This window comes from Xiphias gladius, chromosome 19 (genome assembly GCF_016859285.1).
Source record: "Xiphias gladius isolate SHS-SW01 ecotype Sanya breed wild chromosome 19, ASM1685928v1, whole genome shotgun sequence".
In the NCBI taxonomy this organism is placed as follows: domain Eukaryota; kingdom Metazoa; phylum Chordata; class Actinopteri; order Istiophoriformes; family Xiphiidae; genus Xiphias; species Xiphias gladius.
Genome location: NC_053418.1, coordinates 29261196 through 29327328, shown reverse-complemented (window position 1 = coordinate 29327328; position 66133 = coordinate 29261196). Strand labels below are relative to the sequence as shown.

The 66133-nt window shown below is 38.7% G+C and overlaps 4 protein-coding genes across 8 annotated transcripts in view; 3 read left to right on the top strand and 1 right to left on the bottom strand.

Annotated features, from left to right (window-relative positions):
- si:ch211-158d24.2 (multiple epidermal growth factor-like domains protein 9) overlaps positions 1–1939 on the bottom strand; it is a 38462-nt gene extending 36523 nt beyond the window's left edge. Inside the window, exon 1 of the mRNA XM_040155058.1 lies at positions 1261–1939. Coding sequence (XP_040010992.1) covers positions 1261–1831 — 571 coding nt within the window. The 5' untranslated portion in view covers positions 1832–1939. The remainder of the gene's footprint in view (positions 1–1260) is intronic.
- An 11978-nt stretch (positions 1940–13917) lies between these two features.
- Positions 13918–20829, top strand: LOC120805579 (serine/threonine-protein phosphatase 6 catalytic subunit). 2 transcript variants are annotated; one of them, XM_040155925.1, is made up of 7 exons: positions 13919–14063; positions 17022–17117; positions 17247–17312; positions 17418–17559; positions 17671–17750; positions 19023–19232; positions 19888–20829. In XM_040155925.1, exons 1-7 carry the CDS (start codon positions 13989–13991, stop codon positions 20134–20136), a joined length of 918 nt encoding a protein of 305 aa, XP_040011859.1. In that variant the 5' UTR covers positions 13919–13988; the 3' UTR covers positions 20137–20829. The 2 variants fall into 2 exon arrangements, with proteins under 2 accessions (XP_040011860.1, XP_040011859.1); XM_040155926.1 differs by lacking the exon at positions 17247–17312 and having other exon boundaries at positions 13918–14063.
- A 6067-nt stretch (positions 20830–26896) lies between these two features.
- golga1 (golgin A1) lies at positions 26897–55392 on the top strand. 4 transcript variants are annotated; one of them, XM_040155548.1, is made up of 24 exons: positions 26897–27111; positions 27868–28155; positions 32181–32271; positions 33820–33894; positions 35653–35750; positions 35832–35864; positions 36774–36902; positions 37230–37399; positions 37766–37877; positions 38041–38124; positions 38463–38588; positions 39020–39115; positions 39575–39670; positions 41067–41162; positions 43350–43391; positions 43681–43755; positions 44215–44304; positions 44571–44673; positions 46956–47116; positions 48866–49024; positions 49161–49220; positions 51275–51499; positions 51662–51748; positions 52698–55392. In XM_040155548.1, exons 2-24 carry the CDS (start codon positions 28027–28029, stop codon positions 52776–52778), a joined length of 2418 nt encoding a protein of 805 aa, XP_040011482.1. In that variant the 5' UTR covers positions 26897–27111; positions 27868–28026; the 3' UTR covers positions 52779–55392. The 4 variants fall into 4 exon arrangements, with proteins under 4 accessions (XP_040011482.1, XP_040011480.1, XP_040011481.1 ...); XM_040155546.1 differs by having other exon boundaries at positions 43350–43490; XM_040155547.1 differs by lacking the exon at positions 33820–33894 and having other exon boundaries at positions 43350–43490.
- Positions 55393–55466: 74 nt separating this feature from the next.
- On the top strand, positions 55467–58204 carry rpl35 (ribosomal protein L35). Its single transcript, XM_040154293.1, has 4 exons — positions 55467–55597; positions 56125–56261; positions 56802–56883; positions 58006–58204. Exons 1-4 carry the CDS (start codon positions 55595–55597, stop codon positions 58153–58155), a joined length of 372 nt encoding a protein of 123 aa, XP_040010227.1. The 5' UTR covers positions 55467–55594; the 3' UTR covers positions 58156–58204.
- Positions 58205–66133: the final 7929 nt, after the last annotated feature.

Sequence of the window (66133 nt, the reverse complement as noted above, 5' to 3'; positions counted from 1 at the left end):
TAATAATTATTTTATTATCAATGAATCTATCTGCAATTTCTATTAAATTGGAAGACATAGTAATATTAGAATCAGCCATTTATGGAACACTAAAAACAGCCATTTTGGTATGCTTTTCTAATCCTCTACTGAGATTAATGCTTGACAGTAGGGTAGGACACAGTATGGAGAACAAAGGGTCAATGCAAAAAGCATGACTGTACTGGACCCCTGATGTGAAGGGCCAATATCAGTCAGAATATGAATCTAGCCAGAACCTAGATTTTAGGTTATGGCTTGGGGGCACCATGAAGCAACAAATAGAGTACAATGTGGTCTGGGAACAAAAATAAGGAGGTTCTGATAGACATTATGAGAAAGATTTTGCAAACAACATGGGAAGCAATTTTTAATTTGTTTTCTTCATATTCTTTAAAAGGATGGAGAATTCAACGTGTAGAGCTAAATAATTAATAAGCTCCATCTCCTAATAAGATGAAACATCCTCTTATCTGCTCTGCCAACACACAGCTTTGATTTCAGCAGACTTTTACAACTATTAAAGAACCATTTTGGACAGGATCCCTTAGCGTGTGCTGCTGTGCCAGCTGGAGAACAACACATCCACATGGATACTGGGATGTGTGAGGTGTGAGAGGAGGGGCTCCACTGTGATTGTTCATTCATGGCTTAGCCTGCCTGGCCATTTTGGTTGGATGGGCTTGTTCTGTAAATGCCATGCAAACAATAGAAAGGATGAAGCAGCTATTTGAGCAGCTCCTTGCAGTTTCCTCTGAGTAGCAAACATGTCTGGTCTAACACAAAAGCATCATGGATCTATATGGATCAAGCCCCCCCCCCCCCCAGCCCTCTGTAATATGTGGCACACTCCTCCTATAATACAAGGCTTCTGCAAAAAAACCGAATATAGACCACTGCAGCAGCCAAATTGAGCCAAATTGTTCACAGATAGTACTTTTTAAATGAAATTCCATTTTGGTGATTTCCCGATTATTTGAAGGGGTACACCATGCAATCTGAGGGGTCTGTCCATTGTTGCAGTCTGGTTGATTCGGTCGCTGCCTGCGTCAAAACCACAGTGCGACCATCCAGCAGCCTATATCCTATATTAGACATGGATGTCCTCTTATTCACTGTCTCGTTTTCTGAACATGAATGCGCAAAAAAAAAGAAAAAAAAGGAAGAGAAAAAGCATGCAGAGCATCATGTACAAAAGCTGAAAAATCCGAATGAATGGTGGCTATTTCATTTCGTACTCACCTTGACTATTCTCTATTGAGGTAACAAATGTGCCAATATTATCTGCAGCCCAGGCATCGTTTGCTGTGCGCTGGGAAACCATGGACACCATGGTCTGCAGCATTTTCTCCGGAGCAAAAAGGGATGTTTGTGCATCGGTGGATCTTTTGCGTGCACTGGTTAATCTAAAAATCGGCGCTGTTATTTGTTCTTTAATGGCTGAAATTATTCCAGTATCGGTTTTGGTAGTTGTAGTAGTGGTAGTGGTCGTGGTCGGGTCCGTTGTAGGAGGCTGGAAGGTGGTCGCAAGTTTAGAGACAGGGCTTGTAGTGGTGGTCGTGCCGGCAGAAACAATGGCTGAAGACGGTGTGGGTCTGGTTAGAGGGCCGAGAGCGAACCTGCTCTCGGGTAAAGTACTAGGCATGTCGGTGTGGAAGATCTCCCAGGTGTCGGAGGCTGAGCCGGGCTTCCTGGAGATTGGCGACGCATCGTAGGGACTGATGCGAGGTGCAGCTTCAGAAAATCCAATATATACATACAAAATAAATAGCAGAACCGGAGATATGTACATCATTAAGGACGTTAACCTCATATTCAGTTTCAGCTCTCCATGTAAGCCTCAGTAATGGTCTCTCTCAGACCCTTCCCTGAATAGATGCGTACTCCACCATTGATGTCCCCCGGCGGCGTACGCTGCTGTTTGTTGCCCTATGAACCACAGTCAACATTTCAAGTGCGCTGCAACCTAACATTAGCCACCCGAGCTGTATTCTTGAGCCAATGGGAGCCCTGGAAGAATGTCCTTGGGCGCTCGTCATTCGCTGGTTGGACAGTGGTTGCAACATCCCATAGAAACAATATATTATAAATTATCAAACGTTTTCACTCTTCTGAAGATTATCAAAACACAACCGGTTCCATTCACAAATGGAACAATTTATTGAAGCATTTTGTAACGATAGTATCGCACTATCTAATTCTTATAGGCACACTAACAGCCCAGGTATTGTCCTCCATATGGCATGGAAATGCCCGGTGGTGCCTTGTTGTAGAATGTTTTTATTGATTTCCCTTATTGTTACCGTCTTTTTGTTTGCTAAACAACATCATAGATTGGATTTTCTATGGTTTCGCATCTGTGTCTGTATGAAACTACCCTGGAATCACTCATTAATCTTGACTGACAGCTTAGTTAAATAACCCGAAATCCTCAGCTCTGGATAAAGTCCGTCTTAAAAGTTTTTTTTTTTTTTAACCTTATGTCATCTTTTTGGCCATAGGATACGGCAGAGCGTATGTAACTACAGTGCCTGGTCCAGTTATTATTATTAGTTAGCTATATGCAAATGAGTTCTTCGATATTTTTACCTTGGCTGTAGGGACTGAACTGTGCCTTAATTTTTTAATACCAATTTACTATAACGCTAAAAGTGCATGTCTATAGGCTATTCATATTGCGTAACTACCTCAGAGTCTATTCTAACCGTCATTTTCAAACTTTTATTTTAATTTTTATCATCGGAAGCATCACTATGCTACTACTTCTGCCTTGAACCTTGTGAAGTGAAAGGTTAGTCAGTGGCGGTAATGCACCTTATGCGCTGGTTTGCCAACCACCGCTCAACACCAAAGAAGAAGAAGTTAGAGCATTTGTCATGAGTGTTTAATCGTGAGTGTTTATTCCCCTCCAGTGGTCACAGTACGTAACGACACGTGTCTATTTTTCATGTTGTATTACCTCCGCCAAGGAGGTTAAGTTTTCACCCGTGTCTGTTTGTTGGTTTGTTTGTTTGTCAACAGGATTACGCAAAAAGTACAGAACCGATTTGCACCTAACTAGGTGTAAGGATGGGTCAGGGAAGAACCAATTCAATTTTAGTGCGGATCCAGGATTTTTAACAATAATTTTCCTTAACATTGTGAGATAGGGCACTTTTCGCCTTGGAGGAGGTATGTGTTGAAAATTATCACCTAAAAAATTGAGTCGCGAAGTGGAAAGGGCCGCTGCTACCGGAAGCGATTTTACCCATTCTGTATCGGGTTGACATCCTCCACACGCATTTTGATGTTATCGCCATTGGTTTTTATTGTGTCTTTTTCCTCCTTTCACTATAGCTAATGTTTCTTCATTTATAAAGTTTTGAAAATGATCATCTTTCACTGTGATCAAATGAAATATCTGTTTCATTATAATGCATTTTAATATTTTGTAATATGTACATGGAAAAAGGTGACGAAAAATTACATTTATTAGAAGAACTTTTCTTAACAACGTAATCTCTCCCAACGTAATCTCTCCCACCATTAAAGGCTCACTTGACAGAATTTTAAACTTGGTGATTGGATGTTTATTGCCAAAACGCACATTGGGACTTGTAGTGAACTTATCCCCGAAAATCGTATGTACACAATCTTGTACTGTAGTTTTTGTATCCAAAAACCAGACATTTTCTAACACAGATGTTAATAATTTGGACTGATGATTGTATTGGGAGACTTTCATACTGATCCAAGATGCAGAACACGTAACATTGTCTATGAAAGTGCTTTATTAATAACACGACTGTCAAAACCTTGTATATGGCTGGACCGCCCTTTATTTGTTTGCTTCTCTCCTTCTGTGCTCACATATTTAGTATAGTAATACAGACGAATTCCCAATAAAGCTGTTCTAATTTTCACGTTTTTCTGTTTCTGTCATCATAAGGGAAGAAGTATTAAAAAGTGACAAACATAAGACTACATGTGAACTAGCAGTCATTTCCAAGTAATTTCAGTACACGGCTACACTGCTTTATAACCGCAACGACATCTGACAAAATCACCATATATATACGTTAAAAAACAACAGCTGTGCTGTGATTTCAGCTGTATTTTCTTGTAAAATAATCAATCAGAGAGAAAAGTTAGAAGCTCATTCATATCTATGCAGCTGCTATGCGCTCAATTGAGTGAGAGGCATGGAGGTGTGCCTCTGGAGGAAAAGCCTGACCTTGCGCTCACGGGGAAATACTGTTGACTCTCTTCTACGGAAAGTAGCTACGGTTCGTCCAAAATGTCTCTAGATTTGTCGCTAGCTGCTTTATGAAGCAAAGTCGCTAAATGGGTGTGAAAGGTCTTTATATCTAGCGACAAAGATGCTAAGTTGCCAACACTGCCTGTAAACGCCCCTCCTGGTGACGCAATAAAAACTCTTGCACCAATTTACTTCGATAGAGCAATGGTCAATGGTGAAACACCAACACTCGGCTGATGCGTGCGTGTGTGTAAAATGATCACTCAGAGAGAAAGATAGAAGCTCATTCATGTCTATGCAGCTCCTGTGCATAGACACGTGGGTGAGTGTGTACATACATTACATTGGTATCATAGCACTAGAAGGTTCTATTTTTTAAATGTCTGATTTGTTCTTTTGGCTTTTTGATTTTGGCATTTAATTCAGTAGTTTTCAAATATGTTTTAAGTTAATTTTTGACACAAATAGCACTTTGCTTACTTACCATTTACTTTAATGAATAAAAAAGAGATTACAAAACATATGTCAGTTTTTGCTGTGTCGTTAAAGTACGAGAGAATATCCTTTTTCTTTAAATTCATAGGTAGGGTATTTTTAGTCCACAGAAAGTCAAAAATTCTTTAACATAAAGAATTCCAGAATAAGTGCTCAGTGTTTTTGGGCAGGAATTACAAAATCACATTATAAAACTGATAGTTCCGGTCCTTGATTATGATTGGCAGAGCCACGTTGGAAGTCATTGTAAAATACTCTAAAAACACACGTGATCACATCACATTAGTATTAGTGCGCCAAACAAATAGTTTCAAAATATAAGATTTTGTTGTTAATTTTGGTTTACAGAGTGGGCTAAGCATGAATGAGATGTGGAAAGAGATGGAAAGGTTAGAGGAGGAAGATAAAAAAGAGGGCAGACACGCTGAAATTAATGAGAGAAAATGAAGAGCTGGAAAAGTCAAGAAACAAAGCTGGGACCGTTAGACAGACTATGTGGTCTGTTCCCTGTTTTCAGGCCTCGTGTGCTGAGAAAGATCTCGCTATTGTTTTTAAAACAATCACCAAGTTAATGGTGATATCCAGATAAATGTTAATAATCACAAGACAGTCTGCCTGCAGGGCCCCTCTGTGGGGTTGCTTCCGGTTGCAGGCTCTGTTCTCAAGTCAGCTCCACTTACAGGACAGGAAATGTACACAAAAAATACAAAAGAAAACCATGTAGACACTTCCAGTGGAAGTGATTTTGTCATTGATTTTATATTTAATTAGTCAAAATTGTATTGTGAAAACTATTAATTGCTTACATGTTGCATATATATTGATTTTGCCTCTTCTGTTTATGTAACACATAATGTGGGTATCTACACTATGTCAGTGTAGCAACATATATCGATTCAATAATTCTAACAGTATGTTATTTACACATACTATTGATTTATTCTGTCGAAATATGAGATAAACTCCGTCCATATAGCTTAGCAACATCAGCTGATTGAACAATTGGAGCTGAAGGCTCTCTTCCTTTCTCAAAACAAACAAACTTCTCATTCAGACCTTCCCTTTGAAGAATAATATACTATGAGATTTTACTGCAATCAGCTGGATTTAATATGAAAAAAATGACAACACTGGTTATTTGATAATACAAGAAGCTGATGTGTCTACTTGTACAGTAAACCTGAAAATCTTTAGAAGAGATATAGGCCTAAAAATATTTTAACTATGCAAGCAATGTCAGAACATTGAAGGGCACTAATAGTTAGTTAGAACCATAATTATTTTCTTAATAATTAGGCTCTTATTTATGTTATAAGACATCTTATTATGTATAATATTTATCATGATATATACACTGTTCTGATGTATGCTATTACAGTAGATGGTTGCATCTAACTCCTTCATATACTATACTTTACCCACTATCATTTAACTTTTAGGCTATACTGCACTATTGGCTTAAGTTGATGTATAGGTATTACTTGACTTATTTTTTTTTTCATTTCATTTGATTCTATTTGTTTGCTGTTTCTGTCCTTATGCTGCTTGGAACACCTAAATTTGCCCCTGAGACATGGCAGTCGATAAAAGGCTTATCTTAAAATAGACTAACTTAGCTCTGTGTTCATCATGGTATAATCAAAGTGAGTTATTAAGTGCTTCATTAAAAATCAAAACAAAACAAAGCAAAAAGACACAAAATAATCACTCTAATCTTTAAGCATGCTTTTCACTGCTTGTGTATGTTGCTTGGCAACCATTCTGCTAAATGTCGCTGAAGAACTACATTGCTTTGGTGTGTAGTTTATTAGATGGTGTTGATGTTGATTATTTGGCAATAAAATCCACAAAAGATGACGTGAGTGGCGGAGGCACTGGGGCTGGAGGAGCGAGCTAAGTTGAGGTGACTGAACAGCTGAGGCTTGAGGAGTGTATGAGGGACTTAACAAAGATACTGGATGGGAAAGTTGAGTAATCTGACTAGCCATGGCTTGATTGCTTTCTAAGAGAGTTTGTACGAATTTTTCATGCTGTCCGAGCAAAACATCTTAGCTGGAAACTGCTTTTTGTAACTGGGTGGTGTCAGGAGCTGTGTCTGCTGGGTCCATTGTGACCGGATGGTTATGTTATAATGACTTAATTTTAGACCCAAACTTGCAGAACACAGACTCAGAGACAGAAGCATTTTCAAAGAGGATTTACTGTAAACAGTTAGGTCTATGAAATATGGCTTGTTTTCACCAGAGTCCTTTGTGTGAGTGGCTGGTTGACAGGCGGAGCAGGTGGAACAGAACTGGTGAGTGGTTAAGGACAGCTGGAGCAGGCAGAAGAATGGGGCTAGTGGCGAAGCTGGGCAGGCGGTGATACAATGATCCACAGCAGGGAGCAGGAAGCCAGAGCGTGCAACAAAGATGGACTGGATGATCGAAACGAAGGAGCTGGAGACCAGGACAGAGTTTGTAGTAGAGCCGGACTAGTGGAGAAGCGACGACCCGAACGGGAGAGTGGCAACGAAAATGGAGTTGGACTTGACATTAAACTGTGGGAGACTGGAATGATCAACTTGGAGCACTGGGAGACGAAGGATTAGTAACATGCAAACAAACATGAGGAACAATTGACTAGAACTTGAACTTGATGTTTGTACCAAGAGCCACTTATCAAGGAAAGCCACATATCAAGTTTCTCTCTAATTTTATCAAACGTAGGTATAAAATTTAAATCAGATCTTTTTGCTGATCTTTACCGAGTACCGAGATACTGATAGTGTCTTTGATAGGTATATTGCAAATCTTTGTGAGATCACATGACTTGATGGGAAACAATTCACATTTTTTGATAATTCAGATATATAAGGGAAGACTTGAATACAACCTAGAGCTTTCTTAATTTCAAATTGGTCTCTTACAAAGATGGTTCTGTCATCGGCAAGTTGAGAACGTTTAATTTATTTACGTAAAATTTCAATACCCTCAAAAGGATGAATTTCAATGAGGGGCCATTATCCATGTGACAAGCTGTAATAATAAAGGAGAAATCTGACATCCTTGTTTAACTCCACAAGATATGTTGAATCTTTGTTTTAGTGTTTTCAGCATATAATTGTGTTAAACTGTATTTAAAGCTTCATAAAAGTCAACAAACAATATAAAGGTGTTTTCTAAGATAAAGTGATTATAATCAGTTAAATCCAGTACTAGTCGGATGTTTCTACAAATACACCTACCTCCCATAGATCCTGACTGTGAGGAATCAATAATTTGACCTAATTTTAATCATTCTGCAAAAACAGAGGCAAATAGTTTTCCATCATTATTCAATAATGTCACTGGTCTTCAGTTTTCAGTTAACATATGGTCCTTTTTAGGTTTTGGGATCAATGGTATAAGATGCTGTGTCATAGAAGGTAAAAGTGAACCTAGTTCTGTCACCTCTTTAAATACATGTTAAAGAAAGTCAACAATCTCATCTTGAAAAAGTATAAATTCACTACTGAGTCCATCATTTCCTGGAGATTAATGCATTTTCATCTTGTTATGCATTCAACAATTTTACTTTTTAAGTTCATTACAATCTTTTCTAAAGTCCTTGTTCATTCATTTCCTTTCATGCTTAATTAAATCAAGAAAGGCAGATATATTATTGGTACAACAAGCATTACTTGTCCAGTACTACCAGGAGCTTCCAACAAAAATCTGAAACACATTTTGTTATGTCATTTGGGTTTGGATTTCAAAACTATCTCCATATATTTTGTGAAGATAGGCAAAGTTTGCATTCTTTTTTTATAAATGATAAAAGTACATTGTGTTTTTTCTCCTTCTTCCAGCCATCTGCATCTTGAACGAATAAATGTTCCTTTTGTTTTTCTTCATATATCTGTTCTAACTCCAGCTGGAGAGAAAGAAGTTTATCTTTGTCCTTATTCATAAAAGTTATCTTCAGCTGTAAATTGATTGATTTCTTTAATTAGATTATCTGACCTTGCCATGAACATGGTGGTCAACGTAGCTGAACCTGAGTGCAGAGGCCCCCTGTCCAAGGCTTTACTTTTGGCAGCCCTGAATCAGAGCCTTTATGGATGACCTCACTGTTACCACATCATTGGTGTCAATTGGTAGGTAGATCCTCCAGGGCCAGGAAAAGCTCATCTCCTGAGCAAGGATGAGTTTCAAACCTGCTAAACCAGGGCTATAGTGTTGAAGAGGGGGAAAGTGGTGAACAAGTTGTGTTTCTTTTTGGATGGCACTGTAATCCCATCCATCACAGAGAAACCAGTAAAGAGCTAAGGCAAGTTCTTCGACTGTCCAAGCAACCATCAAGGAGCTTGAGACTTGCTCAACACAGTAGACAAGTCTGGCCTACCAGCTAAATTTAAGGCTTGGATTTACCAACATGCATCTTACCTCAATCTCTTTGGCCTCTGCTGGTGTACAAGATAACCCTGTCAACAGTGGAGACCCTTGAAAGGAAGATCAGTGGCTACCAATGCAGAAGGCCGGGTCTGCCGTGCTCTTTAAGCAGTGCAGAACTGTATGGGAGGAGCCACAAACTCCAGCTCCCAATCAGCAGCCTCGAAAATGTATGTGTTTCTGCATAAGAGAGGCACTCCTCTATCAGGACTCCAGGGACTCTGGAGTGGCGTCAGCAGGCAATATGGTGAGGACAGGCAGGAAATGGAGAGCCCAGGGAAGCCTGGAGATAGCAGAGTCTTGGCTGAGACACAGGGCTTTGGTGGGCACGGTGGCAACTGGATGAGCAGGGTTGGGAGCCATCCCAAAACTTTCCTATGATAAGGCTCATGGCAAGGACAGATGGCATCTAGTCCTGTACGTAGTGTGGGCAGGTGTTGAGGAGGAACAGACCAGCCCCTGGAAAGGCTCACGCAAGCACATCCTCAGCAGCTGCCCAATAAGCCCTACCGCCGGTCACATGACCAGGTGCTGAAGACAGTTGCAGAGGCCAACTCCAAGCCATGGCCAACAAGAAGCATGTCTGCAGCCAGAGGAGCATCGCCTTTGTCAGGGCAGGTGAGCTGCCTTATCCACAGCCCAGATCAGCAGCCAGTCTGCTCACCTCTACGTCAGACTAGGAGCTTTGAGTCAACTTGGGGAGGCAGCTTAAGTTCCCAGATCATGTTTTGACAATTTTGTTGAGGCCAGACATGGTGCTTTCCCTAGCCTCTTCAAAGCAGGTGCTCCTCATAGAGCTGACAATTCCCTGAGAGGACCTTATTTAAGAGGCAAATGAAAGGTCCAAGTACTAACAGGAGCTGGTGGAGCAGTGCTGGAGGAGAGGCTGGAAGGTACACTTTGAGCCCACTGAAGTGCGGTATAGAAGCTTTGCTGGCTGTTCACTGTGCAAAGTCTAAACTCTACTAGGTCTACACTGTTTTTGCAGCCCTGGTGATGTACTAGGGCTGCAAAAAGGAAAGCCATCAAGTCCACCATGGATGCTGCAGAGAGGGCCTCCAGATGGCTGGCTGGGTCGCTTGAGCATGGGTGTATGATATTGAAAGACCCAAAACATCTGATGACCGCAGGAACATCACTGAGGATGCATCCCAGCACATCCTAGGATGTATCTTTGAATCATCTTTTGTCTGATGTTAATTCTTTGCCTCTTCTCACAGCAGCCCGTCTAATATTCATATTCATATCAATCTATCTAAAGTTTAATGATAAACAAATTACCTTGTGGTTGTTAATAGACGGTTCAATTATAACTAACTATTACTAACATATTTATCTTATGTGTTTGAAACCACCCAAAAATATATTCTGGATTGCCAAAACATCTCTTTGTTAGACCATGTGAACTCCTTAACATTAGGAAATCGTCCTCTCCATATGTCATTCAAAATTATTCAGAGTATCACAAAAATTGGCAGCCTCTTGGTTAATGAGATGAAGATTATTGAGAGGGGGGAATCTATCCGCCCATTTGTATTAAACATAAATGTCCAGGTGTCTCTCACACATGTATTAAAATCCCCACCTAGAATAATACTGATTTCATGGAGTGTAGCTGTAATTTTACACATTTCTTCTTCCAGTTGCTACTATAACATTAATGATAACTGTTGACTCTATAAGCATGAAGTCAGACACAGACTTAAGGTGAAAACATCAAAATAAAATCTTCACAACAGACATAAACTCTAATGTTTATTATTGCGGAAGAAAGGAGACAGAGACATGCTTTGCATCTTCCTCCTCTCTTTGATTTCGATTTTGAAGTTGTGGGTTGGGCATTAAGGCATCCAGGCTGTCATGAATTACGCCTGGGCCACACCGCCTACCTCACCTGTATGTGACGGCTAGTTTGCCGATATGCTGCCATTCGCACGTGTGTTCACACGGCCAGCATTGCTGCTGTGATGCTCCTACTACCAGCCCTATCTTTCTACATTGAGTTTGCTTTCGACAATGGCCATCAATAACAATAATCATCCATTGTGTATGAGCGGTCTGGAAATTGAAGAGTTATAATCAGAATGCAGTCACTTGATATTTGTTTAGCTAAGGTCGTTCAGAGCAAGAGATAGAGAGAGAGGGTGAGATACAGAGTGCGCACCAAAAAACTATTGCTCTTCATCTAATGTTCTGTTAACGTATTGACGTATTATAATTATAGCCTACATTGGGTTTCCACTTTTACTATATAGTACACATGTAGCCCCCACTTTCTCCTATAATAAAATGCAATTGCTAAAATGGTTTAAAAAAGTATTTAAAATTTAAAAATATTTTTATCATTTCTGTGACATATTTAGATATAGCCTAGACCTTGAAACTAAAGTAGTAGTTCTATGTAATGTTCTTTTCCCTGTTTTTTTTTTTTTTCTGCTGAGAACCGCGTATTTCATGCATATATCACCAAAGTCACCATCACCATCAAAAATTATATCTTCATTTGAACTTTTTATTTTTTTTGGAAGGAGGAACTTGGTAGGGTCTGACCAAACTTCCTCTACTAAGATATCTTGGAAAAGTTAGTTTCCATAAAAGAGTTGCTTTGGAGAAACAACTCTGATCTGAGACAGTTCCTGATGTCCATCTCCTCCCTCCACACCAGCCTGGTGCTGGTGAAAAAGACGGTACATCTCCCGCCTCGTAGTCCAAGCTCTGGGATGAGTATGATGAGGAGGATGACCACTGCGTCTATGAAGAGGAGAACCCAACAACCTCCCTGGCCTCTTCGCTTTGGCAACCCAGGGGATGGACGTCACTCTACCACCCCACCACACATGGCCACCCAACCACACATGGCCATCCCACCACAACCCCGCTCCCTCCCCACCGTCGAGCGGAGCACCGGGGGGGGGTGCTCCGCCCAAAGCAAGGCGGACAGTGAGGGAATGGTGCACAAAATCCCTTCCCCCCGTCTACCCCACACCACATTGTTGCCGACACGAGGGAGGCAGGTGGCGCTGAAACGCTGCTCTTAGTCTGTTCCCTCACACATGCCTCACAAAGTGTTCATGCTAACTTGGCTAGCAACTCGCAGGCTGTTGATGGTGCCAGCATGAAACAGAGATCTCACACCTCAGGATGCTACTCGGGATGATGTCAGTGGCTCAACCAGCCTGGGTTTGCTACTCATGAGAAACCTCCATCTATGATTTGTGCATCTCAAACTGCATCCAACCCACAACAAGCTCTGCAGTCTGCGTGTGCCTGCCCAGGCCACACACAGCCTTCTGGAACTTGCCCACCCGTCTCCGCAAGGGAGTGAGGCTTGGATGGACTCCACATAATGTTCAGGTTTTCATGTATGCATCCCTGACCAGCTGGGGCGGGATTCTCGACAGGGCCGGGGTGGAAGGTATATAATCTGAACTGATCCACTATATCAACCTGCTGGAGCTGAGAGCTATTCATAAGGTGTTGCATCACTTTGCCCCACTGCTGCATCACAGGCATGTGATAGGGAGGTCGGACAAAACTACAGTGGTAGCTTATCTAAGCAGGCATTCGGGCATGAGGTCCTCCAGCCTGTGCAGGATAGCTGCAGAGATACTGACATGGTAGGATCACCATTCCTGCTTGTTGAGGGCGCATCATGTGCTGGGACCCTCAATGTGGGCAAGGACAGGATGTCCATCGGGGGGGTGCTCATGGACAGGTGGAGCATCTCGCCAGATGTGACCACCTTAATGTGGCAAGAGAACGCACAGTGTCCATGTTGGTTCTCCCTGAGAGCCAGTGATGCTCCGCCTCTGAGAGTGGATGCCTTTGCCCACCCTATGTGGCCCGCCAGCCTGCTCTACTCTTTTCCATCTTTGAGGCTGATGGTGCGTCCACCTCCAGGGCATATGGGACACATTGGCGTGTGTTTGCTGACTGGTGTGGGGCCAGGGACCTTGACTCACGTTTGTTTCTGCTGCAGGGTTTCCTTGGGTTTCTGCAGGATGAGGCCTGTCCCTGGTTGTCTTGTTCCCCGGAGCGACCTGCAGATAGTGTTGGATGGTCTCACAGGCCAACCTTTTGAGCCATTGACACGGAGTGTCAATTAAAACTGCGCTTCTGCTGGTGCTCGCCTATGCGAAGAGGGAGGGGGATCTCTGTGCTCTGTTGTTTCCTCCCTCTTGCATATCTGTCAGGGAGGTCAGGGACATGGTGGAGCTTCCTCCTTTCATCTCAAAATCATTGCTTCCTCCTTCAGGGTTGAAAGTCATTCAGGTGAAGGCGTTTTTTCCTACACCTTAATAGTGAGGAGGAGAGGTGCCTTGACACATTGTGCCCTGTGCAAGCACTTGGCCACTAAGTGGACCGCACGGGCGGGGAAGTCCTGAGGAAGTCCAGTCAGCTGTTTGTTTGTTTGTTATGGTGTGTGAGCTCAGGGAGCTTCGCTGTCTGCTCAGCGTCTGGCTCATTGGAACTGTGAGGCAATCCTCAGAAGTAACTCCAGTTCTATGAGTACATGCGTAGCCCTCTAACTGCAGACCCAGCTGGACCCAGCGGAGAATCGAGAGGTTAAGCACGTGCGAAGCCCCCTAGAGCGCTGCACACCTACTCATAGAACTGGAGTAACATCCGGTAACTACTATTTCCGCGACTGCCACGCTTGGCCCAGGCGTTAAAATAGAGAAAAATCTACTATGAAGCTTTATTTGCATTTGCTAGACGATAGATGGCAGTAGAGGATAAAGAACACGTATGGAAGTCTCATACGTCAATGACGGAACTCCGTTAAAGTGTTTCAGGAAGTTGCGCATGACGACTAGCTACGTACAATGGCGCCTCTAGATTTGGATAAATATGCAGAGATCGCAAAACAGTGTAAATACCTCCCTGAAAATGACCTCAAGGTAAATGTGACTTAGTATAAATCTTTTTGACTAAAATATGTGATTAGCTCATAATGGTAACGCTAGCTCACTGCTGCTTATGTTGTAACAGCGTAATTAGCTAACATTAGCTTCAGGTAACGTTTGCTTCAGCTATCTAGACTGCTGATTTAATCTCTAGGCCAAGAAGTCAGAGCCGTTTAAAATATATTTTAATTTACCGTCGCTCAATACAAGTCCAACTATTTTATCAAATGTTGCCTAAGCAGGAATCAGGATGAGCTGAGCTGTTATTATCCGCCGACATTAACTTTCGTGATGTTAGACTGACAGCTGCTTATATCAGTGCTGATTGAAAATGTATCTGGTGCTTTTAAAGTTAGCTGTCCGAGGAAAGAAACGCTTGGTTGACTACATGGTTGTGATCAAAATTTGACACAACACATAACGCTATAACGTTATTTCTAGCTTTCATTGACAAAGCCGCATTTAGCTCCCTGATCACACAATGCACCTCAAAGAAGTAGCTCGGTAGGCTGTGGGAATAATATACCGCCCTTATACACCGGAATAATCTCTGTCAATAGTTGGAAAATACACATTTAAAATGTGATTACTGGTGTTAGTAAGCATGGTAACGTTGACTTATTTGGGCAGGTTTTGAATGGAGCTTGGCGCTGCGGTTTCTTCTTGGATGAGACAGCATATAGCGATATTAGACAGTATTATAACAATAAAGGAAACGTTAGAGTAAATGTAGCACCATATTTAGTGTAGGTAGCTTTTTAATGAATTCATTATAAAGGTAGGTATTCACAGTGCAGTCAGTTTGAAGGTTTCAGGCATTCAGTGAGAGTCAGCATGAACCACTGACCAGATAGAATTTGCAATCAAGTATAATGATGACTTTATTAAAGCCCATCTTAATCTGTGTAATTGCTTTTGGTCCCCTAAAATTGCTGGGCAATGTAGGAAAAAGCTAACAATTCCTACACTGCACACCCAATAAGAATGTGTACACCCTCTCATTGACTAGTTGATTTAGCATTATTGCTCTCTGTTATATACAGCTAGGCAAATAAGTATTTGGACAGTGACACAACTGCAATTTGCAATTTTGCCTCTGTACACCACCAGAATGGATTTGAAACAAAGCCATCAAGATGTGATTAAAGTGTAGACTTTGAGCTTTAATTCAAGGGGTTTAACAAAATATCGCATTAACCATTTAGCAATTACAGCCATTTTTATACATAGTCCCTCCATTTTTAAGAGACCCAAAAGTAATTGGACAAACCAACATAATACTAAATATAAGGATTATTTTTAATACTTGGATGAACATCCTTTGCAGTAAATGACTGCCTGAATTCTGGTATCCATGGACATCACCAAATTTTGAGTTTCCTCCCATGAGATGCCTTGCCAGGCCTTTACTGCAGTCGCTTTCAGTTGCTGCTTGTTTATTGGTTTATGAGTTTTGAAAAGCATGCTCAGTGGAGTTGAGTTCAGATGACTGATTTGACCATTGAAGAATATTCAATTTCTTTGCTTTGAGAGGTTTTTGGGTTGCTTTTGCAGTATGTTTTGGATCATTATCCATCTGTACTATGAAGCACCATCCTATCAGTTTTGCAGCATTTGGCTGAATCTGAGCATATAGTTATCTTCTTCATCTCTTGTAATCTAGTAATCTTGGTTTAATGCGTCCAAAGAATCTTGTTGCAGAACTGGGAAGGCTTTTTTAAATGTTTTCTGGCAAAGTCTAATCTGACCTTTCTGTTCTTGAGTGTTACCAGTGGTTCGCACCTTGTGGTAAACCCACATGAAGGCGTCTCTTAATTGTAGACGTTGACAATGATATGCCTACCTCCTCGAGATTGTTCTTGACCTGGATTGATGTTATGAAGGGGTTTTTCTTCACCAAGGAAAAAAATTCTGCAATCATGCACTTTAAGTTGTCTCCTGCGGTCTTCCAGGCCTTTTGGTGTTGCTGAGCTCACCAGTGCATTCCTTCTTTTTAATTAGTACCAAATTGTTAATTTGGCCACTCCTAAAGTTTCTGCTATCTGTCTGACAGGTTTGTTTTGTTTTTTCAGCCTAATGATGGCCGCCTTTATATGCATCCACACTTCTTTGTACCACATATTGAGAGTTCCCATTAAGAGTTACCAAATGCAAATTCAACGTTTGGAATCAACTCCAGACCTTTTATCTGCTTAATTTGTCATAAAGTAACAAGGGAACAGGTCACACCTGACTATGAAACTAATTGTCAGTCAACTGTCCAATTACTTCTGAGCCTCTGAAAATGAAGGACTATGTATAGAAATGGCTTTTTGTGTGTGTAGGGCAGCACAGTAGCTCAGTTAGTTCCAATCAGGGACTGGCTACTATCAGTTCTTAAATTACCCTTTTCTCATATACAAACAGTATTGCTGTGTGTCTTCATGCTTCAAGCATGTAAAACCTCTTTATTTTGATCATCTTGAGGCCTTTCTCCTAACAACCTGCTAAGGTAGGCTTTGGCAAAGGGCTTTCCTAGACCTGACTATAATTTGTGTCATACATCCAGTTCAATGTGGACTGTTAAATTTCTTTGCTACCTGGTAAAAGTCTAGGTTTTGGTACAGGTCATCCCTCCAGAGCGTTTGTGATGTTAGTCAGTGCCAGTTACATCACAGATTTTGACGTAAACCACAGCTGCATTAACACAGTCTAGAAACTTTGCAGTGAGGTTTGTCATTCTTTCTAACAGAATCTTATTAGTCTTGGTGTCAGCGGAGAGATTTTGTGTCCCATGATGAACTAAATGATGTCTCAGAGGCTTGTCCCTGACAAGAAGATGATTTGGGGGATACACTGAATACTTACAACTCTGTTGTGAGAATTGTTGAATTTAAAAGCATTGAATAACATTATTAAATGATGGCTGATCTCCTATCACTTATATCTGTGTGTTATATTTTCATCTGACAGAGGTTATGTGACTACGTGTGTGATCTCCTACTGGAGGAGTCCAACGTTCAGCCTGTCTCTACTCCTGTAACAGTATGTGGGGACATACATGGACAGGTAAAAACCATCTCAAAGCAAGGAGCGCAATGGCACTACAAGACCTTGTTTTCGTTAATATTGCTAAGCAACATTTTTAATGTGACAGTATACATAGCATGTAAGATCTGAATCTTATCTGTGTCTTAGTTTTATGATCTCTGTGAACTCTTCCGAACTGGTGGCCAGGTTCCAGACACAAATTACATATTTATGGTTTGTATATTTATATTAGTTTGACCTTAAGAAACATCTGTCTTAACAAATTTGTTTTAACTGCTGTTTGGCATACTGTTGGTAATATGCCTCTATTATCTGTAGGGTGACTTTGTTGACCGGGGATACTACAGTCTGGAGACATTCACCTACCTGCTGGTCCTGAAAGCCAAATGGCCCGATCGCATCACACTTTTACGTGGAAACCACGAGAGCAGACAGATCACTCAAGTTTATGGCTTTTATGGTGACGTGATTCATGAAAGATGATGATCAGTTTTTGGCCAACGGCAGACTTCATTATCTCTAATACACACTTTCACTTGAAATAAGTGAGGGATCTTTTTTTTTCTTACAGATGAGTGCCAGACCAAGTATGGGAATGCAAATGCGTGGCGTTATTGCACCAAAGTGTTTGATATGTTAACAGTTGCAGCTGTAAGTATTCAAGTATTACTGTGCTTTATGGTTATTTATTGTTACTTAAAATCATGTAAGAAGATTGATAATTTGACCTGATAGATGATTGTCCCTCATGCTTTGAAAACCTGGAATTATGCTCAAGTTTAGTTATTGCTTGGTAGAGACCTGCTCAATTACATATAAGCAGCAGTTCTCGGTTACTCGGATATTATAATACAGATTAAATACTGTGTGTTTCCCTTGTGTTAAAAGCTGGTTTGCATAATGTGATACCGCTATCGGAACTGGATTAACTGAAAAAAATTAATGGTCTCCGTCATCATTTCCACATTACAATTTTTTCAGAAACTAATATCTTGTTTAGGTTTAATATTGTATGAAAGCAATCATTTTGTGTCTCCATCTGTGTAGATAAATCTTCATACTTTGCTAAAAAAGACTTGTGTCTTTTTCTAACATGAGATTGCTTTGGTGGGATGGTTTTCTATTTGTGTATTTTGAGTATTCACCTATCCGTAACCTTCACTTTTCACTTTTTTGTAATCCCACCAACATCTTTTTCAGAATCCACAAAACCATGCCACAACATTGTATCTACCCTCAAAAATGTATCATATCATATATGAAACCGCCATTTTAATATTACAGGTTTACTTATTTCTCAGCTAAAATATGTAACCACCACTGATCTGTTTCCCTGAATATTTTGTTTAGATGCAAATTATATTGTCAGTTTTTTGTTTAACGGCATCTCGTCATTTAGCCAGAATTACCAATATGCAATGTTGGCTATAGCGCATTCTACTGAATTTTTTCTTAGCTAACACATCGTCACTCAGGTCACTCACCTGATTAACCTAGAGCTTAAAAATGAATACAGTTTTTTTAATAATATTTGTCCATATCTGTTACCTCATCCTTAGTCACTGCACTGTAATTCAGCAGACAGTTGTCTGTTTACGGCCACCGTATGTTGTCACATCACTAATTTACTAAGCAATTGATACTTCTTGAAGAAACTACTCCTTAGAAGTAGCCAGTTTGTTTTTGCACAGCATGCCATATTTTTCATTTAAGACTTGCAACAGTAATTAACAGGTTACCATGTTTTCTGTCTTTCAAACAGCAGCACAAGCATCTAAAAGGGCTTTTACGTTAATATATTTGTTGTCCCTGAGAGAATGGCGTTAATAGTGAACACAGCAGGTCACGCTTTTCCAGCTTTCATCAAATTTATAATGTATATGTGATGTCCCAGCTCTTGTATTTTGTGTTATTTTCTGTCAGTTGATGGATGAGCAGATCCTGTGTGTTCACGGAGGCCTCTCCCCAGACATTAAAACCCTAGATCAAATTCGAACCATTGAGCGGAACCAGGAGATCCCTCACAAAGGAGCATTTTGTGATCTGGTGTGGTCAGACCCTGAAGATGTGGACACTTGGGCCATCAGTCCCAGAGGAGCTGGCTGGCTCTTTGGTGCAAAGGTCACAAATGAGGTACGTTGCTTTTACTTTTATTGATTTCAGCTCAGCACTTTTTTTGAGTAACTTGCAATGAGTAGACATGTACATCAAGGATAAATTCCTACATGATGATCATCATTATTCACAAAACTAGTAAGGAGAGTTAGGATTTTTATGTAAAAATACTTTGTGCAGGCCCCATAGTAGTAGTAAAAAAAACTCTTTGTGGTTACTTTGTGTAATGTAAGAATATTTCCTAGACTCCATACAACCAAAAGTGTCTAGGCTTGGTCAACAATCATATAGGACTTCTTGTATCTGGTGGGAAACATGGCTGCATATCAAGTTGTATTAGCTGTCCTATAATAATACAAATAAAAATGATCCGCATTTGCAACTGCAAAATGGGTAATAAATCCTGTATGATGTTGTAAATTTGAAATTCATAAATAAAATTCAACTTTTGATCAGTCTGAGATGAACACATGGAATTCCTCCCCCAGCTCCACATTATTTGTTTACAGATGTCACCTTATATATATGTCTGGGTGTCAAAAGTTTTTTGGGGCCACCAAAGAAAATAGAAAGAAATTAAATAAGAGGTGATGTCTATTCACATTGGTTGTTTTTTAACACATTTTTCTTTCTCCCTTTCTTTTGTTTCTTTTGTATCTTCAAAAAACTGCAGTTTGTTCACATCAACAACCTGAAGCTGATCTGCCGGGCACATCAACTTGTCCACGAAGGCTACAAGTTCATGTTTGACGAGAAGCTGGTCACAGTGTGGTCAGCTCCTAACTACTGCTATCGCTGCGGCAACATCGCCTCCATTATGGTCTTCAAAGATGCTAACACAAGAGAGCCAAAGCTCTTCAGAGCAGTACCCGACTCAGAAAGAGTCATTCCACCCCGAACAACAACACCTTATTTCCTGTAAGCACATTAAAACTAAAACAACGCAGCCATTTATTCAGTGCAAAGATACTGACTGGGACAGTGGCATTAGCACTTGTGAACCCTTATGAATTCTGTATAGTGAATTTAGACTATGCTCTGTGCATTTCTTGGTGCCAACTGTCAATTGTTCTTCCCAGTCTGTGCATATAATGCCATTATTCTGCAGCTTAAAACACACTAAGACATAACAGCAAAGTAAGTTAGCTCAGTAGCATCGCTGTGCTGTTGAAATGCTGTGAGAGGAAGGATTAACATTACACAAAAGTCAACTAACTATGGTAAAATGTTCATATTTAGAAAATCTCAATTTCACTAGGCAATAAAAATTGACCCTGCTCCATTGTTATATACAATGTTTCATTTTATTATGGTAATGTATTAAAGCTGGGTGTAAGATAATGAGGCACTGCACAAAGGCAAAATTTGCAAAATTTTTGACAAATATCAATGAAGTTATTATTTGTGTTATTATGTGATCTTATAAACAAATGTGTAAACCTGAGAGTTGATTTGTAAAAATTAACTATACCCATTTTGTTAGAAGTTTCAGGATTGTTAAGCCTGTGGTACCTTAAAAAAATCTCTAAATTCCAGATTTTGAATCAGCTCTTGTAATTATTATTTTTCTGTGTCATCTTACTGTTTTTAAATAAAGAACTCCAAAAATTTTAAAGTCAGACATCAATGCCTGGGTGAATGGGAAAAGGAGCACCATCGTTAATTAGAAAATAAATCATAATATAATACATAACATTATCTTCAAACACGAATCTATTCATAGCATAAAAACAGCGAGAAGATTCGCATTTTGTGGTGCAGCAATCATATCATGTCACTTACCCTGTACTCTATATCGGAATCCTGCCAAAAATCAAATCGACTGTCAGGATACTTACTTTCCTTATTGTAAAGAACGAAAGGGATGTCTGCATTCATCAGATGTGCATAATTGGTATAAAGTAGACAGCAGCTAACATATCGCATTAGTAAATTAATAATTATTTCTTTCATTAAACTACAGGAGAGCCGAAGTGTTGTTTGAAATGCCCCTACTCGGAAGCATATGTGCACAGTCTCCCTAAAGGCGCCTTCAGACTGTGAGATTTCAGCAGTGTTATAAATTTAGTGCACGCCACACTGTGCGACATGGATCTAATACCTTGGGTACGACATTAAGTTTGTTGTATGTAGACTGTACGATAACATCAACTGAATCGTAGGCTAGGACGCAAGTCAATTTAAAAGAATAAAACTGCGTGCGCCACTATAGTGTAAAACAAATGAAGCTAAACAAGAATCAAGCCCTTGCAAAAGTGGTATTTATGTGTATGGAAAAAAATCCAAAGAAGATGGGACGGAGGAGAATGTGGATCCTGTCCTGGCTAGGAAAAAGAGGTCATCTTGGCATACCAAGTTTGCAAAGACAGATCGAGGTAAATTGATCATTGCGTAATTTCATGCTGCGGTTTCTCAGGCTGAATCCAAATTTCCATACTTCACCGCACTTGCAGACTCGCGGACGTAAAGGGCGCGTTCCCGGGAATTCCGAATGCCGAGGGCTGTTCAGATCTACAATTCATCAAGTCCACAATAAGCCTCAAACGCACTTTCTGCAGTCTTCTAGAGAGTCCGTACAGGATGAAGATTTGAGTAGACTTCACTCCGAAAATTACCCATAATCCATTGCGATTTGGACTCGACGATGTAATAAATAAAAAAAAGGTTCCAAATTTGCTTTTGAAGACATTTGCTTTTTTCATTTTTTTTGTATAACTATTGATGCAGTGACGCTCCATATTGCATATACAGCACATGTATAGGCTGAATAAGAAAGATAATCTTATATCTTATATCTTATAATCTTCAAAACCAAACGGGCAAAGGTTGGTTTTTGCCCATCTGGTGTGAGGATCCTAAATTGAGAGTTTAACGTTGATATAATATTGTATTTGGCAGCTCCAATAAAGGGAACATTTTACTCCATATTGTGACCATATCTATTATGGCTGCGATGTAAAGCAGCACACATGCGCATAGTATCATGCATAAGTTGCCGTCATGCATCAGTACCGGTCAGGAAGACAATTTGAAATTAGTTTCAGGCTCTCAAATTTCAGATAATCTCCATGGAAACACATGAGGTGTTTAAATCCAATCTCATAGCATATTTCACGCCCTCGCAGACTTGACGTAATTATGGTGAGCACGTCACTGTACGTGTGACAAAAGTTTGCGATGGTTAAGTCCGCAAGTCCGAAGGGTACACATTTGGATTCAGCCTTCGACTGACTTAATGGTCAAGGTGAACTGCCGGTGAATGGGGAGATCAAGCATAAGAAGACTGCCGTCAAGTCGGACAAATTCTACTTCCTGTAGCGTCAGTGAGCTCACTGCATGGCTGATCTCGTGGCGCGTACTGCGCGTTATTTTTTTCCACCCGAGGTGGGCGAAGATCTGCCCCTACCCTACCCTACCCTACCCTGCCCCTGATTGGCTCTGACCCTGGCATTTTCTTCTAACCCTAACCTTCTCACAACGCCTTATGCGTAAACCTAACCAGCCAAGCCAATCAGCGGCACAGTAAGGGTGGCTCTTCGCCACCAAAAAAATCCTCGAGTGTTACCCTCAATATCAGACTGTTAAGCCAAACCTATACACACTGTTTACTCACCCAAAATATGTTGTAAAACGGGTTCAGGCCAGACACAAGTTTACAATATGCAGTAAAATCTTCCCTTTATTTTTCATTAAATCTAAATAATGTTTTATGAAAGCATCTAGGGATATGGGTTAAGTTGTATAGGGGGTAAAGTCACACATGGAATACCTGTTAGAGCAACGCCTTTAGAGAGATAACATTTTTTTTATTTCTATCTTTTTTATTGAGAACCACAGATGTATGGATACTATATTAAAAAAGGCCCCAATATTGCCAGGAGGGTGAAAAGAAAAGAAATCGAAAATTGAAAAAGGGCATTACTTCCTCTACAATAATAAACTCCTTAACTAAACTGTTTTTACAACTTCCTTGCTGGAAATTCTAACTATAGAGTACGGTGCGTATATGTAAAAAAAAAAAAAAAGCTGCCAAGAAGTAGGGGATCAAATACTGTATATTACATCGCCGTCAGGAGAGATAACCACAGGACGTAACGGCTCTGAAGTTCTGAAAATAAAAACGTTAAAAACGTCATTCGTGTCAGTGAAGCCTTAAGCCAATTAGGGCAAATTCTGTTGTCACAGTGGTGGTTCCCAGGGCACGTTTAGCCCTGACAAAATGTAGCAAAACGTTTATTTAAATGGAAGCGGCGGCGCATTGAACGCCTGTTGTGTTACGCATGCGCACTTTCTTTTAAATACAGTGGGGTTTTATATAAATTGCTGCAGATTAGGTAACATCTCTGGCTCACCCATCAAATGATTTAAATGTACCTCCAAGCCCATTGGACCTCGTTTCACACCGTTTCAAGGAAACATGTCGTTCAACCCGGAATCTGTAGCAAAACTGTGCACACCGTTTTCAGATTGAGTGTTCCCCCAGTTGGTGCAACCAGAGAAGAACAACTGCAGTGCCTGACTCAGAGAACTGCAGCCGCCTTGCTGCTGTGAGGTTTTAATGTCATGTGAAATGCTGATGTTCTGCAGCACCGGAGAAAGTCGGACAACATTTCTAACCAGCATGCATTATATTAAGTCCAGGATGCATCGTGTTAAATCAGCGCTGTGCAGTGTCGCATTAAGTCGAATGAGCTTATTGAGCTCTGAGTTGGTCATACTAAACTGCTGACACTGGCCAAAGTTTGCCCCAGTCTTTGGTCGCAAGACCGTGACAACGACCATCTTTGAACCTTCTCACGGTGCGACCTAGGACCACCGTTTAGGGGCCACGACCAAAGGAGTCGCTATGTTTCGGGGTATACACTGCGATTTTGGGCTGTCCCAGATGAAAGATGACCAACGTGAAAGAAACGTTGCACTTCTTTCTAACTGTGCCGCCTGACTTTTAAAGTGAAGCAATTTCCCAATATAATCATAGAAAGTAATAGAGAATTAATTGGTTTCACCTAAACAATACTAGATGAAGAACACCTTCAGCTTTTAAGTGTAAGTTACCATCAGCAAATACTGTAGGTTTTACTGACCTAAGACTTTGCAATAATTGCCCTACATGAAAGGAAGAAAGCATTTGTTTAAGCCACACTTGAGCATTTTTCTCACAGAGCTGGTCCAACAGAACAAATCTCAAAAAATGGTAGCAGAAATATGCACCAAATTAGCAAGTAACCTATAGGAGTAAAAGAGTGACCTAATTTCAAGTTAGTTAGTGAAACCATACAAAAACAATTTCTCCTTTTACTTCACGGAGAAAAGTCTAAGAGGGGTAGAGTCAGCCTCACTGTTCAGTTTATTGCTTGGAGAATTACCAGGTTTATAAAAAGTCTCCTAATACTTTGGCCAGAGAAAGGCAGCGACTTCAAGGGGTTTAATTTGTCCAAGCCCTACAGTAGGCATTTAGCGCAGCATGGAGCTTTTCATAGGCTGGAGGACATTTGAGATTTAATATGTGTATCAATAAACTGAGTTTATTAAAAATGATTATTAGGGTAGTTTTATAGTATTAACAAACATTATAGCAAACATAACAGGCACTCTCCAATTTTGACTAGAGTTGCTAAATAACTTGGTTTACTTCTTTTTAGATCAGATGTGTTTTAGCCCGATTTGTATGAGATGAGATGTCTGACTGTCCTTTATAACCAAAGTAGTGACATGATGCCGGGTCGCGTGGTCAAGCGCGTTGAAGACTCTTCCTCCAGATAGATGTTCCAAGAGCACAACGTTATATATTAAAATACATGTTGATACCATCAGTATGTTAAAGTTCAGTGTTCCTTGACTCTCGCTGTATTGGTGGGTAAGCTCTTTTACGCACAGCCGAATTGGCTTAATTACCACACTAAAATAAATTTGTGCCACAGGACTGACTGGGGGTATTTCCCACACAGCGTCATCAGATACGGGACACTTAGATTTTCTTTAACTAAATTGAAAATTAAAAAAAAAAAATCTGCAATATGCAAAATGCAATATTGCCCTCCTGCATACGTGGGGCTTTTACTGTGCGTTAATCTGTGCCAGGGAACCGGTGTGTTTCGAGCTGCAGCTGGAAGATTCGGAGAGAACGTTTTGTCCTGGATAACTGCCAAATAAAGCACAGGCAAATATCAAAACACAAGTCAATCGCTGGGGCTAAAGTCACTGCTCGCCGATGCACAGGAGAGGGACAGAGCTGTAGCATACGCTCTCACGCTGCACCACCGGTAGGCTTTTACACACAGCTGTCTCGGTGTTTTACGACCAAAGGATGCATGTAAACGAAGCTCCCAGTGTTTTGGATAGTCAGCTGTCTCTGGAAGAACTGATAATGAAGTGTGTGTTCAAATTAGTTTGTGGACTGAGGGAAACTCGCTTACATAAGTGATCATATTAGTAGTTCCAAACTGTAAACTGCCACAGTGCACGTTTCATTTGACTGATCAGAAAATGTAACATGACAGAAAAAAAAAATGTGGTGCTGAATGTGCATCACAACTTTATATGACATATTTAACTTTACTATTTTAGATCAGCTTTCTGTTGTGATGCATAATAAAGGAGCGACTGTTCTTAGTCCTCAGAGGCCTGTACCACGAAGCAGGAGTTGTGGTTAGCGAGGTAAGTTCAGGTTTTACCGGGGTACATCGCCATGGTAACTTACACCGTAAGACTAATCTGCTCCGGAGGAGGTTATGTTCAGGATAACAGATCAAAGCGTATAGATGCACTGCCTACTGACCAATCAATTCTCTTGGAAAATGACATTACCTTTCATAGAAGATCCGGTGGAGCTCGGTGCGCAGATCGTGGGAGGAGCTGTTAGGAGGGCAAGACTGTTCAGAAATCGGCAAACCCATTCGGCTTTCCTTGATGATTTTTGTATCAGCAACCCTCACTAATTGCAGAGGTCTAGCTCCTCAGCATCTGTGTATTCCTTTCTTCTTAATTTTTAATCTTTTTCCCGATGGCTGCAAGCAATGTCAAAGCCATTTCATTGTGCTTTTGTATACTGATATTATCCTACAACATAGACTGATTGAAGCACTAAAGCATTGTACTTGTACTTATAAGATATGTAAGTAAGGCTACTTACCGCTTTGAATTATTTTTTAAATATTTATTTTTTATTTGCTCCCATGTCCGTTTGAACCCGCCGGGGTTGCAGCTGACCAAGTGAGGCCAAAATTGTCATACACCCCATTAGAATACATCTAAGCAAAACATTAATTTACTGGCATACACAATGTAATTATAGTCAGATCTTCTCGTGTCCTAATGATGGGGCAGTCATTTTATAAGCCTATTAACTTACGTCTTCACACGGTAGCCGTTTTTTCCCCCCAGTTGTCCTTCCTGCATTTGGGAGCTGCAACTGTTGCTTTTAGCCTGGATTGTGTTTTTAATTCATTTTTATAAAAATTAATAGACCCTCTGTCCTTTTTCGACCCCATCCCCAACTTCAGTGAATATGATACAGATACAGTCGTAGCCCACATACATGAAGAAGCCGTTATGTCCAAATTTGCAGGTCTGAAACTGGTGCTGCTATTACTTTCCTTGCCTATAGGTGGCGCATGTTGCAAGCTGCACTCCCACACCTCTCGGTTTTACCACTACAGTCTAGGTTCTGTCCAATGAAAAGAGGCACAGCCGTGACGTCTTCAATCATCTGTGTTGGGGTGATTACGTGTAGCTCACCAACTAGCAGCAGTTAGCTAGACAGACGGGATACCACCAGCGAGTTTATATCGAATGTCAAAACGATAGCTACTCTTTGAGTGCATATAGAGAAAAATGGAGCGTACAGTTATTTAGCACCCGGAAACGCCACTGACTGATATTTTTCGAAGTTAATATGGTAAGGGAAAGGCTACTTCAGAGAACGAGCAAGCTAACGACAGCTAACGACACCCAGTGGTGATAACGTTAACACTCATTGTTATGGCTACAAGAGTTAGCTGGCTAGCTATCCGTCAAAACATAGCCCGACACTGTAATTGTACATTTACTAATGGGTTTAACACTGATAAGACACCATAGAGCCTTTACTTTGAACAAATTTGTGACCTTACTTATCCACACATTAGAAGATTGAGTTAACAGTTGGGATACACTGTAGAGCAGCCATGGAAAACAAATCGAGTTACAAAGTCCGAAGAATCTTTTTCAAAATCTGGCTTTGCTTTCCACTGCAATTATTTTTGATGAATTGAATAATTACTCCACTATGAGATTGTATGAGTTTTTATACAAGTTACTCAAACACTTAAAGGTCTGGTGCAGTTTGCATTACAAAGGAGCATTCAGACGGTTCTTATCTGCCTTGAATAACAATATTATCAGCAATATGTTTGCAAACTGTGGGATTCATTTTGTCTCCGAAGCCATCTTGACTAAACAACCACAACCAAAATTTGCTAACATTTGTCTGTCATTGGTCTGTCAAAAATAGCCTGCCTATTATACCGTATGATGATGATAATGGATGCAAACAAGAATGGGTATTGATCCTGTTGTTGGGCTCATTATACCAGTGCGACATGTGACTGTTGCAGACAAGTAGCCACTCTTGTCAATCTTGGCATTTTAATAAGTGTCTCTTTTCTTTTTCTAGATGTAGCAGAATGGAATTAACAGTACAAACTTCTTTTGAGTGGTACTGCATAAGGACGTGGATCTGAAGAAGGAGCGATAAACTCCATGCATCAAGTGAAGTCACGTAATCTCTAGAAACTGCAAATTGCACTAAAAAACAGATACTGAAAGGGCAGACATGTTTGCCAAGTTGAAGAAGAAGATTGCAGAGGAGGCTGCCACAGCACCTCGGAGTGGTGTTCGTATACCACGTACCATCAGTAAGGAATCCATCACCTCAGTGGGGGCAGACTCAGGAGATGACTTTGTAAGTACTCTGTGAAATACTCACCAGCCATTAACTTAATGCTTTGAAATTTTTGCATGTGGTTTTTGAGATGGTTTGCTACAACTTTGATGTATAACCAATCATTTTTTGTACATTGTATTGCCTTAAGATTTTTTCTCACACCTTCTGGCCTCCACCACAGTGGGAAAAAGTGCTTGAACAATGTTTAATAATAATAATAATAGTAATAAGAATCGTAATAAGTTTTATTTATATAGCGCTTTCCAAGATACTCAAAATCCTAAATAATTTAAAACACACTCAAGGCAAAGAACACACTGCTTTTTAGAGAACACACAAAGTGTGATTAAGTAGCAAGGGGCAAGTATTTGTTGGTCTGGTTATTTGAAAATGGTTGAGCTGATAATATTAATCTATAAATTTGTAATGGTTAGACTTGTTCCTGACTTAAGAGACTGGACAGCTTTATTTCTTCCTGGATCATTAGTCGTTATTATTGTCAACATTGCAGCAGAATATCTTTGTTGTGCACCACTAAATTAGGTGTAGTTACGGAAATGTTTTATGCATGAATCACATGATATTGAGTGATGATATTCACTAATAAATGCCTTAGTGTTAAAGTTGATAGAGCTAGTCTGTGGTGTTCTTCTGTTGTGTTCAAATCGGCTGTTAGGTCATTCTCTGTCTCTGTACAACCATAAATCTGCACTTATTGGTGTAGTTTTCTGTAGTTGGTTAGGATTATGTTACCTTAAGTTAGCAGTAAATAATATTTCCATGGATTTTAAAGGGGTAGTCCAGTGATTTAGTATTTCACTTCCACAAGGCTTGCAAGAGACTCAATAAAAAAAATAAATAAATAAAAAGAAATCAGAATTGGCCAGGACTCTTAGTCCTTAGCATAGTTTAAGCTCCAAAAAGGATGGATCCTACTTTTCCTATGATACAACATGATAGCAGTTATTTGACTTCCCCTGCCAGGTAAAAGTTTTCACAGGTTGTGTAGTATTAACCATGAAGAGTAAGTACCTGATATGTACAATTAAAAAATTTTAAGGAAGTTTCTTCCTCGCCCTCCAAGACAGCTTATATGACACTATTTTTAATCCATACCCCCGTGACTGTAATCAGTATTCCTCCTAGGTTTGTGCTGTCCTTATTCTCAAAATTTTCTAAGGCGGAAAAAATCTCCGACTTGCTAGTAAAACTGCGACGATTAGTTGATTAATCGTTTAGTCGATCAACAGAAAAATAATAGGCAACTATTTTGATGATCAATTGAACATTTAAGTCATTGTCATAACAAAAATTCCAAATATTACATAGTTCCAGCCAGTCATTTGTGGGGATTCTTAGTCTTATATGATAGCAAATTGAGTATCTTTGGATTTTGGACTATTGGCTGAACAAAATAGACAACTTGATGACATCACCTTGGGCTTGAGGAAACTGATGGACATTTTGCACTGTTTTCTGGCATTTTATAGAGCAAATGATTAACCAATTAATCGAAAAAATATTCACCAGATTAATTGCTAATGAAAATAATTAGTTAGTTGCAGCCCTACTTGCTAGCAGCCCTACTTGCTAGCCACCCTACTTGCTAGCACTCAAAACAGACTGGATTCTCTGACTGGATTCTCATAGGTAGAACTGGAATTTCTATTCACAGCAGATGCTGTAGCCAGTCAATGCAACATGACTCCTCTTCTATGACACTTAAATGGGTTTGATCATGGCAGCAAACAGAACAGCCTCTGTAACAAATTGACCCATGATATCCTGAATAAAACGGCAAATTTTCTCAAGGAATGTTTTGAGTATATTTAATAAATAACTTATTTGTTACTAGATCTAAACTGTTTTGGCCAAACAGGTACTTAAATGAACTGCATTGCAGCGAGTTCCTTTGAAATTGGACAGACATAAAGTACCTCAGAACATATTGATTGTGAACACAAAGCGCCTTAAATTTTTGTAGATGCTTTGTTTGTCTTTCTCATAAGGTTGTACTGTGATATTGTCTAAATGTTAGCGATTTTCTGGCAGCTCCTGTTGATGCTGACGGCATGGGCCCAGCTACATTAGTAATTCCCTCTATGGCTGGATAAGAGCCTTTTACTGTCTCTCTTCAGTGTAATCGAGCCCCAGGGACAATCTCATTGTGCAACATCACTGCCAAATGTATAGATGCTAAGTATTAAATCTCCCCTCACAGAAAATAAATAGCAGCATGATTAGATAAATAATTTCAACACAGAATTGAATTCTTAAAACAGAATTAAAAAGCAATAAAACAGCAGCAGTTTAAACTCCAACCAGCTCCCTGAGAACCTGAAAGCTGTTTTCCCAGCAATTTATTTTTCAGTACCCACGGTGGAAATACAGAGACAGGAAATTGTGAGTAATTCTGTTGAGGTCATTAAATGTCAAGATATTTTCTGATTGGGTCATTTTACTGAAGTAGTAAATTCATTTTTTCAGTATTGTTCGCACATTGATTGCAGTACACTGTTTTCAGTCCAGCCATAATGGAAAACAGATAAAACAGAAAAATAATATTATCAAATAATCAAGGTTGGATTTTCTTGTCATATCCTTTGTTCCATGTCAGTTGGCACTGTGAATTCTGGAAAGTCACAGAAAAGTCAAGTGATTTGAGATCAGTACTATGATAGGAACCTTGGCTGGCTTTTGAAATAGTCACCAGTCAGGCAGTTTCACGTAATAGAGCTTGGGTGTAACTGACATCACTATAGAAAAGTGATTTGTATTGAGTGCGTGTAGGACGGATACTGTGTTACTTAGTCTCAAGACCACCCAGAAGTGTTTAGTCATTTGCTCAACTTTATTTGATCAGAAGTCAGTGCAGAAATCACTCACTGATGACTTTGTCTGTTTTGTATTTCTGAATTTTTCCTCTTTTTGATTCTGGCTGTTCACTACTGTTTTTGTACACGCTGCAGTGAACTCATTGATATTTTTAGGCTTTTGTCAAGCTTTTCCCATACTGTTTTCAGGGGAAATGCTTCTGTCATTGTTTGTAGAGCTAATCCATATCTGTAGAAAAGCTTTATTCATTGAATCTAACAAGGGTTTTGTAATTTCTCACAGGGGAGGCCAGATCCTGAGAATGTAGTGCCATCTCAGTTGCACTCTCAGCTAAATTATTTAGTGAAGTTGCTGAGTAGAAATACTGCCATCTGATATAGTGGCTTCAGAAAGTATTCAGACCCCTTCACATTTTGCACACTTTATTGTCTTGTAGTTTGATAATATTGCCATTTTTGCCTATTAATCTGCACTCAATAATCCTTAATGATAAACTGAAAACATTTTTTAGAAATTTATGCAAGTTTATTAATAATCAGAAACTGAAATACCAAATTTTCCAAAATATTTAGTCTCTTTGGTATGGCAATTATATCTATTTAAAATTACATCTACAACACAATAAAGTGTGCAAAAAGTGAAGGGGTCTGATGACTTTCTAAAGCCACTGCATGAGACATTGTGTTTCTGGTACAATGAAAACTTAATGTGTGGGTTCCACTGTCTAACTACCTTGTTTGCATGACACTGACTTTGACACTGACACTTGTATAGATTTTTTAATCTATAAAAAGAGATGTTTGATACCATGTCATTGGTATTTTTTAAATACCAATGACATGGTATCATTTGTATTTAAAAAATACCAATGATGGTATGGTACAATCATGTCATTGGTATTTAAAAAATACCAATGACATGATATCATATGGAGGTGTTTGTAGTGCAACAGCAATGTAGTATGATAACAGAACATTTTTCTGTTATCTAAGACATCAAGGATAAATTTCAGATCTTGGATTTGATCCGTGGACTTTATATCCAGGGAATTCCACAAATTTCGGAATAGTCAGTAGATTAAGAAGAATAGCCAGGTTTTATTACAGTGAAAATATGCGGAAGCGCATTTTCAGGTGGATATGTACTTTAAATACCTAGTATCAACCTGTAGAATAATAAGTAATACCTAATGCTGCATATGTCTTTAGGCATCTGATGGCAGCAGTTCCAGAGACGACCTGCCCACTCAGCTCCTCAGAAGGAATGATCAGATCCGGAAGCTGGAGGCCAAGCTATCAGGTAGCACATATCAGACTGAAATTAAGCAGCTAGTATAATTCAGCCTGTGGCTTTCGGAAGACATCACTACCCAGGGTTGGGGAAATTCAAACCCAAGTGCATCTTGTGCCAGTAATGCACAGGACTGTAAGCAGTAGATCCTATCCTAGCTGTTATATAATATAACATCAGAATCATATCAAATGGCCAACTCATGATGTCATCTTATAAAGGATGAAGCATTAACCAAAAATGTAATTTCAGTGATGATATTTTTTTTACACTGTATTGTTTTACCTGTTAGTGATTCAATAAATTATCACTTACAGTAACTGCGTACTGCCTTTAAGGCAACTCTGACAGCCAAAGTAAAACTGTGTCCCATTTAAAAAAAAAAAAAAAAAACATTTTTTTTTTGATACATGTCTCTTTTTTCTCTGCAAGCCACTGTCACACCTATGATGAATAAAGGCACTTTAGTTTACAAGTGCAAGACCAATCAGGGCACAGATTCAACTATCTGAAACACCCGTGTAAACAAACAGAAAAACATCTTGACTAACATTACACACATAACAGGCACAATACTGGATAAAACATGGGTCTTGGTAGTGAAACTTGAATACCTCTGGTCTATGGGCCTGGCAGCAGCTGCAACTCAATCAACCTATCTTTGCCAAAGGAATATGTTTCCTTTCAGGAAACCATTTTGAATGATTGGATATGTAAATACTGCGTTCAGTGTTGTAGTGTAGAGCAAAATAAATTTTAACCTCTAACCTGAGTGAGTCAGTTTTGCAGTAAGATGGTGGCAGCTTATCACAAATGACACATTTGTTAAACATGAATATATCAATATCAAGTTAATTGTTATACTCTCAAAAATGTGAAAGTACTTTTCATTTCGCCTTTCACTTCCTCAACCATTTAAATTTACCAGAAAGAAATCATAATTTGTGTTTGTCTTGGAAGAACAGTGCCTTCTTGTTTTGAATGTAAAGCAGGGAAGCTGTTTTCTCTATAAACCTGACCAGGCTGTACTTGTTATAAAATGCAGCATAGAGGTTAGCCATGTTAGTAATTATTTAGCTTTCTAATGGTGATTATATTAACGTTTCATAATGGATATGATCATTTATTGCTGTTTAAAGTCATGATATATTTCTAGGTTTAGGGTGTTTTTATCTTTTTTATTTTTTATTTTCTCCTCTACTCCTTATAATAGTTTCTCTTTTCTTTGGACGGCTTATGTGACCTCACACCCTGAGAAAAAGTTAAGGGTCACACATTCTCATGCACCTTTTAACCAGTATGGTTTTCTTATATAAGAAAATCATAAGTAGTTTTACCTTCCATTATTTTCTCAATCATGTTTTCCCTTTTGTTTTCTCCCTCTCCTTTTGTTCACTTTCTCTCCTGCCTCTCTCTTTACCGTCATCTGCTCGTTCCTTCTTCTTGTTTTTGTTTTGTTGGTGTTGTGTGCGTGCGTGCGTGCGTGCGTGTGTGTGTGCGTATGTGTGTATGTATGCTTTTAATACCCCATCCCATTACCCTACTTCCCAACACTAGACTACGCTGAGCAGCTACGAATTATGCAGAAGACCAAGGACAAGCTTGAAATTGCATTAGAAAAGCATCAGGATTGTACGTACCTCTACTCTTCTCCCAATTAGCTTCCTTTCTGTCTGTAGGCTATAACAACTATCACCTAGTGCATCATCGCTTCCTCCTGTGAAGAAATTTCTTTATTCTAGTTGCTTATATCATGGGCTTTAGAGGTTTGCTTTGGGAGCGCTGGATGCTTATCTTTTTAATCTAAAAATGCACCCTCAGATCTTTAACATTGATATTTGTTCAGCAAATTGATTTCAGAGTTCTGTATGCACTGTCTATCACTTTATTGGTATATCCACTTTCCCTCTATTTGCCCCACACTTCTTCTTTAGTTAAGAGTTTTCTACATTGTGTGTGGTAACAACTCCTAAAGATATGATGTACGGCTTTCAGTTGGATGTGTGTGCGAAAGAAACATAGACTATATGATAGCCACTCCCATTATTTCAATATCATTATTTCAATATAGTGGAAAAACTGGTATTTCTGATTCTTATGATGTATTTCCTCTAATATCTTTGACTGTTTCACTTTGTGACATCTATAGGACTGTCTGTATGACATTGTTAATTTTAGGCTAAAATTTAGATCTGTGCACAAGAAATATTGCACTGTAACCCCTAATGTCCACTGTGCACAGCTGCTTTGTGTGCAGCTGGCCTGGTCACGACTGCTGGCGCCATTCCGGCCAGTGTGCTAGTGTCCACAGGACGCATGACTGGATCGCCTCTGCAAAGCTCTTTTCACCACGCAATTATCTATATATATTGGACCTGCATCCCTGAATGTCTGAAATGAATTAGAATCTATATAAATGTATTCACTGTCAGTTAGAATGAAATTAATATGAGATGCATTTCATTTGTATATATTATATGGCAATTCAATTAAAATGACTGAAGTGTACGGTCTGTTCTGTGATCTGTTATAAACGGGCTCCAAACTTTTTTCAGTACTATTGTAAAACAGGAATAGTTGTGCAAAACCACTCTAAAAATGATTAGAAATGCGGCAGCTGAAGAACAAACTGCTTGAAGATTCTCTGTTTCTGAGACACTTCCAGTGGTAATTGGAACCATGACAGAGTGACAGCACAGCTGGAAAGCAACGCAACTGCATCCAGTGAACATGAAGGGTTATCGGCAGGTTGCGATGAAATTTACAGAGTACGTTCATGCTACCCAGAGGATGATTCCTTTCCCTGCTACTCTGCCAAGATGTCAACTTTTCTCTCAAAATATTTCAGAATCTATGAGGCCTAAACCTTTTCATTTGAATGGCCCTATATCTTTCCCCATAGCGCCCCCTCAGAGCTGACTTAAACATCTTAGTTCATTATAAAGAGCTACTGAGGTTTATCCTCAAGCATTAAAGCTGTAAGAATAGTAACATTATTAGTTGGTTGTTGGTTGTCATACTTAAGTATTGTTAGGTGTAATGAACATTGCAGCTTCTAGGCTTTTAGCATAGGCTTTTTAGTTTGTTTCATTACTTAAGGGTCAATTTTTTTGTTTTTTTTTCTCTCCCCTCCTTATATATATTACATATTGGGATTTTCAGCTTCAACAAACTGCATTTTAGTCTTTGTCAGTGGCTGAGCATTGCTTGTCTTTCCCTGCCTTTGCTTCTGTAAACACACTACTTAATCCAACTCTAACTTTTAACAGCTATTAATGGGGACACTGTCTGTGCTATATAATATTACTATTCTCTTTGGTTGCATACAAACCTCTCTATATGGTTTCCATGTTTCCCTTTTTGTTCCACTCTTTCACTTTCACGGCTCAGCATCCATAAAGAAACTTCAAGACCAGAATGAGTCTCACCAGGCCAGCAGAGCCAAAATGGCAGAAGGGATGGCTTTAGCACTGGAAAAGAGGGATCAGGTAAATGCCACTCTGTCCAACATACAGCATAGTGCTAAAATGTGGCTTTTGTACTTATTTCTTTCTATCATTTACCTGCAGGAATGGATGGAGAAGATCACTAATGTGGAAAAGGTAAGTCTTCAAATATATTTGTGGTGATTTTCAGTAATATGCTATTCTGTGATGATATATTGAAAATTTTAAAATTTGTTTTCAAAACTAAACATGGAAGGATGGAGGACTTCAAAAGCAGTACAAGACTCAAATTGGGTGCTCTCACACCTAACCTGTTAGCTGCGGTTGCAATGAATTCTAGTGCGTTTGTCTGTTTAGTTTGGTTTGCTTAGGCTGTAGTGCAGCTGGTGTGTGAAGTCTGGTGTGGACAACCAGACTGAGACCCCTGAAAAGGAGTGTGGTTGTTGGTATGGTTGTGTTGTGAAAGTAAGGCAGGCTAACCGCAGGATTTTGTGGTAGTAGTTATGTGATTTTAAAGTGAAATGAAAAGGAAAAATTAATCGTTTTTCCTTGTTCAGGACCAAGCAGGCAAAAAAATGTGAAAACACACTTAATAGTGCACTATGAAGTTTTTTGTAAACCAAAAAAGTTTATATTCAGCATTATGCACCAAAACGCATTGTGTGCATCCTTGAGATCTAATAAAAGTGTTGAGTACATTTCCTTCCTATTAAAATGTTTGCATAGCCGAGTATATCAAATCCAGAATTGTTTACATCCATATTTACTTGCAATTAGCCTTCTAATCTGTCTTTGCTGGTGCATTGTAGCATATCTTGGTGTGTTACGACCAGCTGTTGATCAATGAATAATGTGAAACCACTGACTATTAATCCTGTTACCTGCGTCCTTGTGTGCATGCATGAGATAAACAAAACTGTGACTCACTCATAGAAGAACAGCTTCAAAGCTCTACTAGAAGTCAAAAACTCTACAGGGAACCTTAAAATCTGGCTTTGTAAAACGTACACATCTTAAAAATGGACAGTGCACATGTACTTGGGTATAACTGTTGTGTTTGTTTAGGAGAAAGCTGCCCTGTCAGCCCGACTAGAGGAGATGACAGAGCAAAGCTTAGCACTCTTCCAGAAAAGAGATGACCTGGATGAACTGGAGGGCTTTCAGCAGCAGGAGCTTGCTAAAGTTAAACACATGGTGTGTATTTGCAGAGTTGCATGGTTGAATTTGCAGCATTTCTTAAAAACAGTAATGTAGTTTGCCACCTTCTCTGTCATTTTGCAATTGAATTGAAAATTATAGATGAGCTGGAAAGACATAATTTAAAGAACTATGCTTTGGAGTTAGTGCAATCAGTGATACTCAGTCCAGGAAAGGAGAGTCTTTTTGGCACTGTATGTGTAAGTTTGTTGAGGTGTGTGGTTTTTTTTTTTTTTTTTTTTTTTCACCTGGGTTCATAGCAGCACGTTCTGTAGTTCATGGTATGTTCTTTGATTATGATTTATTTCCCATTTATGTTATCAGTTGCTGAGGAAAGAGGAGCAGCTGAACCAGCAGGAGCGAGAGCTACAGCAGAAAGAGGCTGAAATTCAGTCAGCAAAGCGAGGACTGTCTGAGGCTCGAGGGAAACTCCAGGTTCTGGAACAACAGCATGAGGAGAGCTGCAGACTCAATTCTGAGCTTGAAATAGAGCGGTAAGTGGGCTAAAGAAAAATTGGTAAGTCTATGTTATTATACCATTATTATGAGCTTCTCTGGATGGGAAACATCACAGTAGAATTTTATAGTTACAAGTTTTGTCATAGCCTTTTCACAGTATTTCTTTTGGTTAGACTTTTCAATTAAATGTGCTATCAGATAGCTAAGCTTTCCAACGTAATTGAATATTCTTTTAAAAATACAAATCATATTCCCCAGGCATATCTACAACATAATTGTTGGGGATATGCCTGGAAAAGGAAATGGAAAAAAGGAAGTTCATTGTGGCCTGTTACAATTTCACTATGATTTTTGTAAAAGAATACCAAAGAGAAAAAGTGATTCTCATTTGATTTCTGCAGAGAGCATCTGCTGCTGCTTAGAGAGGAAGCAGATAAGAAGATCAGTGAACTGGAGGGGCGATGCCAGGAGATGCAGTCAGTCATCTGGGAGGTTTCTGAAGACTTCCAGAAGGTCAGTTTTGGAACACAAGCTTTACTAAACATTCATACTTCTTTACAATACTTTTCTTTACAAAAGTTTTGGAAATTTTTTACAAAGAAACACTGTTCATTCATTTATCATTTGTCAAGGCAGTTTTTTTGGTCAAGCGATATTATAAAATTTTATTTTTCAGTCACAGAGTATGGTGTCAGCTTTAGAGAAGTCCCTCCATGATTTACAGACTGAAAATGAAGTCCTGAAGTTGCAACAACAAAAGGTCAGAACATTATGAGTAGTACAAGTTATCTGTAATAATAGTGTCCTTTGTGAACAGTCAATAACTAAATGTGTTCAAATCAAATTCAGATAATTCAGAATGAGAATGTATTCCAGGCAGTGAAAGTCATTGAGTTTTACAAATAGGTCACATTACGGGAATATAACGCAATATAACTGAATTATTTCCAACTGTGTTACATATTGTATCAGCCTTTTGAAAAACAACATATATAATTCTGGTTATAAAACTGACATTTGAAAAGTTTTTAGTTTTACAGATGAGGAAACCTGTATTCCGTGCCTGATTTTGGGCATGTCCTTTCTCTGTATCATCAGGCTGTTTTGACAGAGGAGGACAAGGAGCGCTTGTTGGTGGACCTTCAGAAGAAAGTGACCTCCCTGGAGAGACAACTGCAGGGGAACCTCACCCATGACGAGCATCTACAGGAGCTACTCCAGGAGGTGAAAGCATCTAGACCAGAGCTGAGTTTAGGCCGGGGTTGCTTCTGAGTGTTTCCATTTGTTTTAGTAATTTAGATTTTTATTTTTTTTTCTATTTTTTTTACAATTAAGTTTGACTATGACTCTTGTAGTGATTTACAGCAGATTAGTTTGTGGATTACAAAGTGTCAAAAGACAACCTGGTAGGACACGTGGCTCCAAACGAACACGTTCACTTTTGGAGGGTATTTCAGTGGTGTGATGTTTTATTGGATCACAGATAATGCTTTTAAAACTATTAAAACTAATGTTAAGCTTAACTTAACATGAATTTCATGATGACAATGACCTATCTCTGTTCTCAAGACTTTATACTCAGACATCATATTGATTTGCAGGATAAGAAATAGAAGAGGAGCACCTATTTATCAGTGCTGTTGTTGGCTTTTCAGAAGTCCAGCCTGGAGCAAAGTCTGGAGGAGACCAGAGCAGAGCTGCTGGCTGTTCGGACAAACCATGCTGATATTGTCAGCTCTCTGGAGGCACAGGTAAACCAGTACAATTACTCAACCCTAAACCCTTATCTGTGTTAAAGTCACTCCATATATTATCATACTGTGTGCCACATAATCTGCAAACCCAGTGAATATCAGCAGATATAATTTCTGATAAAATTATATCTGTAGGTAGAATGATAACTCATGAGGTAATTATTTATTGTGCTAAGTTAGCAGATATAAGTCACCAGGGTATCGCTTTAGAAAGAATTGGCCTGGAATGATGAAAATCAAATCAAAGTGGCCCTAAGTAGTGAACGCTGTACAAGGTGCCATACATTGCAATTGAGCAATTCAGGTGAACAAAACAAGTGAACTTTTATTTTTTCCAATTCCATCTTGTTGCAGTTTTGTTGCAGTCTTGTCACTTTAACTTCCAATCCAGTTTCAGTCTCATATGTTAACTATAATGCTTTCCAACTCAACATACGTCTCTTTATCTGACGTAAGGTATCCAGAATGAGCTGCAGCATTACTGAGCTGCAGACCCTGCTCCGGCACAAAGACGACTCCTCCAGGGCATATAGAGAGAGAACAGACACACAAGTAAGCAATCAGACATACTTCTGCAAGAAATAACAGAAAATAAAGTACGAATGTCTCTCACCATTTGCATTGTTGAGGTGCTGCTCAAGGATTCAAAGCTGAGAGTGGAAAATTATCTTAGTTTGTTCTACAGGTTTTGCCTTTCATAATTTCACATTATTCTTGATAATTATGTCTCGTGGAACATAAACAGCAAAAGTTGGTGTGATTTAATTGAGTCAGAGCCTCAAGCTCCACAAAGATACATAAATCAACTTTTGGCCAGCAGAGGGCACATCAAATTGAGCTGACAGATACACAGCCACAACATCACAGACTTATTATAAAACAGATAGTTTCCTGTTCCTTGATTATGATGGGCTGACCTGTGTTCGAAGCCATTGTAAAATGAGTATTTTACTCCACACTACAACACTACAACAAGAGAAGATGCTTGAGCAATATCCTTGTTTCTGGCACCGCGCAATTAAAACACACCTATTCAAAGTCAAACACCCCTGTACCAGCAAAGAGAAGTGCTAACATAATTGAACACTACTTTAACAATTGCACAATTAATGGCGACATCCAGATAAATATTGATAATCATCCCAATCTTTCAGCATGCTTTCCACTGTGTCTGTGTGTTGCTGCGTCTGTGTGTTGCTTGGCAAAGATTCTGCTAAATGTTGCTGAAGAACTACATTGCTTGGCAGGAGAATGATTATTTGTTATCAATAAGTTATTGCATTTTTTTGTTGCTGTGTGTTCATTTTATGAAACCTTGCCAGGTATATGTAGTAACCGTTTTATAAAAGCAATAAGCCACACAAGGCCGTGGTTTACAGTGATTTTTAGAACAGCTCAGGGGGTTTTAGGTGCAACATGGAGCACAGTTTCTAAAACCCCCTTAGCCGTTCTAAAATCACTGTAAACCACAGCCTCTTGGGGCTTATTGCTTTATTAAGTTATACCGGTGAACGTGTTTGCAGACACATTACACAGAATCATTTTTTTCATTAAATTCAAAATTAATGTCAAAGGTTTTGATTAACATCAACCCCAACAGTGGATACCAGCATTCTCTAAGCATCATATTTGAGAATTTTATTAATGTAGACATTTGTCAGCTATAGGACTGTAACACTTTAAATTACCCTAATAAATTACTTTTTTTTTAAAGCATTGTTCATGAAACAAATTACATGGTTATGTGGAACAAGGAAGCATACAATTGAGATTGTATGATGGTAGCTGACAACTGTGAGAATTAGGCAATGGCTGGGACATCCTGTTTAGACCAACTTCAGTATGTCTGGTTGATCAGCTTTATATAAAATAAATAGATTACTCACTGATGATGTTCTAACAGTGTGGAAGTCTGGTCATAATCAATTGTTGTACTATTTTGTTTCAGGTTGCTAACCTGGAGCAGCAAGTCCTAGAGAATAGTGAGAGACTGAAGAGTGCAGAGCGGCAGATCACAGAGAAACAGCAACACATGGATAAACTGGTGAGGACCGCAATATTCAGAGCACAAAATTGCACACAATTCATCAGCCATGTTCAGTATGAGGATGCATTATCTACGCACTTGCAGAATATAAATTTTAAGCACTTTCCTTAATCATTTTGCATTTTGCCGGTCAATAATTAAAATTATTGATTATATACAAAATCCATATTTTTAAAAAACAAGTAAATTAGATTTAAAAAAAATCATGCCGTCATTCAAAATTGCTTCTCTTGCTCTGCCTGTATTTGTTCAACAAATAGCTAAACACAATGAAACCACTAAAACCACTAAGGATTTGAAAATTTCTTACTTTGTTGCCATCTGGAGGTAGTATCAAGAATGACACTGAGGCGGACAGCAGTGCACACAATATAATGTTGTTGACTTTAGCACAAGTACTCACACAAGAAATCAATTTTTAGAACATTATCCTGGACATCCACTACCACAGTTTGTACAGAAAATGCAACTGTAAAGCAACACATATGAACACCCAAATTTTTTCTATCAAAATAAAGTGATTCACGAGAAGAACACACAGCTTTCACTGCATTGAAAGTAAATTGCGACAACAAGAAGTATGGCGCACATATGCCTCCATAATTCTTAAATGGAAGAAGTTTGGAACAACTAGGAGTCTTCCTAGGGCTGGCAGCCTGGCAAAACTGAGCAATTGGAGGACAAGGGCCTTGTTAACAGAGGTCACGAAGCACCCAGTGGTCACTCCTGAGCTGAGCTCCAGAGATCCTGTGTTGAGATGGGAGAAACTTCTGGAAGGACGACCATCACTGCAGCACTCCTGCAATCTGGGCTTTATCGCAGAGCGGCCAGACAGAAGAATGTCCTCAGTGAAAACACATTAAAGCCAGCTTGGAGTTTGCAAAACAGCACCTAGACTGTGAGAAAGAAGATTCTCTGGTGTGATGAAACCAAGATTGAACTGTAGCCTCAATTCTAAGCAACATGTCTGGAAGAAACCAGGCACCACTTATCACCTGTGCAATATAATCCCAATGGTGAGGCATGGTGGTTGCAGCATCATGCTGGGGGGATGTTTTTCAGTGACAGGGACTGGGAAATTGGTCAGGGTCAGCACTCAGGACCTCAGAGTGGGCTGAACGTACACCTTCCAACAATGACCTTAAGCACACAGCCAAGACAACACAGGAGTGGCTTAGGGACAACCCTGTGAATGTCCTTGAGTGGCCTAGCCAGAGCCCTGACTTGATCCTAATCGAACATCTCTGGAGAGACCTGAAAGTGGCTGTGCAGTGACTGTCCCCATCCAACCTGACAAAGCTTGAGAGGATCTGCAGAGAAGAATGGCAGAAAATCCCTAAATCCAGGTGTGCCAAGCTTGTTGCAAAATACCCAAGAAGACTCAAGGCTGTGATTGCTGCCAAAGGTGCTTCAAGTACTGAGGAAGGGGTCTGAATAATTATGTCACTGTGATATCATATCTTTCTTTTTTTAATAAATTTGAAGATATTTCTAAAATTCTGTTCTCGCTTCGTCATTTTGGGGTAATGAGTGTAGACTGATGAGGGAAAAAATTAGTTTAAACAATTTTAGCATAATGCTGCAACATAACAACCTTAAAAAAGTGAAAGGGTCTGAATCCTTTATGAATTCACTGTAGCTAAGACAGACAAGAACGATTGACAACACTAGGTCCAGCAACTATCAGAAGCATAACTAATCTTACTAAAATTAATTTGATTCTTGGTTGCAATTTACATGATATCTGATACTGTATACTGTATCTCAATAGTTTTTGTGTAGGAAAACACCTTTTTCCTCACCCTTTTTGGATATTGGTGAGTGTGGTCTTATATTGTCAATTCAGATTCTAGGAAGTTCAGGTACAAGGAATTTATTTTCATATGCAATAAAATGCTACCAGCGAATTTTTATTAAATGAAAAATGTGTGCGCTGGCTGCTCTCCTGTACTCATAATCATTAATTAATACAATGAGGTAATGATCCATAATCTGTATCTCCAAAATAGAGAGCAATTAAAAGTAAGACTCTGTGCTATTAAAAACCTAAAAATCTGTCTTGTGCACTCAAGTCCTTTTTGAGGGAACTTTGATATTTTTTTTAACTTTGTTAAAATCAAATTAAAGCTGTTTTTTTTGTAATGCATATGTTTAATTATGCATTTTTATATGTGTCTTATTTAGCAAGAGCTGTGGAGTGCAGAGAAAGCCTTTTTGGATCAGCAGGTTAGTTTGTTACAGCAGCTGAGTGAGGAGAAGACCTGCCAGCTGGAAGAAAGCATTACCTCTTTAGATACAGATAAACAGACTCTGCAGGATAGGGTGGTATGTTCTGCTTCTCATTTTCACCTCTTTTGATTTGTCAAAGATTGCTTGTTTTGTCTTAAATAGCAGTTTAATAGTTTTTAATATAAATGCACTTATTGCAGTGAGAGAGAATAACCTTGAACTTTTGAGTGAAAATAATTTGTCCTATGCTAAGTAATATTTTCCCCTTCCTGTTCTTGTGTGGTAGTCTTCTCTGGAGAAGCAGAGGGATGAAACAAATTCCACACTGAGGCTGAGGAAAGAAGAGCTGGAGCAATGCCAGGTAGGAACAACTTCAACACACTTTTTTTTTTTTTTCTAAATGCACATATACACGTTTGATTCACTTTTCTTTGCTGATATTCAGTGTTTTTTAAACAGGGACATGCAATGTAAAAAATCCATCTATTCCAACTAATCAGTATCAAAGTACATAAAAAATATGGAGAGTTGATGAATATCTGTGGCTCAGACCTAAAACACATGACCTTACACATTTTATATGGTAGTAATCTTCATGTATTGCAATACAACTTCATTGGCAGCACTGCTACATAGCCCCACGCTGTATTCTTTGCATTGAATATCTACTAAAATTGTCAGATCCACTACAATTTGGAATATAGGTCTAAAAACACAGTAATGATGAAAAACAGAATGCTTACCCTGTTACAATGATTTCCATAGAGGAAAAGAAAAAGTATTTGTAGTCCTCACTCCCTGTTTCTGTGTGTTCCCTCAGACGGCGCTGAACAGCCGGCAGACAGTGAGCATAGAAATCGCCAAAGCTCTCGAAGAAACCAGACGACAGAAGGATGAGCTGCAAGCACAGGTCTGTGGGTAAACACACACCATGTAGTATTCACAATAATAGAAAAGCAACAGCTAACATGGTCCCCCAAAAATGATGCAACAGCCTCCATCTGGACGAGTCACAAATGCATATGTCAACATGTACTGTATGTCCATGGACTGGCCAATGATCACTCACAGATTATAAAACAATGTAGAAGAATTTCAGAGCTGGTTTGTCATTTTATGTGTGATTGTGAAAGCATGTACAGCATGTGAAAAGTGTTTGCCTGTACTTGATGTCAGGTTGGAAAGCTGGCCACATCTCTTCAGACCTCACAGCAGGAACTGTCTGCTGTCACTGAGAAGCTAGCACTGAGAGAGGAAGACATCAAAACTCTCCAGAATGGTACATACACACACACACTAAACCCTTAAATATATTGCCCATTGACTCATTGAACAGCCTGGCAGTAGTGCTGAGACATTCCCTTCTAAAGTTTTTGAGTGAGCCTTGCCCTTCTAACCAATCAGAGAAGGCCAAATTCAGGAGTGGGAGCTCACAGTTGTCAGTCAATACATGAATGTGCTTCTGGTGTATTACTCCTCTGGCACTGAGGCTTCAAGGTATTACTAGCTGCTGGAAGACATCGCTATGGCTGACTCATAAGCTAGCAAGCTATTGATTCCTGCATTAGCTGAGAGTGAACAACAGCTAACGTGGTCCCCACGTTTCAGCCATGAAAGTTAATGCAAACAATTCCTACAGGTGCCCCAACTTTTTACTTACAAATCCTCTGTCTGTACAAAGCCAGTGTTGGGACAAACTTTGCAAACAATGTTTGATTTCCAATGTGGAGAGAACGCCACATTCCTTTGTTTTTTTAAAAATCTCTATTATTCTATGCTTTAAATTCGAGTACACTGAGACATTACACTATGTATATTTCATTAACATCTGGAAAAATTGAGGTGTTCTAAAACTTTTGCCTGGTAGTGTATATTGGATTTATTTAAAATCTGACTGTCCTTCATACTGTGTTGAGGTGTTTCAACATAAATATGATTTTTTAAAATATATAAGGCTAGAATTAGTGTTGCTGTCAAGGGAGAGTGGATATTTCCTGACAGGATTACTTTATAGACACTGAAATGCTCAGACATTTGTATATAATAAATATTTAAAATAGCCCTAAATACTATCAGCTTCTTTGAGCTAAAAAAAGTAATACTGAAAATCTAACCGAAGATGTAAAAATACTGATCTAGTATCTATATTCTGTGACCCCCCCAACATAATTATAGATATAAGGATTATTTTTAATACTGATGACAATCATTTGCAGTCAGTGACTTCCTGAAGTCTGGAACAAATGGACATCGCCAAATGCTGAGCTTCCTTCCTTGGGATGCTTTGCAAGGCCTTTACTGCAGCTGCCTTCAGATGCTGCTTGTTTGTGGGTCTTCCTGCCCTTAGTTTTGTCTTCTGTTAGTGAAAAGCATGCTCACTTGGGTTAAGGTCATGTGACTGACTTGACCATTGAAGAATATTCCATGTCTTTGCCTTGAGAAGCTCTTGGGTTGCTTTTGCAGTATGTTTTGGGTCATCATCCATCTGTACTGTGAAGCACCGTCATCAGTTTTGCAGCATTTGGCTGAATCTGAGCAGAGAGTATAGCCCTATACACTTCAGAATTAATCCTGCTACTTCTATCAGTAGTCCCATAATATCAATAAACATCAATAAACACCGGTGACCCAGTTCTATTAGCGGCAATTTGTGTCCATACCATAACACTGCCTCCACCATTTTTGACAGATGATGTGGTATGAAAGAAACTCTGTAATCAGCCGCTTTAGTTGTTTTCCAAATTGACCAAATTGTTGATTCGGCCACTCCTAAAGTTTCTGTAATCTATCTGATAGGTTTATTTAGTTTTTTCAGCCTAATGAAGGCCTCGTTCATTTGCATCAATCAACTCCAGACCTTTTATCCGCTTAATTTGTCATGAATTAACAAGGGAATAGGCCACACCTGACCAAATTGTTGATTTGGCCGCTCCGAAAGTTTCTGCCATTTGTCTGAGGGGTTTGTTTTGTTAGGAACTAATGATGTCCTCATCGACAATCTCTTTGGACCACGTAATGAGAGCTCCAATGAACAACTACCAAATCCAAATTCAACATTTGAAATTAACTCCAGACCATTTATCTGCTTAATTTGTCATGAAATAACAAGGGAAAAGGCCGCACCTGGCAATCAAACTGAGTGTCAGTCAATTGTCCAATTACTGTTTAATCTCTGAAAATGATGGTCTATGTATAAAAATGGCTGTAATTCCTAAATGGTTAATGGAATATTTTTGTTAAACCCCTTGAATTAAAGCAGAAAGTCTACACTTCAATCACATCTTGATGGCTGTGTTTCAGATCCATTGTGGTGGTGTACAGAGGCAAAATTACAAAAACTGTGTCACTGTCCAAATACTTATGTACTTAAGTGTATAGGGAGTAGAAAAAATAATTCAAACTCTTAGAAAATACAATAATTGGTTAGTTTCAATGGGGTGCATGTCAATTCGTAGCATTGTCGGCTAAGAAAGTGGACTGAATGTCTGTACTTTGAATTTTGTTTTTCTTTTAGTCTTATTAGTGTCACTACTTTCCTGCATTTATGTATGTCTATTGCAGAGGTGCAGAGTCGGCAGGCATCATTGGTCCAGCTGCAGGAGGAGGTTGAGCGGCTGCTAGCCCAGCTGGAGCAGATCGAGCTGGACAGAGACTCCCAGTTGATCAGCCTGAGGAAGGAGCTACTCAGCCAGACACAGCAGCTAGATAGCTGTCAGGCACGGGTCAGCACTTACGCATTCAGTTAAAAATCTGTGAACATACTGTACATGCTCTCATATGGAACATACAGTGTTTTTCTAAAATAAGATATGGACTTGAACATTGAAATTAGTTCTCATGAACTATATAGATTATATATGCTGTATATAAGGACGGCTGGAGCTACTCTCACATGATCTGAATACCTTTGCATAACATATTACTATTTTGGTAAATTTTACTAATGCAGCAGGCAAAGTTAGTAAGTTGCTTGGAATTTTAGAGTGAAAATGTAATAGGCAGAGGCAAGTTGCCATTTTCTCAGCTGTAGCTGATTATACAGTAGAAATCAAAATTAGAGAACGATTCTTAAAAGCTAGATTTTTTTCTAAAATATTGGTGACATTATAATATTGCTCATAATTTGAATGAATATTAGCTGTGGATATACCACTATTCTACTACGATTTTTTTTTTTTTTAAATAACCAAGGCAATTCAACAAAAGCCTTTATATTATTGAAAATACAGCGATTAAAATAACACTAACCATTGTAGCAGAAAAGACGCTTACAGCTGATTTTTTTGATGATTACAGCTTTCACTATAGAGGCCCTTGCTTTTAATGACTTAAGCGCATCTGTGGCCACAGGACATCACCAATTTCGTACACTGCTCTGTTTGATCTTGTTCCATTTTTCTTACAGTCAATTTTTTAACTGTAGTGGGTTTCTTAGCCATAACTTCGCCAATGATCTTCTAGAGATTCTCGATTGAGTTCAGATCAGGACTCTGGGCTGGCCATTTCATTATTTCAATGTTCTCAGCTTCAAGGACGTGCTTTACCCGTTTTGCAGTGTGACAAGGTGCCATTGACTGTCTCTCATGCATTTGTCTTAACGTGGATGTGAATGAATTAGTATCATTGTAAGGCTTCAATATTGTAGAAATCACGCTTTTGGAACGACCAACTTCACTTGCAATGGCTGAAAGGGTCATCCGTCTGGCCTTCATCTGAACAACCTGCTGTCGCAGGGTTTCAGTCACCCTGGAGCGACTTGCCATCTAGCATAATGATTATGAGGGTTTGCCAGATAAATAGGGTTTGTCATATAATTCCGGCAATTAGCTCCAGGTGCCAGATTAACACCAATAAGTGTGAAGTATTCCAAAGTATTCTATAATTTTGATCACAGTTCTCTTTCAGATTTCTCATAGAAGTTTTTCATATTGTGATATAGAATATACTTTCCATACATCTGACCAGACAAAAGTGGAATACAGGGAAGACCAGTATTACATATTTGGAGCTCTCCTCATCTATGACAGAACCATTTGCAGTTGTTCAGAGTGATTAAAAAAATATTGATCCGTTGGGATTGGGCTGAGTTGGTAATTCTACAGAATTAATTAAAAAATGTTGCATCAATTAAATTTAATTAGCCTCACACTAAATTACAAATCAAAAATATACATTACTGTTTGCACACTCTGACATGTCTGTTCCAGCTCTGCTTCCATTTCTTACATACTACCAACATCATAATGAGCTGCTGTGGATTAAGACTACAGTTCGGCCTTAGAAACACTTGTTTTCATATCATGTATATTTTCATTTTTCTTTCGATGTTCTGTTGGCATAGTTTTGCACAAATTCAGTGCAGTAATTAGTTTTATAAATGTTATTAATTATTTCACATATTGAATATGTTGCCCACTAATTGATATGAATTGATGGTCAGTTCGGTCAGTGGTTTGGTGTGTTTTGTCCAGATCTTGTACCTGGAGGTGGAGGTGGAAACCCTGACAGAACAGCTTCACAGCCCTGAAGTGTGTGAGGAGGATCAAAACGGCAGTGTGACGGTGGATGATCTGGATCACATTCAGAAAGTCAACAGAGAGCTGGAGCAGCAGCTCAGTGACAAGAACAGGGTCAGCCACCTTTTATAGTCCAATTTTAATTTTACATCTAGCTTTAAATAACATAGCAGTTTTAGCTCCAAGCAGATACATTCTGTAGTTACATACATTGAAGTTAGTCGGTGTGATGGTGGTTGTTGTCTCACAGACCATCAAGCAGCTGCAGCAGAGACTGGCAGAACTGAAGAGGACGCTGCAGAAAGAACTGGTAAGACAAAATGAATAAAAGTTATGGTATTGTAGGAATATGACTTCATGTTGAAAATGTATTGTTTAAGGTAGTTGTTCTATTTTGTTTCTTACAAAATCAAAATGAAGCCATGTGATCTAGAGGATGTCATCTATACTTTTGTTACTTCTGACTGAGTCCAGTTTCACCAGCTAAAGTGTTTCTACCATAGTTTAAAAGTTCTCATAGGCATCTGACAAATGGAAACTTGCACAAACACAGTGCAAATTAAATCAGGAATATGAAAGTAGACCACCAAACTGATGTCATTCTGTAAAAGAATTGTATAATATTTAACTACATGATTTACTTAGAATATTAATTATTCTTTATTGGGTTTTGTAGCCAAACTACTGATTCATCTTAATTTGCACAAGAAAACAAACATGATTCTTAAAATTTGCATTTTATAATAATAAGAAGCATTTGTAATATTCTCCTTCTCCATGAATGTGAACAACACATAAGAAACACCATTCTGCCCAGTACACTACCAAAACTACTAACTATAGCTTTAAAAATGATCATACAATTGAATCAACTTCTCTCTGAGCATTAGACAATATTGCAGGACCATTAGGGCCGTGCATCTTTTTTTAAACCTTAAACATTTAACATTAAAAAAGGATGAATAAGATGCCATGTGAAAACTGACTTAACTAAAGAATTTGGAAACATAAGATGTACTTGGGACCTAACAAAGGACTAGGATGCATTGTGCTTCACAAATGCATCCCTTTTCAAAAAGGATAGTCTACCAATTTATTTTTGGCTTTTGTGAATAGGGTTGGGGTTTGATAACATTTTATTCAATCTGAATCCCGTATCCAGTTAGTCATGGCATTAGTGTTAGTTACAACCACTGATATGACCTGCCATTTTCATGTTAACCAGTAAGAGCGCCAATCAGTACTGGCTAAAAATGAAAAGCTGCTACCTGAATGTTGTTGTCACTGAGCTTTGCTAAGAGGGCCAAAACGAGGGCTCTGACACCAGAGTTAAATGGGTGTGGTTAGGATTTTATCAATTCTGCCACTCGTTAACGATGCTCATTGTCTATCCAGTACATTATTGATACTCTTTTCAGTTCTTTTTTTACTAAAAATAATGATTTTGAAAAATTATTATTATTTATTTATTATTTATACAATTATCATTTTTAAAAAAAGAATACATTCATAACAGGATTAGATTTTATTTATATTTTAAATATTATAAAATATAATTTCTAGAGCAGAAACAGCTAAGTTACAGTATAAATTCAAATTTAAAATTCAAATCTAAAATTTTAAATAAAATAAATAATAATTCTGACATTAAGACGTGTGCAAAGTATAAAAAGAATAAAGAACATGTAAATCTGTCTCTATCACTCATTCATTCTATGTTCTCCTCCCTCTTACTGCTGATGTAGATTCATTGCTGGGCAGGTACTGCTGGTAGAGGGAGGAGGGGCTGTCTCAGAGGGAAAGATATGTGACTAATGAGGCTTAACAGGCTATATAAAGTCAGCTTTCGTTTTAACTTGTTCATAGCAATTAGCTACTAGCCTAACACACTTGCTATGGTTAACACATGCTGGCGGTGGATGGGAGACTGCAGGCCAAGTTGAAAATATTTATTTTCTGCAAGTTTATAGTTGTTTAACAGGTCTTTTGATTAATTAATCTTTTTGACTTTTTAGTCACGAAGGTTTTATTGCGTGTACAGTGACAACCATAACACCAGAAACCATATTTTCAGATCTGCTAATCTTACTCATTGATCTTTTCAAGTACTGATAAAGCGCTCCTGGTCATTATTAATTAAGAACCGGTTTTGAATTGAGAGTCACTTGCATCAGTGCACCCAAATAATTTTTCACATTTTCACATTAATGTTCACTCTCATATATGAGCAAAATGCTCGCACTGTAGAGCCCAGACTATTGGACAGGATTGCACTGCATTGTGCAGAGGTTATTATTTTTCTGCTCTCTTACTGTAAACATAGATGAATATTGTATTTGCATTTCCTTTTTCTATGCTCTGTAGAAGCTAAAGCCTGAGCCAGAAGCTGAAGGGAAGGAGAAGTTGCTAGAAAGCCGAACAGAAAAACAAGAGAGGGTTTGTCCAGAGCCCCCCCTAGCATCTGTCCTGAGTCCCCCGACCTCCATCACCACCGTAACCAACACATCAGACCTCAGTGACTCACGGGAAATCAACTTTGAGTATCTCAAACATGTCGTCCTCAAGTTTATGTCATCCAGAGAGGCTGAGGTAAGTCCTCAGTGCTCATTTTGTAAATCTCTTTTATTTAAAACTTACCAAAACTTTTGTGTATAGCACTACAGGTCTGCCTGTTGTGTAAGGACGAAATGATTGACCTTGGCTCTGTTACAAAGCCAGTCTGAATTTGTGTTGTTTGTCTTGCTCTGTCAGGCATATCAGCTAATACGAGCTGTATCTGTGCTGCTTAACTTCACTCGGGAGGAAGAGGACTTGCTGAAGCAAACACTGGAGTACAAGGTTGGTATTTCAGTTATTGTATTCAGTCTTCAGCTTCTAAAAATTTATTTCATAACGGAAGACTGCCCTTTGAATTCCTGTGTATGTCAGTACAAAATTAAATTTACTGAAGCTTTGTTTCTTGAATATTTTTGTAACTATAATTCATACCAAAGTTTAGGGTGTTGCTATGATCATGGTGTAAAAGTCTTTCAATCATCATGGGGCACTAACTGAAACTAGGGATTGGAGCTGCAAATGCAGACCCTGAAAAGAACTGATTGGTCAAGATCAAGATATTTTCACAATGAGAGACAGGCAAGAACCAAAAACTTGACACATTCACATATTTTATTGTATTTAGAATTTGATCTTTGGTACGAATGAATTTCCCGTTAGGCCAAGGCAAGTTGTACAAGTTATGTATTTTTTAGCATGTAATGTCATGTCAAATTACTCCTGCTTTATGTCTGTCATGACACAGCCCTGTGATAACACATCATTGGCAGTTTTATGACTAATTTCTAATTGTTTTGGGTCCCCTTGTGTGACAACTGACAGCTAATTTTTTTTTTTTTTTTCTTTGTCTGATGTTGTCTTCCAGTGTGACTTGCAGCTCCACAGTATGAAGTTCTTTTAACTCTTGGCTGATAATTTTGTGAATAACACTTATGCTAATGATCACATCTCACAAATGTGCACCTCCTCATGAACAGGTGGCATTCATGAGGCTGGAACAAGCAATTTAGAACAAGTTTATGCAGATAAATTAGTTGGTAGGTGAACCCAGCTTGGAACACTTGAACAAACAAACCACACAGAAAAAAGCAGAAGAAGTTTAGGATAAGAATATGGAAATGTTCTTGAATTAGGCCCAATGTCTATTTAAATTAAAATGACCACCATATATATTAATTTGAGCTAGTTCTATTTTAGCCTGACCTGGCGACTGGTATGTTTTGTGTTTTAGATGTCCTGGTTTGGATCCAAGCCTTCTCCAAAAGGTATCATCCGGCCTTCAATCTCAGGCACTTCAACTCACTGGAGTTGATGAGCAGCAGAAAAAAGTGAAGCGATGGAGAGACAGGAACTAAAGGAACGCCTCCAAGAGGAAAAGGTCCTTCCTGCTTGGCTCCTATCACTGAGCGGGAATATAGCTTTAAACTTTAAACAACCGCCCACAGTTTTCTCTGACAATATGTGGCAAGGACTGTTGTTTTCTGCTGTGTAGGGACAGAGAAGGGCTGCACATTTTAAGGGATAAAGTCCTGTTCATAATAAGTTGTTGATTTTAAAATGACATTTTCTTGCCACTGGTTGAGGCAGACTAGTTTTTGACCAAATGTTATAGAGAGTAAACTGACAGACACATCATTCCCACTTGAGTTTAAAGTGTCCCAAGTTCCATTTTTCTTCCCTGACAAATGAAACAGATCTGATGTTTTCTAGTTGGTGAAAACAGAAAGAGTGAATTAATGTGTAAAAAAAAGGAGACACCACATCAGAAAGAAATAGCAGACTGACATGACTGTTTTTTACTTTATTTTGTATTTTGTTTTTTATTTTAGGAACTGCCTTATTTCTATGTGGATTCAAACTACACCTGTCACATCTGTTTTTGTTTGAAAAAGAAAGCAACCTGACTTGATGTGTCTTGATATGATTGATGATTTGAAAGTCAATCCAGTTAATCATGACTGATTTTCATCATTTTGCTTCCCACTATATCATTGAAACCAGCATTATAAGATGATCTAAACTAGAGCCCGAATGACAGAGATTTTTAGGGCAAAAATCAATACAGATATTTTAGAGTTTTAAAAAATATGATGATATTATTTTTTTATCATAAACACATTACACAGACCAACATTTTGCTAAGGATCCCTTAAATTTGATTAACCAAGATATGTATTGAGTAGTACATTTTATTTTTCGTTAGACAAATTATGAGACACAACACTTTCTAAATTGCCTTACATGCCTTACAGGCATTTCTGTAATGGCTTGGCACTAATCAGAACAGCTTTTTTTTTTTTTTTTTTTTTTTAAAGAACTGAAGATGTATGACTAATGGCTATCAAAACCTAACTCTTAGGCCATTTGACAGTTATTAATATGACTTAAGCCTCCCAGCAGACCATGCTCTCAGATCCCTTCTCTGTCACATAATTTGGCAGACTAATCTAACCATGGCTCTAACCTAAACCACCTATAAGCTAAAACATTTGACTAGGAGAGCTTGTTGAGAAAATGTCTCTTGAAAAGTCTTTTTACTGTACTGGGACTGGAAGAACAAAAATACCTGCTACAATTGATACAGTCCGTTCATGCAGACTGTTATAGGTCCATTAACACCAATATTAATGATATGGACTATATTTGACTGTTTGGATATTAATAACAATATGATAAAATAAGTAAATGGTATGTAAATGGTGACAGGAGGAAATGCTCTACCATTACCTGCCTTTGCTAATGTAAATGAAAGTACATTCCACATGTCTATTTATATATAGAAATATGTACATACAGTATGCACTGAGAACTTTATAAATCAATGGATGTAAATGGTTAAATGTGACCAGTTTGCAGTATTTATCATCATAGACCAGAACCCAGACATGTTTCACCCTCACCTTTTCACTCAGTCACACTGCCCATCACTATCCTCAGCCCCCCAGTGTGATGTCAGTCATAACATGATATTTATTTTTACATCAGTGGGAAGCCCAGGGAATCTGCATGCCTACTGTCAAACTGAATTGTTGACTCCCTAAAGCAGCCTGCTCAGTCCTTTACAATCTTTTCTTTTCCAAAGGCCAGAATATTCTGCATTTGTATTTAATCCAGTTATGTACATATAATGTTAAGCAGAAACACATCAGGGTGTTGTCTTTGGAAAATTATCAGTCACAGAAAAATGTATCACTGATATTTGTTTTTCATTTGAAGTTGTATCTGTTGAAATCATTCTTTGTATACTAGGATGCTGGAGTAAATTTAAGAATACAGAGATGTCATCATCCTGTGTTAATAATGAGAGGTAGAAGACCGATGTAGTCACCCAGACTGGGTAATATACTGTCTCCATGAGAATCAAAAGAAACGATTAATGCACTTTTTAACCTGATTGATTCTGCTGTGTTAAACCCTAAAACACAACTGTACAATCCCTACGGTAATTGTGTCTTTTGCGTTTTATGATTTAAGAATTGCTGCCCTTTCATTTTTCCCACATTTATTAATAATAAATCTGAAATGAACTGTCACCTCTTCTGGCTCCAAATCCTGCAGATTTGGTGAGAAAATAAAATTTTGTTTCATTTATCCATGCCGTTATACAAATGCTAATATTGAAAATTATTAGCGTTTGTTTACACACAGTGCATTTCCAGAGAAGTTTATTTGTGATATGGATGTTTTTCACAATTACCCTTATTTTAATACTGCATTTATTCACGCTTTCATCAGTATTTTTTTTTCTTAATACGGTGTGGAATATATCAATTTTTGTTTGTTGCAAATTTTGTGGTGGAGGGGGTTGAGGGTCTGGAAACATCACTTAATTGCAGAATGTAGAGAATATACTAAGTAGGTACATTTTCCAGTATTGTAATGTAACAATTAGAAACGACTTAATTTACCCGGTAATAATAAAATCGTACTTTTTTGATTTCTACGTTTTTTCTTACGTGTTGGTCATATATCGTGGTTAAGTTACTTCCCCAACGCTCCACTCGCCAGTGGCGCTGTTTGCACGTTGTCAAAGTGAAATATAAACTGACGAAAAAGAAATTCTCCGGAAGCTACTTTTTCTGAGCACGCGGTGCGTCCGGCCTTTCCAACAAGGCAGCGAGAAGGAACATGGTGAGGAGCTGATACTCTTCTATTAAATGTAGATTTTTTTCATGTTTATCGAAACTAAACCCCATCTGAAGTGTGCCATACGTACACATAAGCTTCCCAGATAGTCGCTCATACATGTGTTAATAAGTAGGCTGCTACCGGAATGGAATAAGATGTTATATTATAGACCGCTGGTACAGATTAACGCTGCTGAGCTGAGTTGCTAAAAGTAAGCTAATGAAGCTATGGCAGGCTATAGACAACCAGCTTGCTAAAATTGCTGTTTAAAGTTAACAGAAAACATGTTTAGCCAATGTGTCTTTGTAAACATTTGTATCAGGTAGCTATGAACAACAACAATAATAATAATATGATTAAACTAAGTCGGGAAGGCTGAAGAAGGATGTGGTAAAGGCGTAATCGGTCTGCTAACCTTAACGGGCTGTGTTTGGCTCGTATCGGGAAGAACAGCTCTATACCGAGGCGATTTTTCTTGTACTGATACCGTTTGCTGTCACCAACAAATGTTTATTTCTTTAATGGTCCAGGCCAAGATTAAGGCAAGAGATCTGCGGGGCAAGAAGAAGGAGGAGCTGCTCAAGCAGCTGGACGATCTGAAAAATGAGCTGTCCCAGCTCCGTGTGGCCAAGGTTACAGGCGGAGCTGCTTCCAAGCTCTCAAAGATGTACGTATTGTATGACAATTTTTTAATAGCGCTCAGGCACACGTTCCTACTAGTGGACCAGTCCAGATTTGACCTGACTGTCCATGGTTCTAAGTTCACAGTAGGTACAGGTGCTGTCTTAGGTGTCTGTACATATTGAGAGTCTAGCTCAGTGGTAGTGTGGGAGCCAGGAGGCTAGGGGAATAATTTGCTGTCTACCATGATCTTTACACTCTGCAATGGTTACTAATTTTACATTTGTGTCAGGTTTACTAGAACAATGTAGCTAATAGGTTTGGATTCTCTAAACTCTGCACTGCCACCACCACACAAGGAGGAAGTATAGATGGCAGTATTTTAAAATTTGTAAGTATTATGATTCAGTGGGGAGTTAAATATCTGCAGACTTTACCACACAGTGTACAGCAGTTGCCATGGACACATTTTTCCCTACATTGATTATCATGTGTTATGTACAGCTACATTTCCTGAAGCTAATTTGCCATAAAATCAAAATCTGGGATGCAAAAAAACTGTGTCTGACTTTACTGGTCTTCACAGTCGTGTTGTCCGCAAGTCCATCGCCAGAGTCCTGACTGTAATCAACCAGACACAGAAGGAGAACCTGAGGAAGTTCTACAAGGTGAGAGCAATGAGAAGCCTTAGATTTTACTAACACAGCTCCTCATTCAACATACAAAGGCATGGCTGCTTGGAGCTTGGAACTTTTCCTGTTTGGTTCTCTGGTCTATGATGATATATTTGTTGAGCTGATGTTTTGCTGATGCATTCACAACTGCTTACCAAAAGACTGAGACTTTATGAGGAACATTTAGGTAATTTAATCAATTACTACGTGTACATTGACTGCAGTAATTCTACTTGAAACTTTATTTTGATTTGGATGTTCACTGAGGTTTTTAATTAAATTATTTTATTGTTTCAGTCACCACACTGTAGACAAAAGGCCCAGTTGTATCTTTTTAACACCAAAGTTAGCACGTATATGCAGGTTTTTTGAATGCGGGTAAACCTGCTTAAAAAGGTGATTGACTCCTGTCCTATTGCCAGTAGATGAGTTTGTCTTTTTTTTGGGGGGGGGGTTCCCCTTGTTGTCACGTTTGACACCACAAATGCACTGGAAAACAGGGTTAGTAAAAGCAGTATTGAGGCCAGTGACTACGTTAAGGCAGTTATTTACTTACTCTCACCTTGCTGTCTTGCCAGTGTTGCATCTTGCCATGTTGCATACGAAGAATAAAATTGCCACTGCACATTGATCCCATAGACTGCAAAAAACAAATGTTCCCAGCTATTTACGTATGTTTATAGCATCCCTTTGGAAAATGGGAGACATTAGAGTGAGTACCGACTCTGACCATAGTCAGGTAAAGGTGCAGAAAGTGCGGCAACATCCCTATTCAGAGGAATGTGTTAGATTGGAAAGACTGCAGTCAGTGTAAATGTAGTGAACATGACAATGTGAGTGTGTTCTCCCCTTCTGAGCCAGGACATGTCATGTGTCCTAGTGACAGCAGATTATTGAAATAACGTAGACATGACATGTAAGGCTTTGGGGCAAATGCATGAAAATACTAAAACGCTTTCATTTTTATATACCCAGAATATAAAACAAGTTACATGACAAGTGTCAAACCTTTCTAAATCTTTACAGCAGTTTTTCCTGACCTTAACTTTAGTTTTTATTCTGAGGGGGGAAAAAAGAGATATTCAGCTCTACTGAAATCATTTTCATTTCTTTCAGGGTAAGAAGTACAAGCCCCTGGATCTGAGACCCAAGAAGACCAGAGCCCTGCGCCGCCGGCTCAACAAGCATGAAGAGAGTCTGCGGACCAAGAAACAGCAGAGGAAAGACCTCCTCTACTCCATCCGCAAATTTGCAGTCAAAGCATAGAGGCTTTTTCTATTGACTAAATAAAATCTGTGTTTAAAAAAAAAAAAAACCAAGAATCACCTGTGTCGTATTTCCTCCATAAACATCAGTATGCTGACACTTGGGTCACACTTAAAAGCAGTACCTCTTTAAAGCTAGTAGCTGCTGTGGTGTTAGGATTGTACATTCTTCCTCTGCCATTCTAAGTCTAATGAATCAATGAGAGCATGTGTCTTATACTTTTAGCTTTTGTTTGGTTGATTAGTGTAGAGCTGGGAAAACTAGCTGCAGATCTTGCATAAGCTAGTGTTTTTCAAAGATAGATATACATAGATAGATATAGAAATTGTATAAAGGGATACAGCCAGAATACCCCTGGAGATAAGTCAGGGAAAATATGTGGTTCCCCGCAACTTGAAACCAATTCTCCATGTCTCCAAGAGCTTTACACATTTTTTGATGATTGCTGCATTTAGTGAATTACACACAGTTGACTGACGTTACACCATTGGTCGGCCAGCCTAATGTTGGAGTTATCCCATTAGCCATTGCTCTTTCAAAACCAATTGGGGCAAACAGATTCTATTGTGTCATCAGGGGGTGTTTACAGGCAGTGTTGCCAGCTTAGCACCTTTGTTGCTAGATCTGCCAATCTTTAGCGCCTGTTTTTTTACAAAAGCACCCAGCAACAAATCTGGCGACTTTTTGGACAAACCTTAGCTACTTCCAATTAAAGAACGTTGCCAGTATTGCCCCACGAGTTTGGGGTCGGGGTTTCCTTCTGCAGGCACACCTCTCTATGCGTCTCATTCAATTGACTGCACAGCAGCTGACATAGATGTAAATGAGTTTCTAAATTTTTCTCTAAGAGATCATTTTATAAGTAAATAAAGCCAAAATCACAGCACGGCCGTTGTATTTAACTTCCGTGTATGGTGATTTTGTCAGAAGACATTGCAGATATAAAATCAGGATTTTAGCAGTTTAGAGCAGCAGTTTGGAAAAGGCTTGGAAGTGAGTGTTGGTTAACATGTAGTCTTAATGGGCCGCATATCAGGCACTATTTCATACTAGTTCAATTTCTGACAACAGAAAATAAAAAACATGCAAATTCGAAAAGCTTTATTTGGAATTCGGCTGTATTAAACTACTGTATATGCGAGCACAGAGTAGGAGAGAAACAAACAGATAAAGGATGGTCCAGCCATATACTTGGTTTTGACGTAGTTTTGTTTTAGCATGTTTTCCTCGTCTCTTGCCTCATCCAAGCTCCGCCAAGAAGTCAGGCTGCAACAACTGCAAATGCATCATGAAGAATTGGAGTGGGGTGATAAACCTGAAAGCCATGGGGGATGCAGATGGTTTCCTGGGGCATTTGAAGCCTGTCAGCAGGGAACATGCCAGTCATTGCTGAGATCCTCCTGTCTTTCAGCCCCTGCCGGCCCTTCTCACAACCAGAGGACCTGATAGGTCCTAACATACCAACAACATGCCTTATTGTTAGGTACAATAGACTGTGCAGAGAAATCACAATATATGACTGTGTGGTTATGCTGATTTTTCCAGCCTTGCCACTAAACACTTTGTTGGTAACTTTTCAGCTGCATTCAGTCACACCTTCCATTTTCACTTCATTTCCCTCTCTCTGTAACTGTGCAAGGACTGTGACTTTTGCCCTTCCACTTTTCACTATGATTCTTATGCCATAAGAAAAGAAAGTTATTCCACAATTATTCCTCAATTTACTGCACAATGATCTGAACACACATGGAACATTTGCAATGTCAATGCAAATGTTGACACTCAGTTCTCACCAAATTTAATACTATTTTGATCCAAATTGAACATTATTTAATAAATTGCTAACTTGCTTGTTTAAGACTAATGCTGGTGATATAATAAGATTTTATGTCAAGAAATCCCATTTTACATACAAAAACCAACAATGTGTTAATTTGTCTCTCAATAGCTCCTGATTTTCCTACCTTGTCTGTGGCACTCAGCCCTAAGCCCAGTGTTTCCTGACTGAAGAGGTAAATCTATAAAAACAGGTCACAAATACATGGTTTATTCTTAAAAAAGGCTCAGTAATTTCCTAAGCTGGTCACTGTAGTTTTTAGCAAACTTTACTAAAACAGGAGGACATTATATTTGTTGAGGAGTATTTTCAGTAGTGCATTAACACACATTTAGTGCCCAAGTGAGTATAAGAATAAGATACTGTACTTCAGGCTTTGGATACACACACAATACTTGTTTTTAGAATCAATTTATTGCTGGTTTTGGTCTTTTCATGGGATTTTCTGACACCAAGAAAACAATATCATCACCAGCCTTATCTTTTACCTGCTAAATAAGTCTAAAATACTTTTTTTTTTTTGTATGAATACAGTTGTAAGTTGTATCACAGCTTGCAAACACTTTTTTTTAGTCAGCTAAGAGTCTTTCTGTTCCTGAATAATGAATTATCAGCTTCTCTTCCTGCAGATCACTTCAAGTTCTGAGATATTTTAGTCTGTCGTGCACAGACAACATGTTTAAGGTGAACATCACTGAAAATCCGCAGATTTCCTTCACCAGTCAGGGGACTGTGAGGGCCGTTCCAAAACCTTCAGCTTGTTGTTTTTGGAGTGGTTCATGGTGGATTTTGGGGTCTGCTTTGGACCATTGTCCTGTTGTAGAAGCCAGCCTCTTTTCACTTTCACATTCTTGACTGACTACAGGACATTTACATTCAGTTTTGGCAGAATACATTCTTACCTCTATCTGTGCAGTGTTTCCTGTGTCACTGGCTGCCACACAACCCCAAACCAGATTATTGCCGGCTGCATGCTGAACAGTTGGCAAGGTGTTGTTCTCATCAGATGCTGCTCCTTTACCTCCAAACACATCTTTGTTGATTGAGGCCAAAGAGCTCAGTTTTATCAGTTTTTTCATCTGCCATCAGCACTTGTTTCCGAAACGACTCTGGCTTATCCAGATGTTGCTTTGCAGACTTCAGACAAGGACTTTTGTAATGAGGTCAAATGTAAGGTTTCCTTTTGATGACTCCACCAGGTACACCATGTTTGTGTATCAACACTGCACAGTGAAATGGTACAACCCCACTCCTGTGTCAGCTAAACCCTCCTGCAGCTCCTCTGCAGTCATATGGCTGTGACTGGCTCTTTTCTGTCCAGCAGATGTGTATTTTTATCTGTAAATTGACTTGGTCTTTTACATCTTGTGTTGACTTCCACAGTTCCTCTTAACAGCTTTTTCATAATGAAATGTTAGACAGTGGAAATTTCAAGCTAGAAGCGCTTTAATATTTTTTATAGCTTTCCTTGTTTTGTAGCACCACTTAGCTTCTTTTTCAGATCCTCAGTCAGCTGGTTAGAGGAGCTCATGGCTGTTGAGTGTTACCACAAAGTTTGAAGACTCAGAGGATTTATCTTTAGCTGACAAATCTTACTGACAATTTTTGACCTGCCTACCAGTCCTATTGAGTCAATTAAGGTCTAATGAGTTAATGGGGGACTGAGTAGTTTACAAGTAGAAGTAGGGTGCCCAAACTTTTGTAAATGACACAATTACCGTTTAATTTTTCATATCTTTTAAGTCCATGAAATAAAAAGTAACTCTGCATTAACATTTTCAAGAAATGTTCATTTTTAATGTCTGTTAGCTGCAGGTGTTGGACTTACTTTTCTATTTTTCACTTCAAACATCAACAAAATATGCCATTTGCCCAGGGGTGGCCAAACCTTTGCATACAACTGTATCTAGCTCTTATTTTTGACCTGTTCATAGACATGCTGAGTTTAAACACTTTGCAGTTTGCGCTGTCTATGGATATGCTGTTGTAGTCAAGATTTTTCCTCATTGGGTATGGGGAAGGAATTTGTTTTTTAGTCATCAGGCTTAAATCCAAGTGAAGGCAGAATGCCTACACGTTTTTATCTACTCTGGGTACACTTAAAAGCCAAATGAGGCTCATGGCAAATAAAGTTGAGTGACTTTTTTGAATTTGTAAGGTTGAATTCGAAGTATTCAGATTCATGTGACTTGTATCCATAATTCCGGTTTTGGACAATGGTTGAAGTGTTCATAAACTTTACTTAAATAAAACTACCTACCACACTATAAAAATACTCAATTACAAGTAAAAGTATAGCATTTAAAACTTTAGTAAAAGTACAGAAGTATTATCAGCTCAATGTACTCATGGTGTAAGTATAAAAAGTATTTGTTTTCCAGAAAATCCCCCCGTGACTGACGTTATAATGTACACTGTATGACATTATTAAATTGTTAAAAATTATGTGTCAATGTTTAAGCAGCATTTACTGTTATAGCTATTTGAGGTGAAGCTTGTTTTAACCACTATATATACAGTTAGGTACATTTAGTCCAGTGGTTCCCAACCTAGGGGTCGGGCCCCTCCAAAGGATCTCAAGATAAATCTGTAGGGTCATGAGATGATTGCTGGAAAACAAGAACAGTGTGATTAATTTTATAAATAATATAATTTTATAAGCTTATAATATCTTTAATGTAAAATCTTAATCTAAAAAGTAACCAGTCTCGTAATAGTAGTATAAGTAGTATAGTATATGGAATACAATAATTGAGTAAGTGTACTTGGTCACTTTCTACTGCTGATTTTGGATGAGATCATCAGTTAAAGGCAAACAAAATCATCGTTTTCAAATGCATCTTTTTACATTAGGAGAGGTCCCACTGCAGCAGTCGTCTGAGATAAATTTATTTCACTCCTCTTTAAAACTAAGCAGCTGTTGAGGGGCCACCGGGGGGCCCCCAAACACACAAACCAAAAATGTGAAGACTTCTGTGCTGTTGCCATAAATCTTAGCTTTGTACAATATCTGTACTTTTCATGATAAAGAAACTGCTGTTCAGATTTTTAAGTTTTAACAGGTTTTTATTATTTTCATTAACATTAATTTATTGCACTTCACATTTTGCACAGTGCAAAGTTGATTTTAAAACAGAAAATATACTTGGAAAATATATATTTACAGTTTGTGTGTCTGTGTGAGAGATGTTAATGTACGGGGAAAGATGGATTGAAATTCTGCTTAGAGCCCCAAAAAACTTTAGCCCCTGGCCCTTAACACAACATACATGTTAGGGAGTATGGCAACTGCTCATTTTTTGGATTAAATTCAGCACTGTGCCTTTAATAGATGTGTTTTCATTAACACATATTTGAGTTTGTTTATTAATACATATTGTATCATTAGGAAAAAATCCAATCTGTCTACTTTGCTCACCTTTCAGTTGACTCAAAAATTCAAAGAATCCTCTGTACTTATTATGTGATATTTTGTTTATAATAATAGGTATCACAGGCTCAACACATACGTTAGTTGCTGAGAGCCCCTGTGCTTGTCCAAATACGTGTACCATGGGAGATCTGGGTTTAAGCACCATCGTCCTCATCATCCTCTCCCTCAGCGCTGCTGCGTACTTTATCCTTGGCAATGCTCTGAAAAGCTTGAATATGCTCGGTAAATTTTATGGCAATGAGCCCATTATATTGTGCAATATTTTATGTGCAAGTGATAATTTGGGTGTGAGGGTGGTCTCAGTAGTATGGCCATTAAGATTAATATAATTTGTGCTGCCTCTAGCTATGAGTATAAGGTAGATAATTTGGCAAACAGGTTAGGTTATGACCAAACCAACAAAGGTCTTCTGTGGAGCAAAAAGTGTGGAAAATTCCACAGCAATCTGCCTGGTAGATTTGAATGATACAGTGTGTTCAAATGGAAATAGTGATCTTGTGGCATGAAAGGAAAGGTCATGAGGTCACCAAAATCATTCATATTCATCCTCTGAGGGCAAGGGATATTCAAAGTAAATTTCATTTGTCCAGTAGAAATAACACACCATGTATGTCAAAAACTACACTTGTACCCCTGTTCCCGGTCTAAACTAACAGTCTCCTGGCTGTAGCTTCATATTTACCATACAGACATGAGATGGGTATTAATGTTCTCATCCTACTCTCAGTAAAACAGTGAGTAAGTGTTCCCAAAATGCCTCAACTAGTTCTTTATTTTGGTTTTATACTGTGACAACCTTTCTTTCTGTTAATTGGAATTGTGTTGATGGGTTTTTGCCAGATTGAGGCTCATTCTAGCATGTGGCACTATGTAACCTGGTATGTATGGAAGCCCATACTCACCAGTAAAAAAAAGATGAGACAGATAGATGAAAAATAGGCATGATAAAATTAAAATAGTCATGGTGAGTCAAAATTATGAGATACTAAATCCAAGTACTAACATATTTACAATTACGTACAGTAGTATTTCAAGAGTGAACCATTCTTCATAATTTACCTCTGTTCACCACCACCAAGAACTTGAATTGCAGCGATCAAGATGTGTGATTGAAGTGTAGACTTTCAGCTTTAATTCAAGGGGGTTTAACAAAAATATTGCATTAACCCGCTCAATAGAAGCTCAAAAGTAATTGGACAATTGACTGACAATCAGTTTCATGTCCAGGTGTGGCCTGTTCCTTCGTTATTTCATGACAAATTAAGGAGATAAAATATTGACACCAAGTGCTGAATTTGCATTTGGTAGCTGTTCACAGGAACTCTCAATATGCAGTCCAAAGAGGTGTCGATGCAAATTAAGGAGGCCATCATTAGGCTGAAAAAACTAAAAGAACCTATCAGACAGATGACAGAAACCTTTGGAGTGGCCAAATCATGACTTTGGTACGTTCTTAGAAAGAAGGAATGCATAGGCAAGCTCAGCAACATCAAAAGGCCTGGAAGACCACAGAAGACAATTAAATTGGATGATTGCAGAATTCTTTCCTTGGTGAAGAAAAACCTCTTCACAACATCTAGCAAGGTCAAGAACAATCTCAAGGGGATAGGTGTATCAACACTCAAGAACAGAAAGGCCAGATTAGACTTTGCCAGTTAAATTAAAACATCTAAAAAAGCCTACCCAGTTCTGGGACAAGATTCTTTGGATAGATGAAACCAATGTTAACTTGTACCAGAATGATGGAAAGAGAAGAGTATGGAGAAGGAAAGTAATGGCTCAAGATCCAAAGTATACTAAATCATCTGTTCATAAATGGTTGAAGCAGTGTTATGGCATGGGCATGTATGGCTGCCAATGGAACTGGTTCACTGGTGTTTATTGAAGATGTGACTGCTGATAGAAGTAGCAGGATGAATATGCAGTGTATAATACTATCTGCTCAGATTCAGCCAAATGCTGCAAAACTGATGGGACAGTGCTTCACAGTACAGATGGATAATGACCCAAAACATACTGCAAAGGCAACCCAAGAGCTTAAGACAAAGAAATTGAATATTCTTCAATGGCCAAGTCAGTCACCTGACCTCAGCTCCTTTGCAGTCAATGACTGCAAAGGGGCTGACTGCAAAGGATTTTTCATAATTAAAAACAATCCTTATATTTATAACTATTTTGGTTTGTCCAGTTACTTTTGAGCCTCTTAAAATGGAGGGACTATGTATAAAAATGGCAGTAATTCCTAAATGGTTAATTTGATATTTTTGTTAAACCTCTTGAATTAAAGCTGGAAGTCTACACTTCAATCACATCTTGATGGCTTTGTTTCAGATCAATTGTTGTGGTTTACAGAGGCAAGATTAAAAAATTGTGTCACCTACCAAATGCTTCTGTATTGTATTTAGATAAACATATACAATATTTATTAGACGTATTAGATTATTATAAATCAAAAATTGAAATTATGAGATAGAAGGTCTAGAATCTAGATTATGATCTATTTTCTATGAGTTAATACAGTATATCCCAGTAGATAATGTCTCATAATGTGGACTTTTGAATTTTGAATCACCAGGTTTGAAGAGATTTGCCTTAAAGTCAAAATTTTGAGAAACTAACTCATAATTTAGATTTTGTATCATAATTTTCATTTTCATTATTTCATTATTTTGAATTGGTATTTAGAATTTTCATTTATAGATTGAAAG

Bases quoted from the DNA above. Each gene is read 5' to 3' on its own strand.
- LOC120805579 (XM_040155925.1), top strand. From the start codon at position 13,989: ATGGCGCCTCTAGATTTGGATAAATATGCAGAGATCGCAAAACAGTGT. The intron at 17,560-17,670 runs GTGACGTGATTC...TTTTTCTTACAG, and splicing joins TCAAGTTTATGGCTTTTATG to ATGAGTGCCAGACCAAGTAT. The intron at 17,751-19,022 runs GTAAGTATTCAA...ATTTTCTGTCAG, and splicing joins ATATGTTAACAGTTGCAGCT to TTGATGGATGAGCAGATCCT.
- golga1 (XM_040155546.1), top strand. From the start codon at position 28,027: ATGTTTGCCAAGTTGAAGAAGAAGATTGCAGAGGAGGCTGCCACAGCA. The intron at 28,156-32,180 runs GTAAGTACTCTG...ATATGTCTTTAG, and splicing joins CAGACTCAGGAGATGACTTT to GCATCTGATGGCAGCAGTTC. The intron at 35,865-36,773 runs GTAAGTCTTCAA...GTGTTTGTTTAG, and splicing joins AGATCACTAATGTGGAAAAG to GAGAAAGCTGCCCTGTCAGC.
- rpl35 (XM_040154293.1), top strand. The intron at 56,262-56,801 runs GTACGTATTGTA...TGGTCTTCACAG, and splicing joins GCTTCCAAGCTCTCAAAGAT to TCGTGTTGTCCGCAAGTCCA. The intron at 56,884-58,005 runs GTGAGAGCAATG...CATTTCTTTCAG, and splicing joins ACCTGAGGAAGTTCTACAAG to GGTAAGAAGTACAAGCCCCT.